Genomic DNA, 62,305 nt, shown 5'->3' with positions numbered 1-62,305 from the left:
CTTTCTTTCTTTCTTTCTTTCTTTCTTTCTTTCTTTCTTTCTTTCTTTCTTTCTTTCTTTCTTTCTTTCTTTCTTTCTGTATCATAGCTAAGTTAAAAGAGTTTGAACTATGGAGATATTTGAACAACATTGGGACTGATAAAAATTATAGTTGACATTTAAGGTTGGATTGAATGCATTGTATTTTACGTAGTATAGGATTATAAGTTTATCAAGTCATAGATGGAATGTAGTGGTAAAAGTTGTCCCCCATAAACTTGTGTATTCTGAATGCAAGTTCCCTATGTATTGCCAATCTGAAATTTGGGACCTTCTGGAGGAAAAGTATTCTTTGGTTTGTGCTTATGGGTATTATAGACAACTTGCCCTTGCCAGTGTTTGTCACAGTCTCCTGTTGCTATTATCCACCTGATGTTGATGAGGAGATTATGCCCACTGTCTGCTCATGCTATTTTTTCCCCTACCATCATGGAGTTTTGCCCTCAAGTCTCTAAGTCAAAGTAAACGCTTTCCTTCAACAAGATATTCTTGGGCGGGTGTTTTCTCACAAAAATGTGAAGCTGATTGCAACAGTAAGTAAATTACCTTCAGATATTTTGCCATTCATCATTCACCTTCCTGGTCCAACCCCTTTGTCAGAACCTACATATTTAGGGAGAAATATGAGGAAGTTTTATTTTTAGGTAGCCAGCTTGGGGTAGACCCAAAGAGAATTCAGCATCTGATCTGGTCTAATCCCTCACTCACAATGCCCTCTACTCAGATATTCTGGCCTCTTTCTGGGACAGCCCCATGAGTCACCCCAAATAGCTCCTCTCAGAATTTACCTGAGTTTGAGGGTAAAGCCCACCCCCAATATGCTATAAAAGGGGTTTGCCTGGTGAGCAAGACCTTATTTTTGTCTATTCATCTCTCCTTACATTTGAACCTGTAGGTCTCTACTCTGCTTAAGTCCTCTTCCATTGCAACTGGACTGGGCTAGGCTTTGGGGATTCCTTTTTATTTTGTTATTCTCTTCTAAGCTACATTAAACTTATTAACTGACCTCTTACACTTGTTTGTAAAGTGAAGAGAAAAGGCTAGCATCCTATTATTAAACTTCCCACGTGGGTGTGTATGTGTGTGTCTTTCTTTAAGCTCTGGACAATTTTTTAATTTCCTTCAAAATCTCCTCCACCATTCCAGCCTTTCCCTGGATGCCAATTTTCTTCAATAAGCTTCATAATACAACCTTTTCAGAATCTATTTCTTCAATACCTTATTGGATCTAAGAGATTTACAGGCCAGGAAAAGAACTTCTCTGTTCCCTGGAATCTTGTTACAATAGGAACTCAAATGCTCATAAGGACATGTACCATCTATCTCAAATATGTGCCACTTATCTCAAGAATATTTGTGAAATAAAATACTTATTTTTATATATGACAGTGGGTGTATTAGAATAATTTAAAATGTGTTTTTAATCCTTAATAAAACATTGAGTGACGAGGATAATTAATTGTGATATCTCTAAATTCCACATAATACTTTAAACTCAAAATCTCATACAAGGATGTTTCTATTATGTGTTACATTCAGATTATAGGTATGATTTCATTTGACAAGCAGACATGACACTCTAGAAAATATTTCAAGACACTCCAAAGACATAACTACTATGAACAGAGCAACATATACTCTGGTTAACTACTACAGTGGAAAGCATCTGATGACACAGCTAAAAGGCTCTCATATTTAATTCCATCCTTTTTATTTAGGAAAGGGACTGGGGTCACATTGAAAGACAAATAATTCTTTCAGAATAAGCCACATGTTTGCTAAGTGAAGTATTAATACTAATTTATTTGCTTATGTTTAGAAAATTAAGAAAAGTAAAAGTCTGTATTTAAGTTTCACTACATTAGTGACTGTGGGAGGTGCTTAGCTCTTGGAAAAGAATCTCTTCATACTTGTGGTTTCTTTATGAGTTCTTCTGAGATATTTTCACTGCAACTGTCTTAAGCTCTGTGTATTCATGAAGACCATATTCTCCCCTAGAGAGAGAAACAAAAGTTATTCATCTTCTGTTGTGCGCAACAATATGAATGAACTATAAGCCTTGACTTGGTATGTGTTGCTTCCCTGACTAGGGATAGTGAGAAGTGTTAGTTCATGTAGTACCTTGCTGACCATAAGATGCCTTCCAAACACAAATCCTTAGGAAATTATTCATTATTAAAAACATTCTAATTGACTATAGAAAGTAACTATTAAAAATATCATTCATAGTTGGGCATGGTAGCACATGCCTTTAATCCCAGCATTCAGAAGGCAGAGGTAGGAGGATCACCAAGAATTCAAGGCCACCCTGAGACTACATAGTTAATTTCAGGTCAGCCTGGGCCAGAGTGGGACCCTACTTAGGAAGAAAGAAAAAAAAAAACACCATTCATCCAGTATAATAAAATATAGAACAAGTTACAATATGTCATCACTGAAGAGTAGAGTTCAATGGTCAGCTGAAGCAGAGCAGTATTTACCACATCCTTTAGCACAGAGATAGCGAGGAGATGGAAAGTGGCCACACTTCCCCTTTCATTCTAAAGTGTTCTATTCTTTTAAAACTATATTTTTAACAATATTCTGAGGTTCTTGGACAACCTAAGAACCAAATCTTTACTGTTGTAGATTTCTTGCTTCTTCTTCTTCTTTTTTTTTTTTTTTGCTAATGAGGAAAGAGAATAATAATAATAATTTAGGAGTTTGGAATTTTAGCCAATAATGGTTTTGTCATGGAATCAATCACCCACTATTTTCTTATAAAATTTGTAACCTCAAGATATTAGTGGTTGACATGAGCCAATCTATGTATGTTTCAGTGTCTTGTTATCAGGGTAACATCTCTTAACAATACAGGAAACTATAAAAAGATCAAATTGCACTCATGTAAAGCTATTCTTAAAATTATGACTTCTATCACATGTGGATTTACAGAGATAAGAGTGCTATATCCTTCTAGCTAATACAAATGAACTCATGTGCCACCTTGTGCCACTGGCTATACATGGATACTGGGGAACTGAACCTCGGTCTTTTGGCTTTGCTGGAAAGCACATCAACTGCTAAGCCATTTCTCCAGTTTGTCACTTCATTGATTCTCTTTGAATATTTATAGCACAAGTCTTGTTTATGAAACTCTCTGCTTACTAGGTATATTTTAATCAGTATTACTCTCAACCAAAATATTGGAAGAATGACTTTTACAGTATAACATTATCCTTTGTGTTCCTTTTTTTACTTTTTGTTCATTTTTTATTTATTTATTTATATGAGAGCGACAGACACAGAGAGAAAGACAGATAGAGTGTGAGAGAGAGAATGGGCGTGCCAGGGCTTCCAGCCACTGCAAACGAACTCCAGACGCGTGCGCCCCCTTGTGCATCTGGCTAACGTGGGACCTGGGGAACCAAGCCTTGAACCAGGGTCCATAGGCTTCACAGGCGAGCGCTTAACCGCTAAGCCATCTCTCCAGCCCTATCCTTTGTGTTTTAAAGATGCAAATTAGCTGTGTTTTCATATATTTTCATGAAATTATGGGTGGCTGATTTTTATTTTCAGTCATTTTCTTATTTTAATTATTTAATCCTCAACCTTAAAGTTCAACAAAATTAAATTCACCCAAATTGGTATATGTTGTCTATTTTATTGATCACATCCAGTCTACTTTACCAACATTGCTAAGGATGTGTTAGGTCATAAGTTCCCAGTGAATTTACTTCCTGTTTGCACAATCTAACCTATGTGGTAGCTGTTTTGACAAAGAAGCAGATATGTCAAGAAGTTCTCCAACAGGCTGAGGAACTACCTAAGTGGTTAAAAGTGCCTGCTCCACAAGCTTCCCACTGGGAGTTTGGATCTCCAGCACCCATGTTAAGTAGAACACATGTCTGTACATGTGCACTGGCAGCAATGTACTTAGGGCAATGGAAGAAATAATCAAGAGCATTATGAATCACTGATGGAAGCTACTCTGGCCTTCCCTGAGGCCAAACAAAGGGAAGACCCATGTCTCAAAGTGGAAGGAAAGGACCAACACCCCAAGGTTTTTCTCTGCTCTTCCCCCATGCATCCATGCACACACACCCCATACACACATGAATAATAATTTAAAAGAAATAAAGATTCTCTGTGATAGTAATAAGTCTAGAGATCAAACATTCTGTAGGTCATTCCACTCTCACAATCATCCTAAGGAGAAGAGTAGCATTTCTTTGATAAATATGAGGAAATGCAGACTAAGAAGCAAGACAACTTTAACCAAGCCCCATAGCTAGCTATTGTTGGAGTCAGAAATTAATGCAAGTCAGTTAGGTCTGGGTCTTCATTGTTCTCTGTTCACAGTTTACTGATTTGGTCATCATCTATGGCCTCAACAACCTTCTGAAGGTATCCATAGATTTCCACTTTTCTACTAATATGATCCAAATAAGTTTTATTAGAATAAAGACTTTGTAATTTAACCTTGAAATCAGACTTCTCATACTCCCAACTCCACACCAGCCATTCATTGGTCCTTCAATGTGCCACATTTACTGTCATTCATTCTTCTTGGCATCCCATTCTAGTGATATGTCCCATATCTGGTTTTTTATTTCCCATGTAGTCTTCTCTTACTCAGCCAACTGCTGTATTTTTTTAATCTAGTTAATAAATCATACACTCAAACAGAATGAACCTCACTGACCTACTTTCTTCTCCCAGTCCACTCTCACACAAAACTTGATCTTGTCTTACACATGAGTGTAATGAGGGTCATGGAAATGACACATATGATGTGACGCTCTGTGTCACTCAGATTTGTCCTTAAACACTGAGGTGCATTTTAACGACTTCTCTAGGTTCACGTGCTATGAAGAATACATTTTATGCCCTCCTAAATATAATAGTTTTACTATATTATTATATTACAATACAGTTATTTGTTGATTAATTAAGACAAATGACAAAGTCCATGTATATTTAGTGCATCAATGGCCTTTAGAAAGAGATTATGAAACACTCTACTATTTTTGTGTCTATAGTTTGTATATGACATAAGCTTATTCTTCAGGTCATTTTAACCATTAACAACTATAAAGATAATTTAAGAAGAAGAAAACAACTTGTTTAGGTAATTTAAAAATTTAGAGTCTCTATTAGTGATACTTAAATAAATACTAATAATGTTTTCCTTTGTTCCTAATTAATTTAATTAGTAGGTATATTCAAATACCCAGTGTTCCTTTTTTAACATACTTTTTATGAAAATCAGTTTAGAGTTTCTACTTCTTTTATAAAAATGTTTCCCAAATGGATTATATTCATATGTACAATGAATAACTGTAGAAGTATGTAATGACTCCATATCACAGTCAGTACTTTTTATAGTTCCTTGTGAATAACAGGGGCTTAACAAGTTATATTCCTTCTATTACTACCTGCTTGCAATTATGGAGAACTTTTAACATTTAATAAGCTATTTGGTGTTATGCATTGCCAAGCAAAAATAGGAAAAGTTTTACTTAACATGATGAAGACAGACTACTTCCCTTCGAAAATATTTATGTCAATGTACTTTTTTTCTTACATTTCTCGTCCATTTCCAGACATCTTGAATCCACCAAATGGGCACTGAGCAGAAACCACCAGGTAACAATTTACCCTAAAATAAATCATAAGTACATTATATATGCCATTTAACCTATCACAGAATTCCAATACTGGGAAATTTAAAACACCCATGGAGCTGTTTAATAACTCAATTTCTTCCAATATAATGAACTTCATTAGATAAAAACAATAATGTAAACTGAAATTCAGATGGAATATGCATACATATCTGTCTCATTCTCTCTCTCTTTCTCCCTCTCTCCCTCCCTCCCTCCCTCCCTTTCTCTTCCTCCTCCCCCTCCTCCTCCTCCTCCTCCTTCTTCTTCTTCTCTCTCTCTCTCTCTCACATACACACACACACACACACACACACACACACACACACACATACACACACACACACACACATGACAACCATGCCAGTGAATCATTATTTGTATAGAGTATCATGTCTCTAAAAAGTGGTAGTTTGATTTATTTAAAAGAGAATGGCCAATATGCCATAGAAGGAGTGGCCTGCTTTGCTAGGGGCTGAACATTGTTGCATGTGTATTCTTACTGCTTTATTCAATATGTTCTGTAATACTGTTCAGGTTTCTGTATTTTCCAGACTAAGATCAACTTCGTTTTGGGATTAAAACATCTGTCAAAATGCTCTACTTTTTTTCATTAATTGCTTCAACAAATTGTTGAAAGAGTGGTGCTGACAGGAGTTGGACTTGGTAAATTTGTTAATTTGCCTTCATAGGATTTTGAAGCTGCTTAGGTGAAGAATTATAATCATGCAAATGTGACTAGAATTAAAGGAAAGCTCAGTAGGAGATCAACCAGGACAGAGGAGAGGATTATAATTGTTTATATCATGTCCACTTTTCTTTAGCTTTATGCTTACTAGTGGGCTAATTGAACAGCAAAATCCAAATTACCTGAAAGAATTTGATTAAACAGAAACAGAAAAAGGAAAGACAAGCCAGGTGTGGTGGTCCACATCTTTAATCCCAGCACTTGGGAGGCAGAGGTAGGACTGCCATGAATTTGAGGCCACCCTGAGACTCCATAGCGAATTCCAGGTCAGCCTGGGCTAGAGTGAGACCCTACCTCATAAAACAAAAAACACACACAAAAAAAGAGGAAAGACAATATTCTTATTTTATAATTTTTTCTTTCTTTTATGTTATATTATTATCTATATTAGTTGGACAACAAAATGAACTCCATTAATTTGCTTTTTTTTCCTTCATGCATACAAAGCATCATGTTAAGCACCTGCATATTTTGCTATGAATCAAGCATCCATGAAATGTCTAGCATATAAGTAACTTGACACAGATGAATCAAGTTAAAGTTCTTGCAATGTTAGTTCTTTTATTTGGCTTCAATCTTACTTGCATCAACTATCTTTTAACAGGCCATATAATTTCAAATAATATAATTATGACTAGGAAAGGTTCCATTAGCTATTGATGTGGTTAATATGTGGTTAATATTAAGAGGGAATTTCTCCCTTTATCTTAACTTACCACACAACTCCAGCTTGCAGAGCAGAGGAAACTGTTAAGGCTTTATCAAGATCTTTTGTGAAGACACCTGCTGCCAGTCCATAGGGAGTGTTATTTGCTCTCTTGATCACTTCATCTGTACATTTGAACTTCATGATTTGTTGCACTGGTCCAAATATCTATACCACAAGAATGAATAAAATAAAAATAGGTTAATACAAAGTATTTTAAATGACACTGTGTATTTGTTTTTTTTTTTTTTCTCTGAACTGATCTATATTAAGATTTTTCTCTCTTATTTCAGACCCATGGATCACAATCAATATAGGCAGTTAAAGAAATGGTAATAATGATATGTGAAATTCTCATTAGAACAGCACAGGTTACAAATATATAAAACATATCTAGATGTTGTGATTAAGCTTCTAAAATCTTATTATTGCACATCAAACTCAAATGTGAATTTTTCTTGGAAACATTTTAATTTTTTTTCTTTAGAAACATTTTTAAATTTTATTCATAATTTTCTTCATCTTACAAGTTACATAACTGCAAGCCCAAGAAAGTAAAGTTTCTTCTCTCTCTTGAATAAATGAATAAGTAATCATTGATAGTAATATTCAAATGTCAGTGTGCCTTTGATTAAAATAACAGCTTTTACACTGTGCTTACATTTTTATATAGTTAGCAAAATGGGTAAAAGAACAGATTTTTATTCAAATTCTACTAGTCACCAAATTCTTACTTAACATATACCAAACAGAATGATTCATTATTGGAAGACTTTAATCTGGTACCACCCAAAACTATTTAAAGGCCAAGTTTTCTGTCAATGGCTTTAACCACAGAGCAGGAAATGAAAAAAAAAATCCTGATAACTTATTCTAATATGAGCCTCTCACTTTTGATAGTTAACAAAGCCCACACCTAATTTGTTCCATGTCTCAGTCCTAGGTTGCCAAAAAATAACTAGGTTTTTCTAAGAGTACATATACATTTGCTTTTATGTTTCTCCTATTTATATCCTCTACGTACAAAGTTGAGGATGCCCTCTTTCTCAGATTTGATGCCATTAAGTAATTGAAAAGTTATCTGATCCTCTGTAGTATCATGAACATGAATTGCCAACTTATTACATAATAATTTCACCATGCAACATCCAAGGCTAGTGAATTTATCTCTATACTCGTTAAAGTCCTCAGAATCCCCAAGATAGATTAGTGAAATTTTAAAGGCAGTCCAGTTCCCCCTTGGTTATATGCCATATCCCGAGATACATTTTTATTGATGTGATTTAGTTTAGGCTCCACACTTCTCACCCTAGTTTCCCTCCCAAGGGCCTTGGCAGCCATCCTTTCAATCGTGGCTTCTGTGAGCTTGACTTCCTTAGGTTTTAAACAAAATTGAAATCATTCACTGTATGACTTTCAGTTGTTGCCATATCTTATGTAGCACTATGTGAACATTTGTTTCCATTATCACAAAGAGAATTCTTTTCCTTTTTTTAATTAGTAAAGAAACACCTGTAAAAATTGATAAGCCCTTTGTTCTGGGTTGGGTTAGAAATTTTTTGTAGTCATACTGGATTCCTTACTATAGTAATTCTTGGTCACAAAGGACTTAGGCTTTTATCAATGAAGCACTTCATGATATGCAAAGAGCTTAAAAAATTAGAGGGACACACAGTATAAACATGGTGACAAAACATGGTAACAAAGGGATCAGGACCAAGGAGAACCACGGACCTCCTCTGTGGCAATGCGCATCTCATCTGTGACAATGGAGAAAACCGTGGGTTGGATGAAGAACCCTTTATTTCCCCAGCGTCCACCACCGCACTCCAGTTTGGCCCCTTCCTTCTTTCCACTCTCAATGAGTCCAAGTATTTTGTCATGCTGGTCTTTGTCAATCTAGTTCCAAAACATCACAGGAAAAAGAAAACATTACAACTTATAGCGAGATCAGATTGTACATGAGGTCTTCAGAATGCTAGGGTACTGCTGTTACGTCTAGAGTTGTCTCCAAACAGCTGGCAGAAGTTCAACAGGACATTACTCAGAGAAAATCCCTTCACTTCTAGACACTTAAGAATGTGGTAGCATTGTTTAAAGGAAGAAATATTTATATTACTACATACTACATACTACATCTTAGATAGATCTTCCCAATAAATGCATTCTGGTGTCATTGATGTCAAGGATCCATGTTATTCCATGCAAAGCTTCTCTGGCCTATTACAAGGTACTAGAATGTATATCCTCAAAGTCATTATATTTTCAGTACTTGTTTCAAGATATATTTTCCAACTCATGTTTCCTAGTCTGTGATCAGAATGTATACCCAATGACAACCCAGTTCTTGTATATGTGTTGCTAGAAAGCCTTTATAATCCTTGACAGAGACTTCATATTCAAGTACCTTCTTGCTGACAATGTTTTCTACACTTACCAACTCTGATATCAGTAGGTAATAAAATGTGGTCCTTGGTCATCTCCCTATATTGTGTAACGGCAAGGTGATCAAAATGCACAGGAAAGAGAAAGGGACACCCAGATAGAGCATGGATTGGTAACAGAAAATTTCAGCTATGCTTGGGGACATAACTTTCTAGCCTGGCTAAATACAAACTTTCTTCAGAAAACTTTGGACTGGCCAAAGATGAGCCTGGCTTTCATTATCTATCACAGGGCATGTTTAATATTGTTTACATATAACAGGAGCTTCTGGTACCAGATGGTTCTTTGTCCCATAGAACAGTCTATGAAATGCAATCAGTCGTGATATATTCTTAATAGCTTTAAAATATATGTTTGAATTGTTTGAATATACAAATTACCTGATTGCATGGGATAAAAATCAGAAAAATATAAAATACATATGTACATCTATGTAATAATTTGGAAACCATAGACCAGTAAGAGCAATGAAAATAGACATAAAAATGCTACATTGTTTTTAAAAGGAATAAGTTAAACATGTAGCTCTACATAATTTTTACCATATTGAGAGACATTTAATTTTTATGAGAACTACACATTGTGATAAATATGTTACATAGTTTACCTCATATTACTGTATAATGATACCTCAAGATTAATGTTACCATCCCCATTTTATTGGCAAAGAGATCAAGTTGGAAGGAAGTTAGTTTTTTTTCAAATGAATATACTGATTTTTGTTAATGAAATAAAGTAGGAAAATCACTGTATAAATGTGGAAAAATGTATCTATAGAAATATTCATATATAATGCAAATATAAATAACGCTGATATATTGCAATTGCCTCAAAACTCAAATGCTTTTCAGTTTAAACTTTAAACTAAAGAAAGAACACAAACTTCTGTTTAAAATTACTTATATCTAAACATATAACTTGACTTTATTTTCATTGTAACTGTTTTTGTTGTGACTTTAAAAAAATAGTTTTATTCATTAGCAAGAGATGGAGAGGGAAAAGAAGAAAAATGATAGAGAGAAAGAGAATGAATATGGGTATAAAAGGGCCTCTTGGGGCTGCAAATGAACTGCAGACGCATTCACCATTTTGTTAATCTGATTTTACATGGGATCTGGAAAACTGAACATGGGCTAGCAAGCTTTATAAGCAGATGCCTTTAATGTTTAGCCATCTTTCTAGCCCTGATGTGGTATTTTGTGAAGCTTCTATAAATGCATTAAACAATCCTCAGTAACTTCCCACCAGAGGAGGCTAAGCATGGAGATTGTGCCTCTTCCCATGAGCTCTTCCATAGAACAGGTGAGAAGTAGTAGGGGCACGGAAGACCCAGGGTCTTCTTCAGCTTCGCTTACCCTACTTGTCAGCGCAACCTGTGATGAAACCTATTAATTTATAGAGAATAAAGTCATATATTAGGGCTGGAGAGATGGCTTAGCGGTTAAACGCTTGCTTGTGAAGCCTAAGGACCCCGGTTCAAGGCTCAGTTCCCCAGGTCCCACGTTAGCCAGATGCACAAGGGGGCGCACGCGTCTGGAGTTCGTTTGCAGAAGCTGGAAGCCCTGGCGCGCCCATTCTCTCTCTCTCCCTCTATCTGTCCTTCTCTCTGTGTCTGTCACTCTCAAATAAATAAATAAATAAAAATTAAAAAAAAAAGTCATATATTAGCCAAATCACTGAATAACTTGCCTTAGATTTCTATGAATAACACTTTTATAAGGGTCTTTAAATGTTTTCTTCTTTCAAGTTACAAAATAACACATATAATTTTTGAGATTTTGGTTGAATTGCAAATACTCACTAAAAAAAATGTTGGCAATTTGATATTAAGTATCTAAGGTCCACTTATCATTTATCTGTTTATCTATCTATCTATCTATCCATCTATCTATCTATCTATCTATTTATCATCTGCTTAAGTGTTTTATGTTTATGTAGATAGAGTTTTAAATATTTAGAGAAAAAAAGGGGAACATCAAATTTGGCCTTAAAAGGACTTTTTATTCTTGTGGTCTAATTGAGTTTTCATTCTTTTTTTTGCTTTTTTTGTTTGTTTGTTTGTTTGTTTGTTTTTCGAGGTAGGGTCTCACTCTATCCCAGGCTGACCTGGAATTCACTCTGGAGTCTCAGGGTGGCCTCGAACTCATGGCGATCCTCCTACCTCTGCCTCCCAAGAGCTGGGATCAAAGGCGTGCGCCACCACGCCTGGAGAGTTTTCATTCTTTTGTGTCCTCACCTGAGGGCCTTGACTTATTTCTGATTCCAGAGGATTTCCAAGAACATACTTCTGAGCCCTCTCAACGCTCCTTCGCACAAACTCATCATAAATGGATTCTTCCACAAAAAGCCTGGATGCAGCTACACAGATCTGGCCCTGGTGAAAGAACACCCCTTGGTGTGCGAATTCAATGGCACTGTCCACTGCAGAGGAAACATGTCAAAGAAGAAGTATTCTTTAGAGAACACACACACACACACACACACACACACACAAAAACAAAAACAGATGATATATATGTATTTCTCAAACAAAATGGTTATAAGGAAAAATTACAAATTGTCTAGTTAAACAGAGACTCAATATACTTTACATTTTAGAAGCAAGACAACAAATTACTTTTGGGAGTTCTTTATTTACCATGAAAATAATAACATTGTTAGACATTTTATCATAAAATCAAATATAATTACAAACAATTTATATAAGTACTTCCATTTTTACTTATATAATTGTATGTATTTTAAACCCCATACATTAGCGAGATAAATAACAGAATGACCCATTGCTTCAAATTATTTCAAAAAATTATCAAATACTATGATCAATAGAAAAAGTTATCTTTTTGAATAAACAGCAAAAATAACCAAAACCTTTTGGTATCATTCACTTACCAGATAAATCGTTTTTAGAAAGGACATTTACTAAAACTATCAATAGCATATATTATATTATTTCAGATTATACACACACACATATGTATATATAGCTCAGTTTAAATTATAGTATTCCTATATTGTTTTAATACTATTGTGTTGAATATGAAGAAGAATAAGGTTTTCTTTTCATTTTAGTCTTCTAAATTCTAAAGATTAAATCCAAAATTACAGAAACTAGCCGGGCATGGTGGCTCATGCCTTTAATCCCAGCACTTGGGAGGCAGAGGTAGGAGGATTGCCATGAGTTCAAGGCCACCCTGAGACTACAGAATTAATTCCACGTCAGCCTGGACCAGAGTGAGACCCTACCTCAAAAAAAAAAAGAAAAAAAATTGCAGAAACTGGCTGTGAATACTTGAGATAATGTGAGCTGCTCAATTTGTAGTGGCTACAGTTTATAGACAAGCTTCTTGAATCAGGAATCTTGTTATGCTTGTAGAATGTTTAGCAAGGTAGTACGTTCTAAAAATTTCCAATTTTGAACACAACATAAACAATTTCAAGTTCTATAAACCATTGGGGTTTATAGTCTACGATTAATAATAAAACCATTTAAAAAACAGTTGAAAGAACTCTTGACCAAATATTTTTGCTAATTGACTCCTCTTTAATAGGTAATCTCAGAATTTTATGTGATACTATAATATGAAGATATACTATAGCTATAAAATTAATATATGTAAATTTCACTACATTTTATTTGACAAATTAGAAATTATTGAAGTGGTATTATTTTCCATCTGGCCAGGTCATAAGGAGTAGATGACTGACAGGGAAGGAGTTGGCAAACAGGAAGCTGCGGTCTCCAGGCTGGCCTTGACTTTCAGGTCTGATGTATCTTATTGTGCTCACTGCAGCAAGAGATAAGGAACTATACACAATGGACCCTGACCCCTAAATGCAAACTATTGATGTCACCTCAGTTTTCTATTAGTAAGTAGCATTCTATTCCAACCCAGGAAAACTTTCTATCTGTGCTAATTTATCTATATTTTAAATATTAGGGAAATATTAAAGTATTTCTAGTGTCATTAAGGACCCTTGTTAATTCCTTGTATCTTGAAGCCATTGCAAGATTCAAGTTCTCTGTGTAAAATCAGTCATGAAAAAGGAAGAAGGAAACCAGTTAGCAAAGAGACGTGCACTCACAGTCCGCATCAGCAAACACAATGCAAGGGCTCTTTCCCCCCAGCTCCAGGGTGACCCTCTTCAGATTGCTTTTCCCAGCAGCCTCTTTGATTAGCTTGCCCACCTGCAATGGAACATCGTGAAGGAGGAGGCTCAGACAGCTTTCAGGAAGAAACAGGTTCGTTGAAAATTTTCAATTTTTATGAAGTTTATGTCACATTCAAATTCATTTGGAAGAAACAGTAAAACATATTTTTCAAGATTTGCCATCATCAAATCTAAAAGGCCCACAACTAAGTACAAAGACATGACAAATCAGAAAAGGCTCACAGGTAGGAGGGCTAATGCCTCAGTCCTGAGAGGTAGACACAAGACCATTTGCCATTTTCATCTGAACTTCATCTTTCTATTGATAGACAAATCATGCCCCAATAGCAACTTTCCCCTCTATTGACATTGTGAGAACTCTACCCAGTCAAATTGATATATTACCATCCACTGCCCTTTCTCCAACTCTCCCCCTTCTCCAACACATGCAGCTATGTGTAGTAGTTAAAAAGAAGAAATTAGGGCTAGGGAGATGGCTTAGCAGTTAAGTGCTTGCCTGTGAAGCCTAAGGACACCGGTTCAAGGCTCAATTCCCCAAGACCCACGTTAGCCAGATGCACAAGGGGGCACACACATCTGGAGTTTGTTTGCAGTGGCTGGAGGGCCTGGTGAGCCCATTCTCTCCCCCCCCTTCTCTCTCTGTCTGTCACTCTCAAATAAATAAATAAAATAAACAACAACAAAAGAAAGTCCCATGAATAATGGGCATTTCTTTAAAAAAAAAAGAAGAAATTGTATCTGTGTTCTGTGCTGTGATTGCGGTTTGCTGGAATTCTACTATTCTGGTTTCTTATTTAAGGGTAGTTCCTTCTTCTCAGACAGGGACAGTGCTTTCGTTGTCATTGCTTGTATTTCATTTCATTTTCACTGTATTTTCTTTTATTATTCTTTCCCACAGGCTGGACTAGAGTGAAACCCTATCTCAAAAAAAAAATTTATTCATTTTACCTTTGGTGTTTGTGCGGGAGGGGGAGTGTTTGAGCACACACATATTTGTGTCCACGTGTATGTGAGTAAGCCACAGGTGTGTTACAGCATAAATATGGAGCTAAAAGACAACCTCAGACACCTCTCTCTCCTTCCACCTTCTATTAGAATTCTTCTCTTATTGTCTCTGCTGTGCTCCCCCAGCTAGCTGGACTGCCAGATTCCAAGGTTTTCCTGACTGCCTCCCATCTCGCTGTAGGTTCTCTGGGATTATAGACATCCACAGCAGTGTCTGGTTTTATGCAGTTCTGGGAATCTGAATTCACAACCTATGCTTGTGCAGGCTGTGCTTTATCCACTGAGCCGTCTCCCCATCACAAAATCCTTCCTGCTTTCATAATTATTTATTCTGCAATATGTATGTAGTGACACTACAATATAACAAGATGGTCTTTCCCTTCCTATTTTAGAGATAATAATTTTATATTGCCGCTTTTGTTTTCTATTTCATTTCCAATTCCTTATGTTGGATTTTAATAAATCTAACCACCAAAATTAGATTAACAGAAACAAACTTGTGGCCATTTTCTTTTATGGCAATGAAGAATTTTCTAACTTCAGGGCTGGAGAGATGGCTCAGCTATTAAAAGTGCTTGCTTGCAAAGCTGGCAAACCCAAGTTCAATACCCCAGTATTCACATACGTTACATGCATAAAGTGGCTCATGTGTGTGGAATTTGTTTGCAAAAGAAAGAGGCCGAGCTGGGCGTGGTGGCGCACGCCTTTAATCCCAGCACTCGGGGGGCAGAGGTAGGAGGATCGCCATGAGTTCAAGGCCACCCTGAGACTACAGAGTTAATTCCAGGTCAGCCTGGACCAGAGTGAGACCCTACCTCAAAAAACAAAAAACAAAAAACAAAAAACAAAAAAAAAAAAGAAAGAAAGAGGCCCTGGCATGCCCATATTCATTCATATTGCCTCTCTGTCTCTCTCCCTTTCTCTCTCTTCTTGAAAATAAATGAATAAAAACTAGTATAAAACATAGAGTTTTATATTTTCAGTCTGGGGAGATGGCTTAGTGGATAAAGCACTTGCAAAGCAAGCATGAGAACTGAGCTTCAGATTTAGTATCCCTACACCCAGGTAAATACTAGTTGGGCATTTATGGATGCCTATAATCCCAGTGCTTAGGGTATGAAGACTAGATAATGGGAGTAATCTGGAAAACTAGACTAGGAAAACAGTGAACTATGAGGTCAAGTAAAATGCCCTATCTTGATAAGTAAGGTGACAAGTAAAAACAAAAGATATAAACACCTGGCCTCCATATGTACCTACATACATGTACCACACATGCACTCACACATATACACACATATGCACATAAACCCTACAAATATTTGCCATTTTCTAGAAGACACAGTTTGTCCTTCTCTCATTTGAGCTTTCCCAATTACTTTCTGTACCAGTTGTCTTTTTTTTTCTTTTCTACTTAAGAAAAAAAAAAAAAAAAACACTTGAGTTTACTAGAGAAGCTCTGCTAAGATAGCTAACTTCAATCTTGAGGATTAGAATAAAACAAAATTATTTTACAAACAGAGGTTAGACGAACTAATGTGAAAACTACTTAAGAATATGAGTGAGGAGGAAAGATAACATTTATTTTACTTAGTACAAGTTCAGCTGGTGAACAAGAGGCTTGCTCAAGTTCTCCTACAAATGTAACTAAATACCAAACAAAACAAATTATAGCCCATAGTGAACTTCGACTATTTTAACCAAAATACATTGAAATATAGACAAAATGAGGACTACTAAAACTGTGGGTAAGTAATATGTTCAAAATTGTGCATTGCTGTGAGGGGCAGAAGTAACCAGTGCTAATGGAAAATATTCCATCTTACACAGTGTGGTTAGCATTCTAGTAAAAAACACTATATCTCTTGATAGACTGAAGCTCATTTTTATCACAACCACAGGGATGAAACCTACTGGTTGAATGGCATTTGCCAGCTTCCTAATGTAAGCCAAAACCAATCCTGAAACATAAGAGAGCCAAAATGTAAGTTTCCAGTAGCATTTAAAAAAAATTGTGGTATCTAAAATCATTTGCTGATATTTAATGCTTTAGTATTTAGTCAGAGTTAGTTATTGTACTTCTTTCTGGGACAACAGAGGACACAAGAGTCTATGAAACTAGTAAGACGAGGGAGAGCAGTAGTGAAACAATTGCAATGCATGATCAGAATCACATATACTAGATAATAGGAACACAAATGGGCACAGGTTTAATTCAAGATGCACTTAGAAGTGCAGGTACAAGGAGCAAGCCAGAGCATGAAGGTGTGGGAAGCATGTGAGAGTGGTTTATTCATGTCCACACATTTGCGAAGGTCTGGGAAAATAAAGATGTGGGGCAATCGAAGATGGTAGGACATAATGGATGACAGGGGAAGAATTTCATGAAAGAAACATTTTCCCATCATACCTCTTAAAGTGATGTGAGAAAGTGAGGAAGTAAAGAGTTGGGGTTGGGCTGGAGAGATGGCTTAGCGGTTAAGCGCTTGCCTGTGAAGCCTAAGGACCCCGGTTCGAGGCTCGGTTCCCCAGGTCCCACATTAGCCAGATGCACAAGGGGGCATACGCATCTGGAGTTTGTTTGCAGAGGCTGGAAACCCTGGCGCGCCCATTCTCTCTCTCTCCCTCTATCTGTCTTTCTCTCTGTGTCTGTCACTCTCAAATAAATAAATAAATAATTAAAAAAAAAGAGTTGGGGTGAAATGTGAAATGAACACAGAATAGTAAGGCCATTTTTGAAACGTATTGCTAAGTGGCGACCAGCTCACTCACTTTTATTATGTAAAATACAAGAAGATAGATATTATATCCCTATTTTTATAATAAAGATGTTCACATTTAGCAAGGATCTTAACTATTCAGATGTATTACTAGGAGGAACATACCATTTGAACCCAGATGTTGCCTTATCTCCTAACTTCAAGGTTTCATTTTTGGAAAGTAAAGTTCACAAAAGATGCACAGGACTCAAGGATTAAAAAAAAAAGTCAATCAGGTAGTAATGCTGCACTGAGTTCAGGGAATAACAGCCCCTGGTACAAATTGAAGTCATAGCTTACTATGTGGACCCAGAACTATGCTTGAAGTCTCTAGTGGAGAGAGCTGAGGGACTTGTACCTGCCTTCTACCCTCTCTGCTATGGTGCAACCTGTAGCTTCACCATTCTTACAGTGATAAGCATGTCTTGGACATTCTCTGTTGTTTTGTAAACAACTACATGCAGGATTGCCTTTTTCTCTGTCTAATTTAGAGATCTGAAGTATATGTATATACTCTATGTATATGGGGAAAAAAGAAAAACTATGTTTCAAAAGTTAAGAAAAAGAAATTAATATCTCCTCATTTGAATTTTTGTGCGAATTTTAAAAATATATTGTAGTGTCTAACTAAAATTATAAAATGATCAAATTATCCTCAACTCACTGTTTAGAATGTTCTTCTTGGTTCTTAATCTCATAAGACTTAAAATAGCAACCATTCCTTAAAATGTTAGGTAAATTCCAGTATCTATCTGCAGATTTGCATTTCTTCTCCTGAGCCCCTTTGCAAATCCTTGCATATATGTGATGAGTTTCTCACATTCTTCCTGCTGAGTCAGCAACTTTACAAGAGGGAAAACATGCTCGCTTTTAATTCTTTATGTACATGAGGCATGAGTAATCTTTTGTGTTGAAAAATTAATGATGGTATAGTAGGATAACTCAAAAAATACCTGTGCTGGAAACAGTATACTTCCCACTTATAATACACACTAATTCATACCTCAGAATAATACCTTTGAGGCCTCTTCCTCTCCCTCTTTCATTTCCTTTCTCTTTTTGCAATGCCCATGGTTATGGTCCTGGTTTTGAACTTTTTCTATACCCCAGTGAAAGCCAGGTACATAAATTATTTCACCTAGGTCATCAGATACATGTAAGGAAGCTGAAATTCATGCTCCATTTCAGGATATTCTGGGAAGTGAGAGTCATAAATAAGGAGCTAAGAATGAGGTTCTGCCATTTAATTTTTATAATCAACAAGTGATAATTATATTCATTCATACAAATCACTGTGGCATACTTTCTATCTCTATCATACTCTTTACTAACCATATCATAGGCTTAGGGTATGTATTTCTCCTAAGAGATGGTAATGAATATACTAACACAAGGAAGTTTTGAATTTATAACATGAATTTCATTTTATCCAAACTAAAGCTACTTATTGAAAGCTAGAACAAGAAAAGAAGACATTTAAAACTGCTTTTGCTGTAAAGAGGTATTGGTTCAAAACTAGGCTTAGGTTCTAGAAAAACTAAAATCAAAATAGAGCACATTTTTGATCATGCTCTTAATGGTGGGCCTTAGAGAATGATCCCACCTCGGTTGATCCTGTGAAGGCCACTTTGTCGATGTCCATGTGAGAAGAGATGGCTGCCCCTGCAGTTGGTCCATAACCAGGAACAATGTTCACCACTCCAGGAGGAAACCCCGTCTAAAAGTTAAGAGCAAACAGTTTAAACAGAAATCAAATTTTAATTACAAAAAGAATAAAGTGTATCATTCGGTATGTTTCTTCATGATACTTTTCTGAGTTGTTGTACCTAGAAAAATTTCCCTAAGTAGATTTATTATTTGTTGTTACTATTTTGATTTCTTTGAGCCTGGCTTCCTAACATCATATGGGTGGCGACATTTGTGCTTGCTGACAGAAACCCTTGCTGGAAGCTCTACTACATGAATTCCAATCTCTGCACAAGAGCCATTTGCATGCCATGACCTCCTAGCAGCACTAAATGAGGGCCTCCCATAGTAAGGACACTATATTCTCCTGCATAGTTGCACCTAGGAGCCTTACCTCTTTGATTAGAGATGCCACATGAAGAGCAGTGAGAGGAGTTTGCTCTGCTGGCTTGACAATCACTGTGTTTCCACAGCTAAGGGCAGGTGCTATCTTCCAGATTAACATAATCAATGGGCCATTCCACTGGAAAGAAAAATTGACAATGGAGTCTTTACATTGCTCAGAGCCACTCTTCCTAATGTAACTTTAGCATTGAAACCTACCTTCTTGATAGATGTTGAAGAATAATTGTGCAGTTTTGTATAATTATCCAATTATAAACAATAAAAGATCTAAATAAGTTATATAGGAGAATGGAGCAGAATAGAAACCTTGAAAGTTAATCAAATGTATTTACTTTGGTTATATTAAATGAAAAAGAATCACTGCATGTATTTGCATATAATTAAGTATATGGTAAGTTATCTATGCTTAAGAAATCAAGGCCTGGGACATGGCTTTATTGGTAAGATGCTTGGCGCTCAAGCATGTGGATATGACTTTCCATTCCTGGCACCCATGCAATAGCAGGGTGTGATGGTCCATATCTGTAATCTTGCACTGAGGCAGTAGAAGAAGATTAATCTCTGGGGCCTGATTGTGAGTTTAGTATTATTATTATTTAGAGTTATTAAGATGTTTTATTTTTAAACTTTTGAAGTGATGGAGAGTTTCATTAAAATGACATTATTATAGCTCAGTTTTACTGAACAAAAGAAACGTCTCTGTCATTCTTTCTTCTAAAACCCTCAAAATACTGCACCATGTTTTTACTTAGCCTTTTCAAGAAGGCCAGCTATGTTTGTCTGGCTTAAAAAGAAATCTTTGTGGTTCCATTCAAAAACACTTTGATTATATTGAAATTTCAAGTATATGTCCTATTATCTCAGGGTCCATTGCATGCCATCCAATGTTACAAATGTCTCTGAGACTTGAACATGCTTGTTGCTCTTGTTGTACATGACAAGTAATCATAAAAAAGGAGACTAGTTTATTGGAAAGTAGAAAGCCATGCTATACTTTACATCAGTGGTGTCCCACTGCAGATGAGCCACGATGAACTGTGCCACATTCTTGAAAGCATGTGTCATAATAAGAGAACACAATACAACCTTTAAAAATCAACCTATGGAATGAAAGTCCAAGACTTGGTGTGGTAAAAATGAAATACCCTCAGAACATATGTCAGGATATGAATGGATTTCTTGACTATTCACACCTAAGAAGTTTAGTCACAGGAAGACCAGGCTCAACCAATTTACTTCACAATTCACCAAATATAAGCATCCAATTGTGCAGTAGAACTTTCATCACAGATCCAATGGACATGAAGATTCCTTCCTCCATCCTGTCCCACTGAGGCTCATGAACCAGAAATACTTACAGGAATAATCTGGCCACATACACCAATAGGTTCACGTCTTGTATAAGTGAAAATGTTTCCATCTAGAAAATAAACCACATACCACTCTGATAAAGACACACATTATTCAGTCATGGAAAGGTGGTTTGACTTGTTGTGAGAGGATTAATACATAAGGGGCAAGTTGCCATCTATAACTTTTTACAAAATAGAAAACTTGAACCCTCAAATAATTATCTAAAATGAAAAAAATAGATCCATCAGGTGAAATTAAAGGTTCAAGATGGGGCAGGTTTGAAGGATAATTCACTCCATTTCTCATCAGCTAGGAGAGCAATTTTCTTTATCATTCTTATCCTCAAATTTTCATATAATACAGTTAGATAAAAGGCAGAGTCATCTCTGACTAAGGCATGGTCAACTGTGTTTCCAACAGCTCAAATTCTCCCAGTAGTTTAATTGTTTAAAAGGGTAATATGATTTTAAAATAGTGGTCTTACTAGGAGCAAAATGCCTTTCCATGGTCTTGCTTGACAGGTTGATTTTCCTTTTTCATATCAAGAAAAAATGGAATCTTACCTAAGCCATGAAAAAAAAAATGTTCAAGGTAAAAAGACATTTATTTTCACTGGAACTTAACGTATTGCTTTGCCTCAGGTTGATGTGGTTCTCTTGAGAGTTCTGTTGATCTTAGTTTTGTTTCATTCTGGTTTCCAGAGGAGGCTACTGACTGTCACAGCAATATATTTCTTCAAGTTCAGTAGATATTTAAATGGCTATTTTGTGTTGACTGAGGGAGAAGTAAGACAGCTATAGAACAGCTACATTTCTCAGTGCCACTGCTGTCCCATTCTTATCTTTTAGCATCCTGACTGATATTTTTCACCTCCTGAAAGTTCTAGTTATATTAAAAATGCACATCAGTGCAAGTTCTGGAAGAGAGATGTTAATCTAATTAAAGTAATTTCATTTATGTGAGTGAAATTCTATCCTTTCTTTTTCCCACATTTATTCTTTTGTATCATATAAATATTTTTATGAGGCTGTAATGTTATGTGAATATCTCACAGACATGCAAAGATCCTTAAATCAGGCAATAAACTTAGCCTCATCTTGTTTGGAAGCTATTTTAAATACATCAATATAAATTATACAGTTTGAACAAGCACAGATAAGCATACCTGCTTCTACTAGAATGTGCAGACATTTAAATAATTATATCACAGTAAGGGTGCATATGTTATTATGGTAATGAAATTTAAGTAATTTCAGAGGCAAGCTTTGTAAAGTTTGTGCCTTTAGACACTTGCCTAAAATTAATAATTGAGTCTATGAGAATGTTCTTACATTTTACTTTCTGAAATATCCATAATGTTAAGTTCTGCATGGTTATGGTTTCATGCTGAAGAAATATTTCTTGATTCTTCACAAGACTCCCAAGATTAGAAATGTTTAAATACAACATCAAGCAGGAAATATTTTTACTTTCATTGCATGACTTCTATAAAAGGATTCAGCTCTGCAATAATGGCCTGAACTTACCTCTATCCTGATGGCTTCTCCAGGCTACTTACCACTTGGTATTGTTTGTCCATGGATCTTGTCAGCCCAGCCTGCATAGTACTGTAATGCTTTTATGGACACTCCTAAGTCCATCAAGTATGCAGTAGAAAATATTTTTCCAGCATTAATGGACTCCATTGTCTGAAAAACAAAGCAATTCAAGAAACCTAAAAATCCTCCACACATGTAAATTAAAAACATATAGTCAAATTTTTTATACTAGAGAGATTTTAAGTTTAGAGAACATTGGAACTATAGAATCTTAAGTCATGTTGTCTAACTTACTTTTAAATGAACTATTTAAGCAAGAGTTCAAATAATTTGTTTGTGGTCACATACAAATGTCATGGTAGGATAGATACTGATACTCTGGTTGCCAAATCTGGTCTTTTCTGGCTCATGCTGAGTCCCTTCCAGCTACGAAAAGTTCTAATATTTGGTCACAGTTTCATATGTACCTAGCTGGTGAAGACAGTACTTAGTCTCCTTGTAAAGATCAGAGTTCCCACAAAGCTGCACTTGTAAGCTAGGTATGACAACTCAGAATTTGCAACTATTAATACCTCAACAATAAATTTTACATTTTTTTTCATTTCCACCCAGTCATAAAGAATCTGTTCATAAAATCCTAATGCCTATTAATCAATGGACTTATTTCACACAACTTTCAATGTCAAATAGACCTTCTGGTTTGGATACTGTTGTCATAATTATTTCAATTGTCAGACTGTAATGTCCAAAATTTTTCTATTGTAGCAATCACTTCTCTTCTTATGAAGATCTTTAAGGAGTTCTTTGGTGTCTTACATCCCACTGGCTGACTGCTTGGCAGGATAGAGAAGTGAATTTTCTGCTAACATATTCCAATGAGGAAGATTGAGCAATCCAGGAGATTAGTGTAGGGATGTCTGTACTTGTCAATGGCTCTGAGAAGTTCTGGACTAAAGGAAGGATATTTGTGTGTGTGGTGATCACTGAGGCCAAGTTGACTTGCCAATTCAAACATTGAGGGCTTTTAAGAGCTCTCACTATTCATCCAATCAGTCAATACTCACAGCCAGCAGCAGACGATCCCTCTCAATTAGCTCAGCAAGCTTGTATAGTAGACGTCCTCTCTCGGAAGCATCCATGGTGCGCCATGGGGAGCCAATCTGGAAAGCCTGTCTTGCAGCCTTCACAGCTTTGTCCACATCTGCCTGGAAGTCATAGGGAGCTCAATTCCATATGTTCATTCCACTAGATGAGTAAGTCAAATAGACATACCACGTAAAGCAGACCACATCTCCTCAAAAACAGTGGCCATGGCTCCATTAGTCCAAAGTATGGCATATTCTATGTATCCAACCAACCTATGTAGGAATAATCTTAGAATAAGCTCCACATATATGTTAAATGGATGAATCACTAGAACTAGTTAAACCCTTGTTATTTCATCATATTTTAATATCACTATAAATTATGTTACTTGAAATAATGTTCTAAGAATTTTATGCCCATTAATTCATTTTATTCTCAGTAATATTATGAAATGAATTTTAAAAATATTTATTTGAAAGAAAAAGAGTGAGAGGAAAATAGAAAATCGGTATGCCGGGGCCTCTAGCCACTGCAAAACAAAAACAAAAACAAACAAACAAACAAACAAACAAAAAAAAACAACTCCAGACGCATGCACTACCTTGTGCATCTGGCTTCAAGTGGGTACTAGGGACTCAAACCTGGGTGCTTTGTCTTTGTCAGAAAGCACCTTAACAATTTCTCCGGCCCATGGAATCAATTTGTTCCCTCTTTTGTAGATGTAGAAACCGATGTAAAAGATTGGTCCATGGTGAACAACCTAAAGCTAGAGGAGTGTATTTTAAATGGAGCCTGTCGAATTGTATTTATGAACTAGACCTGGAACTTATGAAAAGAAGAACTATTTTAGAATTATAGTTTGGTCTGGGCAGGTGATAATATTTGGTAACTACATGCAAACACTGCCATGCCTTACCTACTCATATTGAACTCTTCAGAGAAGCATGAGTATGGGTATAAAACATATGCTTTTATGATTTGCATTCCAGATAAATACATAGTCCCTGCATATTTGGGGACATCAGTAAATCTTCTTATGATTTATACTTTGACGTTTTTTTTTATGTCACAAAAGCTTTGCTAAATCTTTCCTAATGAATTCAGAGATGACTCTTGGGAGAAAACACAAGCCACAGAATCCATGAGTGCACGAATGGTCTCTGGGTGGCACAGAACAGCCCTGGGATGGGGGCATTGCTTCCATGGGAACCTTCTGCTCTGTGCTCTGTGATTAGCTTTCCCCAAATAAGGGCTGTGCTTCTTGGCCTTCCCAAGGCTTAGCGAGGCTTCTGTAACCCTACCATGTGAAAATCATTCCTGTAGCAAGCAACTACAAATAAAGACATTCTTCTAGTCCCATGAGTTGAGGCCTTCCTTTTCCCATACCTTACAGGCCATTATGCATAGGTAGAAATTGAGTTATGATAATCAACTTTTATTTATGAAACATAAAGCTTAGGTTTAAATTTTGATTTCTTTTTATTATATATGAAAGTTTTGAGCTACCAAACTTTCCATCCTTGTATCCAAAGATTTCATATGCACTCTACATTGTAGCATTCTTATTATCAATGTAGAAATGTGAAACAGTGATGAGATTTTTCTTCTGAAGTATTCAATCAAGTGGGAGGGACATATAATCAAATCATTACCTGTTCACATTCTAAAATGTGAAAATTATAGTCATTCCCCAAATCCATAAATAATTGGTTTTAGGATTAGTGATAATAAATGCACTAGCTATTCCAGTACCAGAGAAGTAGGCTTGTTGCTGTTGTGAGTAATCTAACCATGTGGATTTTCATCTTTTGGAATTTGTGTTCTGGAAGAATGTGGAATGACTTGGTAGTTGGAACTGGAGAAGCCTCACAGTGTTAAAAGCAACATTTTAGAGACTATTCTGTTGAGAGTTTGAAAATGAAAAATGCATTGAGAATTATGTTGAGAGGATTGGCTTATGCACTTTCAAAGGGAGAGACAGCAGAGAACATTGTTGGTACTGAACTACTTGTATAATTGCTGGCTGCATTCTTCTGCCTAAGCCCTAAAGATATGAGTAAGATTGAATTTAAAAGGAAAGAGATGGAGTGCTTAGTAGAAGTTACAGAACTTTGAGATATAATAGTTAAAATTGGAAAAGTTCAAAAAGTTTAAAGTTAGGAGTACAGAGGCTTATTTTAGGTTGCTAAATTTACAATTATTGAACAGATTACTACCATTAAGGATGGACCAACTGTTTTATACTGCAACAATGGAAAGATGCCTGAAAGAAAAATTTACCCTGTAAAGGCTGAATGAGTAAAAGTACAGGCTCTTTTAGAAGAAAATGCCTTAAAGAGGAAATTCTAAAATCAATTTTTTCAAGTTCATGATTTATTTCCCCCTTGGTACAAATTGGCTGTGTCACTACTCATCTAGTATTGGTTTTGGAAGAATGAAAAACTAAATGCATGGTAGTGGATCATGAAGTGAACATGGTACCAGGATCCACTGCTGAAATGGAATAGTAAACAGGGTGATTTCCTGGTATTGAATGAAAGAGAAAAAAGCCATTGGATGAATCTGAGGATTGTGGTTGGCAGGGCAGACTTGAATATTACCATTGAGTACCGTTGGCTCAGGATGAAAGTTTTCCCTGGCCTCCTCATCCCAGGTAGAGAGGTGAAGTTAGAAAATCCAGGGATTGTTTCACTGGTTATGGATATTGAACTTGAACTGCAGATATTTGAAGTTTACCTAATGTTTATGGACTTTACACTGGTCAAGTCTCTCCTACTTATGTCTTTTAACAAAAGAAATGTTTACTCTTGGCTATTGTTAGGTGGAAATATGTAACTTATTTTGACTTTACAGGACTCACAGTTAAGAAGAGACAGTCTAGTAGTCAGGCATGGTGGTACACACCTTTAATCCCAGCACTCAGGAGGCAGAGGTAGGAGAATCACCATGAGTGTGAGTTCACTCTCCGACTCCATAGTGAATTATAGGACAGACTGGACAAGAGCAAGACTCTACTTAAAAAAGGAGAAGGAAGAGGAGGAGGAAGAAGTTGCAGTCATAAAGTTGGTAAACTTTTTGGGTGCCTTTGAAGTTGGATAAAATGCAGTTTGATTGTGAGATGATCATGAGCTGATGGGAAAGGAGCAAAATGTGGGCCTTTGAATATATGGCTCCATAGAGTCAGGCTTGAATTTTGAGCCTCCAATGGGCAGAGCCCTACTGGGGAAGAGATATCACTGGGGTGGATCTTAAAGTCCAGCCATAAGGTGTGTTTGGTGATGGATTTGTATTAGAGCCCAAAGGTATGTTGAGTGCAGTTGCAGCACTGGTAATTCGTGTTTACTCGTGTTGGTATTTGCTTGCTTCATTTTTAATTTTTTTTTTAATTTACAACTTCCATAATTGTAAACAATATCCCATGGTAATTCCCTCCCTCTCCCCACTTTCTCCTTTGAAACTCCACTTTCTATCATATTTCCTCCCCTTCTTAATCAGTTTCTCTTTTATTTCAATGTCATGATCTTTTCTTCTTATTATGATGGCCTTGTGTAGGTAGTGTCAGGCATTGTGAGGTCATGGATATATGGGCCATTTTGTGTCTTGAGGAGCAAACTTTATTTTTTTCTCTCTCTCTCTGCTTGGATGTATGGAAGTAAGCAGCTTCTTCCACCAAATATGGAGTTCCGTTCAATTTTGTAAGCCTGAAATAAACCCCTTCTTCCCATGAACTGTGTCTGATTGGATGTTTGTCCCAGCACCACAGAGCTGACTGAAACAAGTGTCTACTCTATTCTATATTATAATATGCTAACCACCATTTCTTTTTTTTAATTTTTTTTGTTCATTTTTATTTATTTATATGAGAGTGACAGAGAGAGAAAGAGACAGATAGAGAGAGATTGAGAATGGGTGCTCCAGGGCATCCAGCCACTGCAAACGAACTCCAGACACGTGTGCCCCCTTGTGCATCTGGTTAACGTGGGTCCTGGGGAATTGAGCCTTGAACTGGGGCCCTCAGGCTTCACAGGCAAGCGCTTAACCACTAAGCAATCTCTCCAGCCCCACCATTTCTTTAAAGTTTATTTCTCTTACCTTTAAAATCAGAGTGATTTGTGTCACATATTCTATGTGCTGACATCACTTTAAGTGCTTACTAGACAGAAGCAGCTGTAGTCATTGGCCTTTGTAATTTCATATTGTCATCACCCTCCCAAGTGAGTTCTCTTTGCTTTCCCACTGCCCTGTATCATACTACCAGATTACTCTCCCTTAAAGAAATTTAACTAATAATTTTCCCTTATATGTTAGCAAGCATTGGCTTTAATAAATAATTCTTAGGGAAAACTTGAAAACTTGCTTTTCAAGGTTCAATATTTCAAGGCCTGATGTCAATTGTCCAAATTTTGTGTTTCATTTTTCTGTTTTCTCTTACTCAACCCCTTTCCCTATTGCCCCTGGAATTCTCCTTGAACATGACAATGTCCTAGCCACACAACATTTTACTTTAAAAATCCTACACATTTTTTTGTGACTAAGCTCAACATTACAATGCATCTCAATCCTCAGCAGGAGTCCAGCTTGATGGCTGATACCAGTTAAGAACCCACTAAGCTTCATCTAGGAAGGCAAGTTCTTTATAGCCCCAAGTTACTAATGTACTTAGACAGCATAGGTTTTATTTTGCAGGTAAGTATACCTCATACACAGATGGTACAACCAACATTTGATCGTATATGTGAGCTTCGAATCCAGTTCTTATAGCTTGGCAATAGTGTTCTAATAATTTACCTTTGCAAGACATATGGACACTATATTGAGGTATTGTTATAAGCTGAAACATTTGTTATTCTGTCTTCCATAGGCATTTAATATTTAAATATTTGGTTAGCTATCATAAACTTATCATGTTAAACTGTTAGTATAAATTTTAGTATATATATATATATATATATATATATATATATATATATATATATATAAAGTTTACTTGTATTGATATTTATATAATTATTTTTCCTGAATTGATTATGTAACACAATTTTACATCATTCAAATTACTCATCAAATAAAATTTTCTCTGTTTTTAGTATATTTTCAATCCTAAAAGGCTATGATTTTGTAGATTTTTATTCAAGAGCCAGTGTTTCCAAGATATAATTTTTAATTAATCAGAAAACTAAAGGATGAAGAGATGGTCATTCAGTAAAATGATTATTTTGCATACATGAGGACATGAGTTGAATCCCCAGAACTCACATTTACAAGAACCTATTTGTGTGTTCCCATAATTATAATCCAATTGCTAGGAAGCAGAAAACATGCAGATTCCTAAAGCTTGCAAGCCAGTCAGTATAGCATATGGGGCAAGCTCCAGGCCAATGTGAGACTTTGTCTCAAAAAATTGTGTAGTATGCCTGAGAGTAATGAAATCTGCAGTTGTCAACCAGCCTTTACACACATGTGCACACATGCATGTGCAACCCTATAAGCATGTTTGTTCACATACACAAACATGCACAGGTACATGCATAACAAACACACCAACAGTAAAGAAAAGTAAGTCAATTTGGTATATTACCTGAGATTTGCTACCATCAGAACTCTATAGCCTGTGGCATTGAAAATGGCCCCATTTGGCATAAAGATCTGCACACTGAATTATGAAAGCTTGAGTCATAGTGAGATATCACATGTCTCTTCATCATAGCTAGGGACGGACTGAATTCTTCCATTTCAGGATGTACACTGCCATATTAAATTCATTCAGAGATGGAGAAAAATAACTGCCAGAGCAGCTTTCTTCCATACTTCTCCTGTTGTGCTTATGTTCATGGGCACTTATCTTCATTACCACCAATCACTAGTTGGATCATGCTCTAAGATTAGTTAACAGATTTGAAAGGAGTCACTGAAGTGAAAGGAAAACAGTTCCACCCACATCCGTGCTGTGCTTTGAAACCACGATTTGTTCTTGCTCCTCTCCCTGGCTTTATGATACCCTGCTTTGTCAACCCTACTGTATTCATAAATGAAATCCCAAAAGTTTTGGCTCATTACCTAATGAATCAGCTCCAGCATATCAGGTTTCCTGTTTCTATGTAATTTAACTGGATTATACTTTGCACTAAGCTATGTTAGTTTGCCATTTCATTTGTTTCTCAACAACATTGTTTGAACAAAACTGCCTAAAAGACAAAAATTTTGAACTCCAACAAAGAATACAACTGTAGTAATATTGGCTAGGAAACAAGCTCTGGCTTGCAACAGATAGGTTGTGTAACCAGCAATTTAGTCAAAAGTATCATTTCTCCAGCCAACCAGATTAGTATTTGTCTTGATCTGAAGCTTAGCCTAGTGTGAATAAGCATCTCCAGTCACTTCTATGGGAGGAGAAAGTGTATGGCAGAAAGCTCATTAGGGGCCTACACTGCTACATTGGGGTGATCATTAGCTGTACCTTATACAGCTTAAGAAGAAAGTAAATCTCAAACATAGCAGGAGAGTCACCAGACTGCCTGGCAAGCTTTCTACTGGAACACAGGTGTGGATAATCTCACTCCTGATGGAAGCAATCCCAGGGGCAACCTAAGATGTTCCCCTGGGAAGCCAGGACAGAGTAGTGTTTTCAAGGCTACAGAATTAAAACATCAATAACAGTTTTTCATTTTGCTTATTGACAACTACCAGCAAATCTATGGTAGTCTTCATGTATGTTATTTATAACTGTTTTGAGAACAAATGGGAAACTGCCAAGTGCTGGCCATGTGCACACCTATGCCTTTACTGTATGTGGCTCCTCCTCATACTTGCTGGAGCCAATCAAGCAACTAGAAGAGCATTTGAGCTAAGATAATGTTGCATGGATTTCTGTAAGTCTGAAATGTGTTTTGAATATGCAGAACACATTTTGTCTTCTTTCTGGGAGTAGCTCATAGGATGTCGGCTCTGGGTTTCCCAGGGCGCATTCCTGCATATGATCAGCATCTCTCCTTCCATGTTTGGTCTTCTTGCAATTGATGAAGGTGACTGTCTCAGCAGTTCCACACATCAGCTTTTTTTAAACGTGTGTGTGTGTGTGTGTGTGTGTGTGTGTGTGTGTGTGTGTGTGTGTGATGTGTACTGTATGAAAATTCATGTATGTTTGCAGTACTCCAAGTGCGTGCCTGCAGCAAGGCACTCAGCTGTGGTGTCTGGAACAGCATGTTGGGCGTTGTCACTCTCCTGCCAGTTCTTACCTTGAACCACAGTCTCTCAGTGATACCATGAGCTTTCTGTTTTTTGTTGTTGTTGTATTGTTTTGTTGTTTCTTCTGATGCTGGATGATTTTCTGGTCTCTTACAGACACATGTAACCCGCATGTAACAAGAAGTTTGTGTGTGTTCTAAAGGTTGAAACTCTGGCATTCTAGGACTCCTCTGGCCCTCTGGGTTGAGCAGGAAGTGTTCTTAACCACGGAACTACTTATCCAGCCCCCTCCACCCAACACCCAACTATTTTAGCTGAGGAATCCATAATTTATATTTTCCTTTATGCTTCTGCAACCATTTCAATAAAGGTACCAAAACATTCACTGAAGAAAAATCAGCCTCATCTATAAAGGGTGCTAGAAAGAATGGATGTGAAAGGAAGATTAAAAGAAAAGGAAACTAGAGCCCTATCTTTCACTATAAATAAGAACTAACTCACATGTATCAAATAGCTAAAAAAAGACATAAACCTATGATACTGTTAGAAGAGAACCCTCGAGAAAGTTAGAACTTCAGAAGTTCTAAAATGTGTTTCCTACTTCTTCACTTAATATCAAGATCAGAATTTTTGGAAAAAAAATTCCAAAATGCAAATTTGTAGGCTTGACATTTTTATATAGAAAAATACTTGGGGACAGATAGGAGTCTTAATTGAGTGACTGTGTGTGTGTGTGTGTGTGTGTGTGTGTGTGTGTGTGTGTGTGCATGTACATGTGTGTGGTGTGTGTACATGTATAGCTGTGAGTCCCTTGCATTCAGGCTTGTGTAGAACAGATAATAACACAGGAGACACCCTTCTATCACTCGTATGGCATTTTTTTTGAGATGGATTCTCTCTCAATCTGGAGCTACAAGTATCAGTATTTCTATATTTAGTGATCAGTAATCTGTAATCTTGTCTTCCCTTCTTCCACTCTGCATGGCTGGGGTAATAGACATATATGGTCATATTCAGATTTTCATGTGGGTGCTGAGAATTAAACCCAGGCTGTCTCAGCTTTGCACAGGCTTGCATGGTTAAGTTCCAAGTATCCTCATCCATTGATACATCTCCCCAGCCACATTAACTGTACTTTTTAAAAAAGATATTTTATTTATTTAAGAGAGAGAGGGAGAGATAGAAATAGGTAGGAAGTAAGTTATTTTGCTGTACCGTTTTGTAAATCAAATTAAATTATAAAAGAGAATTCTGACAGTTGCTATTTTGTACGTATGTATATATGTTGTCCAAATAAGAGTAATAAATGATAAAGGTTAAAAAAAAAAAAAAGGAATAGGCAGGTAGCTCTGTTCTCTTCTGGCATGACCTCAGGTGTGTGTGAGTCTCTATGGCTCCCACCCAGTGCTCCTCCACTTGCTTCTGCTGTACAGTTTGGGGTAACTTCTCTTTTTAATTACATATAAGATTTTCTCTGATCTCCAAATCTACCACATGGATGCTCTCACCAACTCTAGACTTGCTACTTATGTCTTTAAACTCAGGGTAGCCATGAGTATAACCCTCTTCATCGCTCATTCCTCCTTATAATCTCTTCTTTGGTATCTGTCCTCACACTTTTTTTCTTGGGTATCACTGTTCATTCTTTTATCTCCCCTAAAAACATAAAGCGAGGCCATGCGGGTTCCTCCCAGGTCTCCCTACACAAGCTCACAGATTCTGCTTCCCACAGCTTGCAGCTTTATTCTAATTTCCCTTCTGCTTTGATATTTTCAGCTATTCTTCCTTAAATCATCAACATTTTCCCTTTTGACTTCTCTTAGATAGATCTCACAGACTAGGCTGTGATTTCATTGAGTGTTTCCTACTTCCCATGTGTTTAGCCTCCCCTCGTAGACCCCAATCTTCCTTAAGTAAACCCACAAATTTGTGATTTCCCCCTAAACAAACTTAGTAATTCATATTTCTTTTAAAAAGTAATAGGTAGGTACAGAGGGAGGGAGAGAGAGAGAGAATGGTCATGCCAGGGATTCCAGTCACTGCAAATGAAATCCAGATGTGTGTGCCCCCTTGTGCATCTGGCTTATGTGGATCCTGGGGAATCAAACCTGGGTCCTTTGGCTTTGCAGGCAAGTGCCATCTCTCCAGGCCATGTTACCTATACTTTAATGGACATTCAAGAAATTCAGATGAACACTAAATTTCATAATTACTTCCTTTATCAAGAGGGGATTAGTATAATTTCTAGGGTGAGGTGCCTGGGGTATATTGAACTTCAAAACTTGCTGGAAACATGCAAGTATGACTTCAATATCCAAACTGCAGGCCCATTGTCATTATATGACCTCTAAATGTCTCTGTTGTACCTAGGATAACTGATCACTTCCCACAGCGCATAAGTATCCAAATTCATGATATTCCTTGAACGTATAGTGGTATTTGTGAGTTTAGAATTTAGAGAATTAAAGCACCTTGGTATAAAATGGTAGTGGTGGTGTTTGAAACGTACCTTGTCCCCCTCTTCTACCTGGCAGATTACCTCTTCAGTTGCAGGATTAATGACTGGAAATTTCTTGCCGCTCACTGACTCATGCCATTCATTATTTATGAAGATCTGTAGAGATGTAGAGAAAGAAAAACATTGAATGTGTGATAAATTCTTTTAATTTTTGTGAATCACAGCAAAGTCATTATAGGGTGTCTGCACACTGAACTTCTCTTCCCATCTCCAAATAGTTTAATTGCTTCTGACACCCTACATATGAACACATACACACAGAAGCGCATGTGCACATAAATATGGTTGTAGGTATAAGTTTTACAAAGCTATACACTCATGTCAACACTAGAATAGGGAACTTAGAAAACAGTGTGTCCTTGAAATAACCAGGGATTTGAAGCCAGAGCAAAATCTTGACAATTCTGGCTCCTGGTTTCCACTTCAGTCTTAACTTACTTATTTGGGGTTACTAGAGATTTACTATTAAAATTTATTAAATTGCATTTTATTTTAGTGTGTTAAAGCTAGCCTTGGAGTCAGATTTTAACAGTTTCCTTAGAAAAAATTGCATTAGCATTTTTATCTTTGACTCTTTAGAAAAACAAGGCTCTTATTCTCCTTTGCATAAGAATTCTCATTATTCATTTTTGGATGGGTCAGGTACGAGATATCTTAGTGACACTTATGAGAAAGAGACATGCAGCTAAAGAAACTGATGGCTCTTGAAAACTCAGAATTTTGTGTGCATCAGAAAGGAAGAGAAATGGAAAGCATTAAAAAGTCTTTTGAACAAGACTGTTTCATTCTTTTTAGTCCTGAAGTTACATTTTACTAAGAAAATAATTTTGATAGGCATTAAGCTTTTACTATAGAAACATATTTGCTGAAGCAAGATATAATAATACACTTCTGTGGTGAAGAAACATACACATTTTCTCACAAGTGCTGTAATTTCCTAGCTCTTTATTGCTTTATGTCTTAGTTATGGTTTCTTAATATAATATGAAAACCATAATTTAGTGTTAGATACTATATATTCTAACTTTTTGTCAAGATTATGACAATATGAACTAGTTCACTTAATTTTAAATCAGATTTTGGTCTTTGTTGCATACAGTTCTTTTTTAAATTATTGACTGAATTGTAGGCATGTTGAATGAACTGCCACAGCAACAACTGCTTTTTCCATTTGTGGTACATCTTTAGCAAGTTTATTGAAAAAGGAATAGTGCCATGAAAATGTAATATTCTTGTTTAAACACTTTATTTATATTGAACCTTTAACTGTATTCTCATTATGAACTTTGGACTCAAGGTACATTTAAATAGTGTATATGAGCTATAGACATTAACTTGATATTCAAGCATTGTCTGGAGTTTATAGATATCTATGCACACTCTTGGAAATCATAGTGTTTTATGTGAGGAAACAATGGAAATGTTTTGGAAACTTATAAACTGATTTCTATGGTTTGTCCTTTAAAAATGTCACATTAAAGAGATGCACATAAACCTTTTTGTTTGCATCTAAGTTTAGTGTCTAAGCTGTAATTTTAGGAAAAAAAATGTCTTTCTAGAAGTTATTATGTATTAATTTATTTGGTACAAACTTAAAATTCTAAATAAATAAGAAATTGTCTCAATTCTGGATTAGGTCTGTTGTGAGATTTCCTGAAGTAGAGAGACCCTAACTCCTCGAACAAAGTTCCTGGTTTTCCATTTTATCTGCAGAGCAACAGTTGGCCCATCAATCATAGGGCCTAATGAAGGAAGGCAATACTTACTCTGTGGCTGAGAGATTATAGCAAGTCATAATTCCGATTTACAGGCATTTCTTTTTGGATAGACCAGGGAGAGGAAAGATAAACAAAACCCTTTCTCTAGGTCCTCTATGCGGATTTCCAGCCCTGAAAACTGGGATCACAGTGTGGAGAAACATGGGTAAAGAAGACAATGTGAGGGAAAGCATGGATATGGAGAAGTTTTCACTCTGCTTTAAGAATGTGGAAAAGGGGGTGGAGACATTCCTTAGCAGTCAAGGTGCTTGCCTGCAAAGCCAAAGGATCCCAGTTCAATTCTCCAGGTCCTAATAAGCCAGATGCTCAAGAGGGCACATGTCTGGAGTTTGTTTGCAGTGGCTGGAGGCTCTGGCATGGCCATTCTCTCTCTCTCTCTCTCTCTTTCTCTCTCTCTCTCTCTCCACCTTTCTCTCTCTCTCAAATAAATAAATAAATAAAATATATTTTAAAAAAGAATGTGAAGAGGTACCAAAGGCAATGGGCAGCAGGTGAAAGAACAAAGATAGGAAGGGATGAATAGACATTAAATAGGGTTGGAACATGAGGCAAATGAGACTTTTAATATATGAAAGAATCAAAGCTGGGTCTTCTGCAATTACTAACCCAAACCCCACGATAGCAAAGAAAAATGCTGAGACTCAAAATACAAATATGTCAGAGGAAATGAAGAAGGAAATAATTGATCGGAAAAAAACTATGTAAGTGAGATCAAGACTATAATCATGAGAGTGATTGAAACATAAAGGGAAGATATGTCTTCTTTCTATTTTTGTTTGAGATTATAGTCTGACTTTTGTGTCATGAGAGCACTATCTTTCTTGTTTGCAAAGCCTTTTCCCTTCAGTTAGGAAGAAATAAAAGCAGTCATTTTGATCGATACCATGACTAAATTCTGTATGTGACAAAAATACTTGCAATTAATATCTTGCCTGATACATATCCTAAATCAGAATTTGGTTTTGCAAGCACTAGAAGGTTTTGCATATATTTGATAACTAATGGTATTAACAATTGGTGATAGAATCATTTGTCTGTAAGTGTTCTTCCTTCTAAAGAAAATGTCCATATAGAGCACAGATCAGCTGTTCTTTTATTCCTTGGAATTCTAAATAAATGTCAGGAAAGCTGTGGAAATGGCCTATAATTAGATTCAGAATGGGGGAAGTGTTTGTTCAGACAGTTTTGAGAGTTGCAAAGTTTTTGCAAAGTCCAGCAAATAAACTCCTTTACCAATCCCAACAATTTAGTAAGTCAGACAGAGATATTATAACATCAGGAATGCCTGCCCTCCCTTCAAGCAATGCTGCTATGTTTGTGGGGATTTTGGAACATATACATGCATAAGTACACTCATGGAGTGCAGGTTTATACAAATAGAATGATAGTTCTTCTTATTTAAAGAGAAATATGACTGATGCCCAGTAGTACATCCTACATCCACTATGCTTTTCTATAAACATACTTATAGATAGACAACATGAAATGAATACCACAGTGTAACCATGACACTCCACTATAACAATAGTTATGTGACTACAGTATTTCAAAGTATCTCATTAGATTTTCTATTGTGCATGTAAAGAAATTGATTTCTAGCTTTTCATTCCTATATACAGCCAGCATAATCAATAGCTCTCTTATGTTTAGACCACTAGGCAATAGAATAAGGGTTAATTGAAAACATCACTATTCTCTGCAAAAGTGATCTCTTGACCTGACATCTGTAGTTCCTTCCCAAAGATAATTTCTAATCTCAAATAAGATTAAAAGGATGAAATCAGTTTTCAACTCTGATGGATAATGCAAGTATAACTTTCACTATCATTGTGAACTAAATAGTTTCTGAATCCTTGGAGTTATCTTGTAGTGTTCAGGATGACCCCAAATAATTAAGAAGTGTTTGGCACTTTTCATGGACTGCCTTACTTACTTGTGACAACCATTTTTCATGTAGTTGCCTTCTCATTCAATGTGACTTCACAAATAGTCAAACTCAAGTTCAAACAGATTATAAGCCTGACCTAGATGGTGTTATAAAATAAGTATGAACAATGGAAATTGCATCCACATCTCTCTTATTAAACTATTGAACCTGCAGACATGCAGATGTGACTTCCAATGTTTCAAGCCTCAAGAAAAAAAAAAAAAAAAGTGCTGCTTCCTTCAGAAGTGAGCTTTCTCAAGTGAAACCAGTGCTGCCACATGGTCAATTTTCCTGTAATACAGCTCTATCCTGATGTAAGCAACCTCCATTCGTTCCCTCACATACACTGACTGCCTCAGTCAAGATGGCTCAGAGAACTTTCCTGGCACTCTCTCTTTTCAAATTATTCCATCAATTCTTTGGACATTACCAGTTTGTATTACTGTCTTTGCATGTGTTATTATAACACCTAAATCTTTGTTCTCCCAACTGTACATGGACATCACATGGTCTGCATCCTTTAGGCATTCAGTGTAAAAACCCTACTTCCTCCCAATTCACCCTAATGTCTTTCTTTCTGAATGGGCTATCAATGTCCTTCTGTGGTCTAGAGAGCAGAGCAGCGCAGAGAGTCACTCACCTTCAATATCCTACAGAGGAAAAATGACACAATATAGTAATTCCATGTCCCAAAGTAGTGATAGTGTCCTTAGGCAACTCACCTGTTATCCTGAGGGCTCAGCCTGCCAGTATTTAAGTCTTAGTCCCTTACTAACTGTGTTGCCTCATACTAGTTACTTAACAAGCGTTTTCCTCAGTTGCTTTATCTGTAAAAGGCAATATTAACCTCCTGATAGGGTATTTGCAAGGAAGACAACCATTTTATTTTATTTTATTTTATTTATTTATTTGAGAGAGATAAATTGGAGAGAGAGAAAGAGCGAAACATAATGGGCATGCCAGGGCTTTCAGCCACTGCAAATGAACTCCAGATGCATGTGCTCTCTTGTGAATCTGGCTTATGTGGGTTCCTGGGAATGGAACCAAGGTCCTTTTGCTTTGCCAGCAAGCACCTTAACTGCTAAGTCATCTCTCTAACCCAAAGACAACTATTTTAAGAGTTCAAATAATCACTAGCAGAGAAAACTAGTGGACTTCTAGCTGTATCTTGTGTATATACAAAATGTCCCTAGCTGATGAAACATGTTTAAGTATGAACAAATTATCGTTTAATGAGTTAGGTTTCATAGTCATGCTATCACTGAAGTTTGAGCCCTATGGGAGAACGTTTGTCTTCTTGAGTTTCCTGTTTGCTTATTTTTTAAAAGTTTGGGAAAAGGTAATGGAAAACAGTTACCAAACTCTGTAAGAGAACATTCTTGATCTCCAAAGTCTTTAAACACCAGGACCTTCACTCTGGGGCAGCTTTATCCAGTGGGGAGATACTGAGCCAGAAAAAGTGACATAAAAAGTTGGAGAAAATGCGATGATAGGAAAACAGATCTAGGCAAGTGCAGATAAGAAAACTCTGGAATCTGGAAAGGAATCCGAAGAGCAATAAATAGGACAGTGGTAGCTAATGTTAGCCAGCAACTTCCCCCAAGATGGACACTGACTTACTGCCAGACACTCATGAAATGCATTAACTAGTAACCTTAAAGAGGACAGGACATAGTTTAATCTGGAGCCAAATATGAGTGAGCATGGCCCAGAGACGCAGATTTAAATTATCGCAATTTCATGTTCCACCATGTTGCAGGTACCTTTTTGTTTCTGGGACAAGCATCTGACCAGAAGCAGTTTATGTGAGGAAAGTATTTATTTCAGGCTTACAGATTCCAGAGGAAGCTTCATCATGGTGCAGGAAGGTGGCTAACTTCAGCATCCACAGCAGAGATAATCGACATCAGCCAGCACCAGCATCTAGAGCTAGCTCAAACTGCCTGTCTACACACCTATCAGGGCTGGGTCAAAGATTTACCTAGTGACATGCTCCGTCTTCAACAGGAATCTACCTCCTGAAGACTTCAGTATGAAACTTAATCAAGAATATATGAGTCTATGAGGGACACACATCATGTTAACAATTTCATGAATGTTTTAAATTTACATAACAGAAGAAAGTCATAAAACAAGGCATTTTTTTTCAAAGATATGGGCTGACTATCAGGTAGGTGGGTAAGATCAAAGCAGGGCAGTCTCCACCATATGTTTCAGATGCTATCTAATGACATCCTTTGCCCTGGGATGCTGGAAGCTGGGGACCTGTGTACATCTCCAATAGTCCCACCTGATCAATTGAGAGACACTAGAAAGTTAAGTCAGACACAGAGGTGAGCAATAAATGGCTTTTTAGGGGGGAAAAGTTTGCCCAAAGTCATTTGACTCTGATCCTGCAACATTTCAACTTTGTGGTCATAGGAGTTCTTTCAGTCCATTTAGCCTTGTTCTAAGTAGACACAATGTCTTCCAAAAGCATTAGTTCACACCTCCCAAGTAACTAGCACTTTGATAACCACCATCTTATTATGATACAACAAAAGCAGGCTAAGCTGGACGAATTTGACATAGGGTCCTATAACTTTTTTTTTAAAAGTATTATATATATATATATATATATATATATATATATATATTTTACATACATACATACATACATATATTGAGAGAGAAAGAGACATAGAAACATAGAGAGGAAGACATAGAGATTGAGAATAGGAAATCAGGGCCTCCTGTCATTGCAAACTTCAGGCACATATACCACTTGCTTCATTTCCCTTTTTGTGCGTGCTAAGGAGTCAAATTGGATGTTAGGCTTTGCAATCAAGCACCTATAACCACTGAGATACCTTTCCAGCCCCAGGTCCTGTAATTTTTAACAGAGCCCCTCTTGGAAAGACTCAGAATCAAGGATGGATGAGCAGATGTGAGTTTGTTTACAATTGGGAGAAGGAATAGTGAGAATAGCCTGAGATGCCTGTTCCTCTGGCTGTAGATTATGGAGGCTTTCAATTCCAAATCCTTTGCATTGTTTCATAAACTATTTAGTAAATTCTAATTTTTACTTCCTCTTTCCCACCCAAAATAATCTATATGGATGTGATGACTCACACCTTCAAGCTCAGCACTCTGGAGGTTGTGGTAGGAGGATTGCAATGAGTTTATGAGTTTGAGGCTAGCCTAGACTACAATGTGAGTTCTGAGTCAGTTTGTGTTATAGTAAGACCCTGTTTTGAATTATACACACACACACACACACACACACACACACAAATTGAGTGTTCTAGAAAATAAATTGTGAAAAGACAGAATTGTTTTGTCTGGAGGAAAAGTAGTTCTAAGCTTAGCAATATTTAGTTTTCCTACTATAATAGTTTTTTGTTGTGTTCATTCGTCTGTTCTTGCTTGTTCTCTCCCCTTTGCTCCCACTAACACCAACATGCTTTTTGCAATGATAAAGAACATTAAAACAGTATGAAAATAATACAGCAGTTAAAGGCTGTTCAGAAAATGCACTTCCAGAAATGGCATAAATTTTGAAGTCAGAAAACTTAGTTAATTGCCATAATCTTTCCAATTCCTTTTACAATTGAAAATCCAATCCAATACATCAGTGGGACACAGTAAAAAGAAAGGGAAAAGAAATTGGGAAAGGCTCACTCAGTAAAATTTAATTAATACCTAACTACTGTCCTCTCAAGTGTAAAAATGTTGTACTTTACAAGTTAAGCACTATAATGCTGTTTGAATAGAACAGGTTTATAGAGAAGGGCCATGAAAAATCCAAATTTCCTGACATGGAGTTCATTTTTACCTCGAGAAGTACTTGAACCTGAAGCAAAATCTGCTCTTTGAAATGTTTGTTTCCAGTACTTAGGTTAGTCATTCCCCCTAAGTCATTGCATTGTGAAGGGTCTTCAATTGCAAAAACATTTTTCTGCACTGTAGTTCCCAGATCTGCATTTTTACATTAGATTTTTAGAAGCATACCACTCTTTGTAGTACTGTTATTAACATGTGTAAGTGATTTTTAAAAAAATAAAGCCTAATTCAGTGAAAGACCATTCACATTAAAGCTTCCTTGATGTACACATTCAGAAAGGGACTATAGACTTATTATAAATTAAATAAAGAGTATTGTGTCAGCTATACTACCCAAATATCTCAACAGCTAATCAATAATCTTAGTTTTCATGAAACTTTTTAAAATTTTTTATTTATTTATTTGAGAGCTAAGGACAGAGAAATAAAGAGAGAGATAGAGAGAATGGGCGCACCAGGGCCTCCAAGCCACTGTAAACAAACTCCAGACATGTGTGCCCCCTTGTGCATCTGGATAACATGGGTCCTGGGGAATCAAGCCTCGAACTGGGGTCCTTAGGCTTCACAGGCAAGCACTTAACCACTAAGCCATCTCTCCAGCCCTTTATAAAACATTTTAAATGCATCTATTTTGAGAGAAATTTTCTTGCAAAGAACAAGAAAGTGAGAGAGGGAGATTAAAATCTTGTGATATTTAGGGCATACCTTTACCAAATATGAATTGCTGGAGGATAAGTACTCACTACAGTTTTCATATTCTCATGTGCAATAACATAAATTGGAAGGCAGGATAGATGGATTAGTAGTTAAGGTGCTTGCCTGAAAAGCCAAAGGACATAGGTTTGACTTCCCAGGACCCACACTAGCCAGATGAACAAGGTAGCACATGTGTCTGGAGTTCACTTGCAGTGACTGGAGGCCCTGGTGCATCCATTCTCCCTCTATCTTTGCCTCTGTCTCTCCCTCAAATAAATAAATAAAAATAAATAATAATAACAATAAATAAATAAACTGGAGAGTATTGCTCTTTCATAAAGCTGTGTGAAAGAACAGCTGAGCACACTTCATAGGTGCTGCCCAGACGTATTCAAGGCACTATCCCCTCAGCTGACATTGTTCTGAAGGCAGAGCCCATCCACTGAGCAGCTCCCTCATTTGATGAAGGAGTTTTTGAAGACAGAGACCACAGTGTTTCAAAACTTCCAAATGTGAGCAAATAAATAACAATGGAGGAGCCCATGGACATTGTATTGGTTTACTGCTGTTGGTTTCACCTGGCCATTCAAAAGTGAAAATGACTCTCCTCTGAATTGGCCACAGTTCATTTTTTAACGTACTTCCTGCAACAGATCGCATAGCTTAGTTAAAGTATTCAGCCAGACTATGCATGTGTGTGTTATGTTTATTTATTTATTTTTCTATTCTTGAATCCTAGAATATGCAAGAAAAGCAGGCAAGTAATTGCAAAATGGGCAAAATTCAGATAATCTAAGAACAACACCAGCCGGATCCATTTTCTAGTTCTCCATAGCTGCAGATTTTAAAGTCTGAGTGAGACTTCAATTTCTCTAAATATTTGTCAGTTAACAATTACTCATTTGATCCAAAAGCAACAAGCTTGCCTAGAGAAATAAACAAGAACTCTGTGTTTCTGAAAATATTCAACATAACACAAATCCAGTTGGAGCTTTTGGAAAAAACAGAACAAAACATTGTGTAATGAACAAATATTAACAAACAATTTATTAAACTGTAAAAAATGTCATCATATTTGTTGTGCTAGCTCTCCTTTCTAAAACAAAATAAAAACATTTGCCATGTAATTGGCTCCTTCTAGTAAGTTCTTCCTGTGAGCATTTCCCTCTCTCATCAAATATGCCCACCACACTCAAAAAAAAAAAAAAAAATACAACTGCATTCTCATACAAGAAACATTCTCACAGAAGAGAACGCCTTTCACTTGGATATAGCTCGAGAAATGCATTTATTAGAAGTTTTCTGCTATAATTCAGAGTTTACTGTTGCATCAGGACACAAACTTTGGGAGCCTTTCATTTTTATATGTGGAAAGTTACACAAGTTCTGTTCAATTGACCCTTCATGCTTTAAGTAGATGTCATTTCTGCAAATCTCAGGGAAGCAGTGTTTCTGAGTGTACTCACCTTGGTGTGTTGAATCTTCAGGTTGGCAAGTGGGGCAGGTATGTCTGGTGCTCCTGGGGAGATCATAACTGCTTCTGCTCCTGGAACACAGGTGTCAGGCTCAGCGATTGGTTCTGGAAGAGCACTTGTTCTTTTATCTGCACTGGCTAAGCTTTATTTGCATATCAGAACATGATTGGATGACAGACTCAGAGAGAGCAGAAAGGACCCTACTTAATTGTAACACCTAGGGCAGGAAGCCTTTGCCTTAAATGTAAATCCTCATGAGTCCAGCACTGAAGTTGATTCTGGAGACAGTGTGCCCTTTGCAGGTTAATTAATTTACAAAGCCAGTGATAAGGGTGTAAGGGTGTGCAAGCAGCTGCTCTGGCCAATCAAAGCATGTGTTGTGTGTGTGTTGTGTGTGTGTGTGTGTGTGTGTGTGTGTGTGTGTGTGTGTTTGTGTGTTTGTGTTTTTGTATTTGTGGTGCACATGTGCAGTTTTTCATTTTTTATGCCATTATGTAACTTTCCCTTCTCAAAATTTGAGAACTTTTCATTCTCAGAGAATTTGAGAGTTGAAAAATTGTCTTAAAGAGCACTTGTCAGTAGGAACTGAGGAGGAAAGAACCCTCCCCATGTGTCTTTAGGACAAGGGAGCCAGAATCTCTCATAACAATAGCATGCTATTGAGGGAATGTCCTCAATCCTAAGCTCTTCCTTCAGTTGTAAGACCCCCAAAACGAGGACCCCATGCTCTGCCCGGATATGGCGACACCCCAAATCACTCACGAGAAGCGGTCTTGATGCAAACTGCAAGAGGATTTTATTCCAAGCGTGCTGGGGCCCACAGTCGTGCACCGCACAGGGATAGAGGACTGCAGAGCCCCGAATGCAGGAACGGGACAGTTTTTATAGGGTTTCTAACAAAGCCTGTGCATTAGACCAATCATTTTTTTTAATATCAGGAGCCCACGGGGTGCGAGCCAGTCAGTTTGTGTCACTCCATAGTTTCTAAACCAATTAGTTTAATTTGTTCAAGCCCCTCATGGACCAATCATTCTCTTATGACCTTGGTGGTCAGCATTTGCGCAGGTCCTTGGGTGTGAGTAGCAGAGTGTGGTATCAGTCTTGTATGACCTTGGTGGTCAGCATTTGCGCAGGTCCTTAGGTGGGGGTAGCAGAGTGTGGTATCAGTCTCCTATGACCTTGGTGGTCTGAGGCAGGCTGCTACAGCTTATGGTGCAGGCTACTAAGGCTTATAGTGTGGGCTATTAAGGCTTATGGTGCAGGCTATTTACAGAAACCAAATAAGTGGTTTACTTTATTACTCATTTCCCATCCTTGAGGGCTATCTCATGCCCTTTTTACCTAGTTTTATATTAGGAGTGGGCTCTGATATAATGAGAAGAGGGATTCTTTACTTGCTTTCAACAGAGAGTAAAGCCTGGAGTTTGAGTTATGCAGGGGCCCTCTTAAGCTCCCTTTGGAGCATGATAGTATTTCTGGGCTTCTGAATTCTTGGGCCTTTTACAGTCAGTTGTAAAAGTTCAATGAGTCACGTATATTTTTAGTGATGGATTAGCAGACCTAGTGTGAGTTTAGAACACTGAAAGTATCTTTGTTTATCTTCTCTGTGGGAACAGAAAACAGTAAGGCTTTTCAGGGACTCAGAGTACATTGTCACCCACAGCCACCACAATTAGCAATGTGCCAAGGTCATTTGTGAAAACTCATTTAAAATGAAAGTAAGCTCTGGTTTGGCCAGGTGTCTGAACTTACAATCATTACTGTGGTCAACTGTGTGAGAAAACAAATAAAGTTCCAAAATAATATAATTAGAATTTGTAATGTTTCAAGCTGAGAATTTTTCCAAGGCCAGTTTTTACCACAGTACTCCCATGTGAAGTGCTTTATGGTGCTGAAACTCCAGTGTGAGTCAGAGGAAGAACAGGCTAAAATTCTTTGGATGCTCTACTATTAAGAACTAATAGCCGTGTGTACTGGTGCATGCTTTTAATCCCAGCACTCAGGAGGCAGAGGTAGGAGGATCACCAAGAGTTCAAGGACACCCTGAGGCTATATGGTGAATTCCAGGCCAGCCTGAGGTACAGTAAGACCTCAAGAAATCAAAACAAACAAACAAACAAACAAAAAGAATTAACAACTATATCTTACTAGTAAAAAAAAAAATGCCTCATCTCCTGAACAGAGACTTGGAGCGGGGGAGCTATTCAAGAAAGCCTCAGTTTCTTTTTCCATCCCAAATCAGGTTCCTCATTGTATAGACATGTAGAGGGTCAGAACTTGCCTATGACCACAGATCTCTAAGTCAATGACCCAAATGTCATTTCATGCTTGTATGACTCCATCACCCAGATTATTTTCCTCTCTGCCCTGTTTTCCATGAAGGGATTACAAATTAGGTTCAAAATTTATGTGTATAAATCCAAGATAGGGCTAAGCATACTTTTTCTGTAAAGGACAGATATTAAATATTTTCATCTTTCTGATACACAGGGTTCTGTTGTAACTTATTCTTCCTTGATTAAAAAGAAAGTGTATAAAATAGGGAAAATGAGTGAAAAAATGTGATTATTAACAGAATTAAGTTAAAAAAATAATACAGAGGAGACCAGATCTGGAGCATGGACCAATTATCTAGATTCAAAGGCAATACCTTATAGAACTCTTGGAGTACAGTATACCACTTACTAATACTTCTGTGTTCATACAACCTCTCTCTCTCTCTCTCCCTCTCAATTGTTAAATAAATGAAGTGCTTTCTTCTTTCATAACTGTATTTGGAGTTGAATGAACAATTACACAACAGCTGTTACATAACACTGGAGTGATACTCTAGCCAATGTCCAAATAGCTGTGCTTTGCTGCTCTCCTCTCCCAGCTTCACGGGTGACTGTGGATTCAAACACTGGTTTATTTGATGTCCAGTAGGTGAATGAACATGGCTTCCAAGCTTCCTTGGTGTGGCATCTTATTTTCTGATCAGTATACCCTTCATTGTATTTTGTTGGAAAACTGTGAGAACGGTCTCCTTAAACCAGTCATTACCACATGTACGTGAAGGAAGCAGCTTTGGAAACAAGTTTCCACACCTGCCCATTAATTTCAACAAATATTTACTAATCCTCATTGATGAACCAGTCAGTCTTCAAACTGTACTGATCTGTTGTGCCCAGAAACTGCAGGCCTGAGATTGTTCTGATGTAGGTATTGCCTGGCCCATACTTACTTTGTAGAAATGTACATTCCTGGAAATCATTACTTGGATAAAAGATTCTTTTTTTATTGTTCTTTCCTTACAGAGGGGAAACTGATTTGTTGAGATGATGGGGGCCATTTAGTACTACTTCAAGGCTGAATTCAGGGTGGGGAATATGCCAGGGCTGGTACATTAGCACTGGGATCTCAACAATGATAACTGCTCTTCTTTAATTTTTCACTGTCAATCTAAATCTTTCTCTCTCTCTCTCTCTCTCTCTCTCGCTCTCTTTCTCTCTGTCTCACACACACACACACACACACACACACACACACACACACACACATACACATACACATGCAAGAGAGAGTAAGAGAGAGAGAAAAGTACAAAGTCTGAGATCATAGTTATGTGATTTACACTCTTTTATGCTAATAAATGTATAGACCCTGACATCTGCAATTACTGAACCCAAACTCATTTTACCACAAACATTTCAGATTCTATTCTATCTTCACTCTCTGACAAGTTAAAATTACCCCCTCACAGGAGTACCCAAACCTGGTAATAGTGTGAGGAAATGAAATAAAAATAATCATGACTAATAAAGCATAATGTGTATAGCAAAATAAAACTATTAATGCAAAGGTTTGAATATTTTCATTCTCCTAAAATCCATGTGAAGAACTCCTCTAATGTGATGGTGTGCGGAAGTAAGGTATTTAGCATGTAAATGGAGAGCTCTTCTGAATGAAATTAGAAACCTTATAAGAAAAGCCTCTTGCCCATTTCTTTTTTCTGTTTTCTCTCCTCTACCTCCTTCCTTCCTGCCCCCTTCCTCCCTCCTTCCCTTCACTTCTTTCCCTCCTTCTTTCCTTCCTTTTTGAGGAACAATGGATTGGACCCAGATCTTCATGCAGTCTAGGCAAGCAGTTTCTCTAGCAAATTTATTCACTATGAAGACAATAAGAGAGTCAGTAGTCTGAAACTCCAAAGAAAGCCCTCACAGACCTGAGCCTCTTGGTACTCTGATGTTGGACTTCTAGCTTACAGGGAGATATAAATCCCTGTTATTTATATGTTACTCGGCCTCTGATTTCTTTGTTGTAGTAGCCTAAATGCCCTAAGACAGCATTTTTTCATATTTTCTGATTTCGAGAATCCTAGGCAATTCATTGAGACTCAGTTCCTTGATTAATCTTGTGCACTTTCCTTTGAACCACTGTTTCCTTCAGCATTGCTGGATTAGCCTGGGGCTATACATACACATGCATTTTTTGATGATTATAATTGTATCAGTCACTAACTTATTCTTATGCCCATTTGGGGTTTAGGCTGTAATCCTCTGGCAAAAGTAGACTTCATTAATCAGTTGTTGTTAAAAAGCAGAACTGAACTTTGATATGTATTTTTGTGGGCTCATCTCTATTTATCTTCTCTTCTTCTCCACTGAGCAGAATTTCCTCACCTTTGATTTTCCTGGTTCCTCAAAAATTTTATAATTGCCTGCTTGTCACAATTGTCAGGTACAATCAGGAAATTTATTGGTTAATAGGGGCTCTAAAATTAGCAAGGATTTAAAGTCTTAATAAAATAATTATTTAAGGTTAAATGGGCTTTATGTAAACCTTATGGCCCAACATAATTTCTTGGAAGTGGGTTGTCTTTAAATTTGAAATAATCTTGTCTTTTCCAAGACCCATTTTTTGCCACAGTACTCCCACTTAAAGTTTGTGCTTTACTGTGTTGAAGCCTCAGCATGGGTAACAGGCAGAACATGATAAGATTCTTTGCATGCACTAATATTAAGAATTAATATATTTTCTTACTGGTAAAATTACCACTTCCCCTGAATATGGATTTAGGGAAAAAAGAATTATGCCAGAGAGCCTCAGTTTCTCTTTCCATCATGAATTGGGTTCCCATTGTATAGACACTCAGAGGGTCAGAACTTTCTTATGATCACAGATCTCCTAAGTCAATGGTCCAAATCTCATTTCAGGCCGGGATAACTCCATAACCCAAGTTATTACTCTGATCTTCCTCTATGACCTCTTCTTTATAAAGGGATTCTTAGTTAGGTTCAAGAATCAGCTATTACTCTCTAAGTGAGCAGATACCTACATAGGACTTAAGTTTAATTATGTTTTCATAAATCCAATACAGGGCTTGACACATGTTTTTTAAAAAGGACAAATGTTCAATAGTTTTTATCTTTCTGGGACACAAGGCTTGCTGCTGTAACTTATTCTACCTTGCTTAAAAGAAACTATAGACAATAAGTTAAGTGTGAATATATGATTAATAATATAGTTAACCTAAAAAATCAGCAAACCAGATCTAAAACCTGAAATAATCATCCATATTCACAGAAAGCACATGGTAGAAGTCCTGGAGTATAATATACCTCTTCCTTGAAACTAGATAGAAACTTCTATGCTATTTGCCCATTTATCTCTTTCACTCTATTTTTTTTAATTACTGAAGTGTTATCTTCTTTCATAACTGCATTTGAGGTTGAATGAACAATTACAGAACAGCTGTTACATAACACTGGAGTGGCACTTAAGTCAATGGCCAAACAGCTGTGCTTTGCTGCTCTCCCCTCCCAGCTTCACGGGTGACTGTGGATTCAAACACTGGTTTATTCAATGTCTAGGAGGTGAATGAACATGGTTTCAAAACATCCCTGGTGTGTAATCTTATTTTCTGAATGAGTACACCCTTCATTGTATTTTGTTGGAAAAGTATGTTAGGATTATCTCCTTAAATCAGTTATTACCTCATGTACATGAAGGAAGCAGCTTTGGAAGCAAGTTTCTACACCTTCCCATTTAATTTCAACAAATACTTACTAATCCTCATTGACGATCCAGCCAGTCTTCAAATTGTACTGATCTTTTGTGCCCAGAAATCATAGGCTCGAGATCTATATATCTGATGTTGGTTTTGCCTGGCCTATACTTACTTTGTAGAAATGCACATTGCTGAGAATGGTTATTTTGGTAAAAGATTTTTCATTTCCTTTTCCTTTACAAAGGAAAGCTGATTTGTTGAGATAATGAGGGCCATGTTGGACGACCTCAAGACTGGACTTGTTAACTATGTTTATTTTTATTTCAATTATTGAATTTAATAGGATGCTTGATTACTCATGTGAGGGGATGTAGTTAGCTTGTCAAAGACTGAAGATTGAATGGAGTCTGCAGTGTTGCTATATGGTGAGATGGATTTCAATACTTGTACATGTGGGTATCTATATATCTATATATTTCTTGCCATAAGTACACCTTTCACAACCAGTGCAACTCACATAACTATCATCTTATACTTCTCACATCTCTCTCCTGTGTGTGTGTGTGTGTGTGTATGTGAGAGAGAGAGAGAGAGAGAGAGAGAGAGAGAGAGAGAGAGAGAGAGAGAGATTTAGCTTGCCAGTGTGTCAGTGAAAAATTAAAGAAGAATTAATATCTTTATTGCAAACCCAAAGTTAAAGTACCAGCCCTAGCATGCAACAAATATACACCACCCTGGCAAGATGAAACAATTTATGCAAATGTTTGAATATTTGCATCCTCTCAATATTCATGTGTTTAAATCCTAACCTCTAATGTAATGATATGAGGACGCAAGAACTTTGGGGTGTAAAAGGGTTATGAATGAGGAGCCCTTGTGAATAAAAATAGTGACTTTATAAGAGGGACCCCAGGAAGACCTCTTAAAAAATTATATATTTTCATCCTTTCTTTTTTCCTTCCTTCATTTCTTCCTTCCTTCCTCTTCCTCTTTCTCTTTCCTCATTTCTTCTTTCTTTCTTTTTTCGTTCTTTCTTTCTTTCTTTCTTTCTTTCTTTCTTTCTTTCTTCTTTCTTTCGCCCTCCCTCTCCCTCCCTCTCTCTCTCAATCTCTCTCTCTCTCTCTCTCTCTCTCTCTCTCTCTCTCTCTCTCTTTCATCCTGTGGTGCCAGAAATAAACCCAGGTATCCATGCATGCTAGGCAACCACTGGACAGATGAGCTACATCTCCAGCTTCTCCAGGAAATCTCTACACCATGAAGACAAAACAAGTCAGCAGTCTGCAACTTCAAAGAAGGCCATCAGCGAGCCTGAGCCAGCTTGCACTCTGAAGTTGAACTTCTAACCTATAGAGAGAAATAAATTTCTGTTGTTTATAACCTAACCCTTGGCACCTTTGCTGTAGTTACCTAACTAGGCTAGACATCATCTTTTCATTTCAAAAATACTAGACAACTCATTAAAACTCACTTGCTTAGTCTCATGCTCTAGACTTTGAACCATTGTTTCCTTCAGTAAGGCTGAATTAGCCTTGGGGCTATCCATCAATATTTTTGATAACTATAATTGTATCCATCGCTGCATTATTCTTATGCCTGTTTGAGGTTTAGGTTGTGCATCAAAATAAATAATTCCTTCTCTTGAGTTGTGTCTGCCAGGTATCTGGTCACGCTGATAAGAAAAGTAACTAATACAATGTTACTTCTCATAGCCTAGAAATGAATGATCAAAAAATGGTCAAATTTGCCTTTTATATGTTAAATAATTATCCTAAGATGCATAATGACACCAAAAGACATCCCTGTAAGCTTTATATTATATAGTGAAGGGAAGTTTGCAGATGGGATTAAAGCAAGAATCCTGAGATAATTTCCCTGAACTTTCAAAATGGATTCTGAATGTAATTGCAAATGTTTTAACTAGACAAGGGTGGGCAAAAAATTTAAACTACAGAAGCAAAAGAGAGAATGACCAGTAGAAAAGAAATGCTGTTCTACTGATTTGAAGCTGGTAGAAGGTTCACTAGAAGCCTAGAATGCAAGGAAAGAAGCTCTGTCAACTGGAAAAGGCAAGGAAATAGGTTCTGCCCTAGAGTCTTTGGAAAAGGAGGCAACTGCTCAACCCTTTGATATGATCCACTGAACTGACTTCAGATCACTGAACTCTGAAATAATGAGGATGTATTTGTTGTTTTTGACCAAGTTTTCAATAGCCATAGACAGCTAGTACACCACTGGATAAGAGCTCGGGTTGAGAGATGCCAAAAGCACTTTCTGTCACTGATGATGAGCCAGTCATTCTGCATATCCTCCAGGCTGAGAACTGAGTGTCCAGAAGAAAGCCACATCTCTGCTGGAGATTTTGCAAGGCTGATTAACTGAATAGAACTGCCTGAGTGTGGAGAGCTGAAATGTTGCCAAGTACAAGATAAAATGCCTTAGTCTCTCTCCCAACCTATGCACCTTGTCTACCTCTGAGTCCACCTAACATCCTTGTGACTATCAGCTGAAATCTTTTGGAATGTTTTAACTTAACACCAGCTTCTACCAACCAGAAATTAAGAATGTCATCAAATAGCATCTGAAGTCTATGAGAGAGATTTCTTTGCTTTACATAAAACACCTGCCTGATGTTCCTACCATTGTGTTAGTAGTACATTGACTTATGTCTTCCTTCACTTTTACTTGTATTTATTTATTTATGAAAGAGAGAGAGAAAGAGAGAGAGAGAGAGAGAGGGAGGAGGAAGGAAAGAGAATGGGCTTGTTAGGGCCTCTAGCCACTGCAAACGGATTCCAGATGCGTGTGCTAAATTCTGTGTCAGGTTTACTTAGTACTGGGTCATTGAACATGGGTCTTTGGGCTTTGCAGGCAAGTGCCTTAACTCTTAAGTCATTTTTCCAGCCTCTCATTTTATGATTAAAGATCACCTAACAGTTTCCACAATGGAGCTGATTAGTTGGGCATGGTCACTCATATTTCACTCAGGAATAAACGGTCTCTTATTCCCTCTGAGATGAGAGTTTTGTTTTCTGTCAGCTGTGTTAATTGCTAATGTCTAAGTGTTCATGTTAAAATACAGGTGAGCTTTCAATGTTTCTCTTATAATTAAAGACTTCTCAGGTACTTTGTATCTTGAAAACCTTCCAATTCCAACTGTAGCATGAATGAGTATTCATTTTCATGAAAAATTAAAATATAACACATGAAACTTGTCGGTGCTACCACTTTAAAAAAATAAATATTGAAAATATCAAATTTTGATTTGTTCCCTAATGTGTGTGATTTGTTTAGGGATTTGAAATTTTTCATACATTTCCCAGCCAGCGGGGAGTTGAACAGAACTTGAGGGGAAGTTAACCTGAATGGGGGAAGCAAACAGACACAAGAAGGAGACCAAGCTAGGTATTTGTCAAGGTCTCAAAGCTTATTTTTACACATAGGTTTTTATAGGGTTGTAGGGGGAAGGAGTCATATTTAGGCCAGAGATCACAGGGTTACTGGCTAAATGTAATTTCTTTGTTTCTTCATTAACTACTGGCAGCACCAGGAGAGGCTATCACCCAGGAATGAAGGCTTCTTAATTTCTGGTAATAGATCATTAGATGAGGAAATAGAAACTTAACTTGCTATATGGAGGTTTCTGACAACATGGCCCAGGTTTGGTTCATAGCTCCCAACAATACATTCCCAGATTTGTGACTGAAATCCCATTTTATCTCCAGGTCCTGATTTTACCCATTAGATCCTTAGTGGGACCTTAAACTAAATATCACACCTAGTGTTGTAGCTAGACTGGCAAATTTATTAGCTGATTATTAATTTTATGTAAATGATACATTTTTTCTCAAATTTAAAACATTTACATCAAAGCCCCATACTTTAACTTTTAAAACATTAAAAAAAATCTTAATGAATGGCTTCATCCTCACCCAGTGAATTACAGATTCTGATGTGATAGGGCTGGTTTGAGCCCAGGTATAGCCCTGCATGTGAAGCTTCTTAGCTAATACATGGTCCAACAACTCCAACAGCCCTTGGACCATTTCTTCCTGAGGCAACCAGCACTCAAGATGCAGAACAGAGGGTCTCAGAGCTGTAGTCAAAGTCCAACTTTAAAATCTTTAAAAAAGGAACACTGCTGAGTCAGAAACTCTAGGATGGATCCAGACCACCTGCAGGACGCAAGCCTTCCTGGGGGTCTGGGTCATGCGTGAGTGCGAGCCTTGCCCTCCTGCTCACAAGCCATGAGCAGATTTCCACTATGTCCTCTAGCCTGCCGGTAAGGACTTATGTTGCCAAACTGCCATTCAGTGTTTTAGATGTCTAGAGGAACTTGTTAGGACTTCCCTTAGCTTCTAAGCCTATTCTCCAGTCCATTCATCTATTGCTTAACCTTTCTCTTTCTCATGATAAAAATCAAACCAGGGCTGGAGAGATGGGTCATCAGTTAAGACACTTGACTGCAAAGCCTAAGGGCCCATGTTCAAATCCCTGGCACCCACATAAAGCCAGGTGAACAGTGACACATGCATCTGTATTATGTTGTCAGTGGCTGCAGGCCCCAACATGTCCTGTCTCTCTCTCTCTCTCGTTTACTCTCTGCTTTCAAATAAATAAAATATTTAAAAATATCAAACCAAATGCAGATATCGGTGGCTTCTTGCCTCTGTTTCCCCTTGTAAAACAATTAGTTTATTTAAATGAAGCAATAGTTACTTCTATACTTAGTGCTTTGTCTTAAATCTAAGTTTTAAAGAATATATGACTGAAATGTCTTATAATCTACATTGTATTTATGCCTTTAATATATGTTAATGTTTGACTTGTGATAATATGTAAAAAGTGAATGTGTTGTCTTTCTTCATATCTAGTTATATCTATAGTAATCACTGTTGGACTTTGTGTTTATTTCTGTCTTTGGATTAGTCATAATTGTGTTGTGCTGTCCATGCTTAAAGAGACAAAATACATATGCAGGTGGATGGGGTCTCCCTAACAAAAACAGGGATGGTGAGGGGTCACACAAGAAGCCAAGATGTACAAGCTGAGTCACACCCTGGCTCCTCCACCTTCTGCTCACCGCTCCTGCACTGCTGAAGTTTCCATGACTCTTGTCACTTCAATGAACACAAGGCACTACAACTCTCCACCACACCCCAATTGCCAAGATTCAAATGGAAGACAAAGAAGGGCCCATCTGCATTTTAAGGATCCTCTAGAATTTGCAAGTGGTGGACCAGAGTGTAGTCATGTGTTCTCACCTGGGTCTGAGGAGACCGTACATGTTTTCTAAGCAGTCAGGCTCACACTCAAATCAGCAGCTGTATTATTCAGAAGAGCAGGGGCCTGGTCAGCAGGGTAGTCAGCAGTTTCTGCCCTCTATTCTTCTCCTCATGCCGTTCTCCTATGGCATTGCTTACAGTTTATTTATCCCTTGTTCCTTCTCTTCAGATATGTAAAATTACCTTATATCTTTTTCATTAAACTCATTATCTTAGTAAACTCAGAAGCATGTTTAAAGTTGATCACTCTCCCTTTTATTTAGAAGACTTTGAAGAGTTTTGAATCCTTACTCTGACTCCTCTGATCCCACTGGACATATGATAGCATCAGTAGTACGAATTGATTCCACCTTCGCTTATGCCCTACAGATACCCATCCTGCCATTTTCAGTCAGGCAATTTCGAGTTAAAGTGAACTCCTTATTAGTATTATTTTTGTTCATTATTCCATTTTTGACCTTAGCCCTTTTTCGAGGTTGAGAAATTTACATTCTTGTCTAGTCTGGTCTGGACATTATTTTTTCCTATTTATTTATTTATTTATTTGAACAAGAGAGAAAAAGAGGCAGATGGAGAAAATGGGTATGCCAGGGCCTCCAGCCTCCACAGATGAACTCCCAGTGCTTCTGCTAAGTGCATATGACATATGTCAATACTGGGGAATTCAGCCTGGGTCCTTTAGCTTTGCAGACAGGTGTGTTAACCACTAAGCCATCTCTCCAGCCACTTAATTATGTTTTTACAAAGTTCTTTTACTAACATATTGAGAGAGAGATAGAAAGAGGCAGATAGAGAGTGAACATGGGTGTATAAAGGCTTCCTGCCACTATAAATGAACTCCAAATACATGTGACACTTTGTCCATCTGGGTTTCTATGGATACTAGGTAATCAAACCCAGGTCTTAGGCTTTTCAAGCAGTCACCTTCAACCAGTGAGCCATCTCTGCAACCTAATTTTTATTAGTTCCTTTTTTTTCTTTTTAGAACATTTGGCTTTGTCACTCCTCTCTACTGAGTTTTGTTCCTTTCATTCATTTTGGTTATAATTTCCTTTGTTCTATATTATTCATGTAATATGGCTATTTATCTTCTATACACTTCCATAATTTGATTTTTTAATTTTCTTTCTTTTCACTGAAAGCTCTAATTTTTTTTTTAAATTGTGCCTTGAGAAGCATTGACAAAGTGGTGACTTTTTATTTTATTTTATTTTTTTACTTTAAAAAGTTTTCTGAGTCAAGTATGGTGCACAGGCCTTTAATCCCATCAATGGGGAGGCAAAGGTAGGAGGATTGCTGTGAGTTCCATGCCACCCTGAGACGACATAGTGAATTCCAGGTAAGCTTGGGCTGGAGTGAGACCCTACCTCACAAAAACGAACAACAAAACGTTTTCTAACTTTGTTATTTCTTGCTTTATTTGCTTAGTGTTGTGATGTATATTCCTTAATAGTTTTCATGATCATCATTGTTCAGCCCCAACATGTGTGTACTAATAGTATGGCTGCTTGGTATATATTCCATATGTGTAAAAAATGTACACACACACACACAAAAACACATATATATGGAAAAAGACAGAGAAAAGATTATATATCCATCATTTCTCATTGTTCTCATTTGTTCCATCAATTATCTTGTGGATATATATAATCATTATTATAAATGTTTACGATAAACTAAAATTAATTAGTTCTTTTTCTTCTCTCCTCCAAATACCTTAGTATTCTTCAAGTTCAATTTATATTACTCACTATTTGCATAGCATTGCTGGATATTTGTTTAAATATTAGAGGGCATATTCATATTATTGAAGATTCTCTTGTCGACTCATCATACAACTGACTCTCTGTGTGTGTGTGTGTGTGTGTGTGTGTGTTTTAATAAGAACATTTAAACTCAACTCTCTTATTACAAGTATGCAATGTTAAATGGGGTAGACTCTGGGGAAGTGTGCTCTTTGAGGGCAACTAGACCCCGAGGAATTGCTCTCTGGGGTTAGGCAGACTCAGGAAAAGCATGCTCACTGAGGCCAGCTAGACACTAGGAAAAGTACCTGCTAGGAGCAGGTAGGCACAAGTGAACTCAGAGACCTTCCTCGCAACACTCATTGATTGGTGCCAAGCCACGCCTGCTGACACCTCCACCTTTCCCTGTTGCTGCCCCAGCCACCTCCACAGATCAGGACACTCACGACAGCCACCTCCTGGGACACTCCATCAGGCCTGATCCATGGAGCCCTGCTCCACCACCCCCACGCTGCCCTGCAGGGGTCACCTTACTCCTGCTTCAGGCAGGGAGCACTGGTATATCTGGCAAGTACCAGGGGGTATCAGTGCCCCTCCACAACCTGTTCAGCTGAGGTAAAGCGGGGGAGTACAGACAAGCACTACTGCTCTTGAGCCCCACAGGCAAGGCACTGCTTTGATTGTGGGTTGAAGAGATTCCAGATTTCTAAACCAGATTTCTATTAGCCAATAGCCCAGTGCTGCTTGTGCATTTACAAGCTCCACAGCCTGCTCATTTGTGACTATAACCCCATCAGGCTCCAATCTGGTTCAAAGCTAAAACAGAACAATCACTGAAGAGCCTACAAGAGAAATTCTTCCTTAATAAAAGTAAGACTTTTATCCCAAAATGGGTGGACCTCAATGCAAAAAATAAGAAAAGATAAGAAAAAAGAAAAACAACAAACTGAGAGTTCTCCACCAAGATTGTGTAGTTCCACAATGGAAGCCTCCAATGAAAACATATTGGAAATAACAGAAAATAAATCCCAAAATGAAAGGATAATAAGCTATGTTACTGCGACCAAGTGAATCACTAAACTGGAGGCAAATTATCATAAATAACTAAATATATGACAAAAATTGCAGAAATACAATGCACACATCCTTCATCACTAGTTTATCTTAATTGAAGAAAACCAGAGAGATCTCAAAAGAGAGAAAAATGAACTGAAGATGAGTCAACAATTAGAGGATCCCTACAGCTTGATGATTAAGTTCAATGAAGACATGATCAAATGCAATAATGAATTCCAAGCAGCATCAAGAACACCAAACCTTGACCTGAAATTGGAATTCTATAGAGATGGACATGATGCAGAAAAATGCAACAGAAAACAATAATCAAATAATGTTTTTTAAAGCCTGTCTAGAAGCCCTCCCTAACAGAGTCATTCTTGTGGAAGAGAGCACCAAAGAGCTGGAACCTGGAAGGAAGACAATTTCCCTGATGGCCGTCCCATATAGGGCTGAAAAGTGCTACATGAGCTGCTGAGGGAAAATGGCCAACATCGTTGTACATTAGCAGGGGACATGTTAGCTGGTTGTATGAATGCAACCAGCCTGACAAGATGTGCGCACCTATGCCACAGTGGCGCCCAGCTTAAGTCGGTAACCAATAGCTCTCAGTTTGCCTAAGAGATTTGCTCAGTGGAAAGGAATCCAAAGCTGGAACTGGGAAACAGGTCAGAATCCTATGGAGACTAATACCATGGCCTCCAATGAGAAGTTCCCACTAGTCTTTGGCCAAAAGAGAGGACACACACAACAAAAATCTCTTAATCAACACTGTTTATCCCATTTAACCTATGCTGACCTCAATCTCCATTGGAGAATCTGATTTTCTTTTTCAGAAGGCAACTATAACTGAGGAAATAAACCACCCCTCGCACATCAGCCAGGGCCTAGATGAAACTATAAAGGAATTGCTGAGAGGAGCAAGAGTGCTGCTTCCATGCCAAGTATGACAACCAGTGGCAGGCAATGGAGACAGACACTGAGGATACTCAAAGTGTATCAAAGAAGCGATCCAGAGGCTCCTAAGGCCTCATCACTGAAGTAAATTTATAACAGGCCCACCACAGCTCAGGGAATTTTACAGACGAGGGGGTGGACAGATTGTAAGAGCCACAAAGTGGAAGGAAATATACAGATACATTTCTCTCCCACTACAATGACTGACTGCTACTTTCACAACTCATAACCCCACAACCTCAGAGACAATAAGGAGGATCCTCAGTAGAATGAGGACAAGGAGGTGGGAAATGATGGTACCAACACATGTGTCCAGGCAAATTTTCTATACTATAAAAATGATGTTAAGTCTCCAGAAGTTGTCCATCTTGCAAAACTGAACCTTTGTATCCTATGACCAAGATTCTCATTTTCTTCTTCCCAGTGACTGACAACCAATGTTCAGTTTGAATTTATATGTGAGATTATTCAGACTATTTTTCTTTGTGTGTCAACCTTATTTCAATTTACATAATGTCTTCTAGACTCATGTGCATTATAAATACCAGTTTCCTTTTGGATGGCAGAATATTATATATATGTATATATACACATATACATATATACATATATACATATATATATATATTCCATATTTTCTTTATATGTTCAGCTGATACACACTTTTTTCTGCACAGCTTGGCTCTCAAGAATATGTTGTGTGGAACATGGGAATGTAGATATTCATCAAGACACTGATTTTAGTTTCTTCATATGTACTTAGAACAGTCCTTACCAGATCATAGGCAACTGTCCATCATGCATCATAAATCTTACTACTAGATCTTTTGTTGAATCTATCCCCAAACATAAAACTTTTCAATGTTTTTTTTTTGTAAACAACCAAGATTTTCACAACTCAATAAAAATTATAGGATATTATTTTAGGCCAAATATAATTTATCCCAGAAGTATATTAGTTTGTGAAAATCAATTAGTATAATTCAGCATATGATTATTACCGCACATGGAGAAAATTCTGAGAAACACTTGCCATCCTTTTCTGAAGGAAAGGTACATCCTCTCTCTCATAAGCAATATGCCAGATACATCCACCATCATCACAATGACAGTATAATACTGATGGTTTTACTCTATGGCCAAAGCAGGAGACCTTTAGTCTCTCTCCACTTATGCAGCACTTCACTGAAGACTAGTAGACAATGTGATCAGTCAAAAAAAAAAAAAAAAACTGTAGAAAGACACTCAAATTGGAAAAGAAGAAATAGTATATCTATTTTGTAGTTATGTGCTCATTCATGTAAAAAATCTCAAGGAATGTCTAATTCAAAAGATACAAGGAAAAACCTGTGAGTTTGGGATGGATGTGTCAGAACACAAAATCACTGCACAAAACATGGATTGCATTAAACATAACTGGGATGAAGGAAAACACAATTGAAAATCAAAATTATTAAAGATTTTTATTTACATGGAATTAATTTTATCTGTCTGATTTCCAAATGTAGCTTGCTGCAAAGTTCTTCTTTCTTCCATTTCAGTATTAGTCAGAAATTAATTTTCATTATATTTATTTGATTTTTTAATTTCATACTACTTTGTCTCTGTCTGTCCAAAGATATCCATTTATACTATATAACACATACACGTTTTTGTGCTGCTTCTCTATTTCAAAAGTTAAGATGACTACTTCTCACATTTGTACATTGTTATTTGTATTTATTTCTACAAGAATTTTTGTACCATTATATTACCTATTTGTATAGAATTGATGACCTAACCTTTCCTCACTGTATTTGATATTGAATACTACAATGAACATCTTCTTGTATTTATATTTTTTTTCTTGTAAATAATATCCATATGACCTAATCCTATGAACAGGAATATTAGGTAACAGAAAAGCTATTTTCTGGTTTTTAGACATCACAAGTTGATGATTTCAAAATGATGATGATCTATAAAATGATACTTGCTGTTCTAAATTATCAGCAATTAAATGATGCTTTAACTTATTTTTACTTTCAGTTTATTTGAGGGACTGAAAAATGTCTCAGCCATTAAGGTGCTTACTTTCAAAGCTTAACAACATGGGTTTAATGCCCCATTACCCATATAAAGCCAAATGTACACTGGCACATGCATCTGAAGTTCAATGGCAGTGGCTAGAGGCCCTGGTGTGCTTATTCCTTATGTTTCACTTCTCACAAATAAATAAATTAAAATATTTTTAGGTTGATTGCATGTGAGGCTATTTTCTTGAGTTTGTATGGTATGCCTATGCAATATACACGTACACACATGCACGCACACAACCTTCTTTTTTTTGTATTTTTGTGCTGAACATTGTACGGAGGAACTTTGCATGTTAGGCAAGTGCTCTGTTACTTGCCATGTCCTAGATCATTGTTTGCATGTTATTACTTTTGTTGCTGTTTTTGTGGTTGTTGTTGTTTTGAGACAATGTCTACTAATGTATCCCAGGTTGTCTCAGGATGGCAAGCATCATCGCTCCTTGTGTCTTGGTGTTCCCATGCACATTCAAGTAAGTTTTTCTTGGCTCACAATCCTATAGTAAGTAAAATCTAGTTTGATTTTTTATAGAATTATTATCTCTATTAATCATTGTCATGCTGTTTTCTTATTCCGTTAGAGGAGTAAAATCTCCCTGGATCCAGCCTTAGCATTTGAACAGAGTGATTTCCCAGCTGCATTCTCTGGCACAGGTGTGGCATCTTGTCTGTGAAGCTACTATCATTTATACCTCTGGGAACTGCAGATTGAATTACTGTCCTGTTCAGAGTTGGAGGCAGAGACTGGCTTCAAAGAGGAGGACTTGTGTGTCTATCCATTCACAGCAGTAATGGGCAGGGAAGCCAAGCACAGTCAATCCCCCTCATCTTACAGTGGGACTGAGCTCAGCCGGCCTCACATACCATGGCACTTGGCCCCAGATAAAGGAGCAGTGAGTATTATGTCGGCTGCTTATATCAAGCTTGGACCTAGCTGGGGGGTTCCCAGGAGGATGGACACACAGTCACTGCTTCCTCATATGGGCTATCCAGCATTGTGCCAGAAGCTTCTATTCACACATCCAGTGAGTCACTGATCCTTGGTCATTATGGACACAGCTGCTCCTGGAACTCTGTCATCACTCATGGAGATTGTAGGTCACCTTATCCTCTTTATTTTATTTTTCCTACTTTTACTCTGTATTAGAATATTTTCAAGTATAAACAGAAGCTCACCTCAATCTATGTTAAGAGAAATAAAATAAAGCCCAGAGTAGTTACTAAAACAATCAATCATAAGAGGAGAATTGACTTCACATACGGTTGGATGCTGATGTTCATATTAGACCACTGGGGTTCCATCTGCTCCATTCTTGCCTGTGTGTTTGCTGAAACTGGCCTAGACATCTTGCCCACCATTTAATCAAGCTATTTTACATACGCAATAACTCATATGTGTCCTTCCTTAGATTTTTTGAGCAAATGGAGGACAGGAGTCATTTATTAATCATCTTTATTTCCTTACAGCCTCTATTGCCCCTAGCTAAAGCACACATTGGCTGACTGAATGCATGAATGAACTTAGTTCCCAGAATTTGGGGGTTCAAAGATTATTAAACATATGTTTCTATACAAGCAATGAGATTTATTTTCATAGAAAATAATTTATGCTAAGGGAATTCATCTAGTAGTATGGGTCAAAATGGATGACAGAAATATATCAGCACATTAATTTCTTTGCAAGGCGGAAGATGTTCTGTGATTTGGAGGCATTTTCAAATAGTAGAAGACACCATTATATAACAATCAAAGACTTAAAGACCTGAATAACATAGTATATTAAAAGTATTGCCTTCTAGTATTACTCCCACTCAGAAAACTATATTTCCTTTTTAATATTTATATTTTGTAGTTATTTATTTAAGAGAGAGTGAGGGAGGCAGATATATATACAGAGACATAAAGAGAGAGAGAATGGATGTGCCAGGGCCTCTAGCTGCTGCAAAGAAATTCCAGATAAATGTGTCACCTTAGCTTATATTGGTACTGGGGAATCAAACCTGGGTCCTTTGGCTTTGTAGGCAAGTTCCTTAAACTCTAAGCCAGCTCTCCCACTCAGGATACTATATTTCTTGTATTTACATATGTACTGTTGCTTCAAGATGCATACATTTTCAATAAAATAGGGTATTTTAAGTTCCTGAAATGATATGCAACTTTAATCTCTTATAATGCTTCCTTCTTATAAATATCCATAAAATGTTTTTAATGA

General features: G+C 37.2%; 1 protein-coding gene across 3 annotated transcripts; it reads right to left on the bottom strand.

Annotated features, from left to right (window-relative positions):
* Window positions 1-1,733: 1,733 nt before the first annotated feature.
* Window positions 1,734-43,082, bottom strand: LOC101607412 (aldehyde dehydrogenase, cytosolic 1). 3 transcript variants are annotated; one of them, XM_004653106.2, is made up of 13 exons: window positions 42,981-43,082; window positions 33,283-33,387; window positions 23,567-23,707; window positions 22,523-22,652; window positions 20,970-21,031; window positions 19,601-19,729; window positions 19,124-19,237; window positions 13,670-13,772; window positions 11,820-12,004; window positions 8,873-9,037; window positions 7,149-7,306; window positions 5,606-5,680; window positions 1,734-2,033 (listed from the first exon to the last, which is right to left on the bottom strand). In XM_004653106.2, the coding sequence occupies exons 1-13, from the start codon at window positions 43,044-43,046 to the stop codon at window positions 1,961-1,963; spliced, it is 1,506 nt and encodes a 501-aa protein (XP_004653163.2). In that variant the 5' UTR covers window positions 43,047-43,082; the 3' UTR covers window positions 1,734-1,960. The 3 variants fall into 3 exon arrangements, with proteins under 3 accessions (XP_004653163.2, XP_045013335.1, XP_045013341.1); XM_045157400.1 differs by having other exon boundaries at window positions 23,567-23,703; window positions 42,981-43,000; XM_045157406.1 differs by lacking the exons at window positions 33,283-33,387; window positions 42,981-43,082 and adding an exon at window positions 29,167-29,183.
* Between the last annotated feature and the right edge of the window lie 19,223 nt (window positions 43,083-62,305).

This window comes from Jaculus jaculus, chromosome 1 (genome assembly GCF_020740685.1).
Source record: "Jaculus jaculus isolate mJacJac1 chromosome 1, mJacJac1.mat.Y.cur, whole genome shotgun sequence".
Taxonomy (NCBI): Eukaryota; Metazoa; Chordata; class Mammalia; order Rodentia; family Dipodidae; genus Jaculus; species Jaculus jaculus.
This window is presented reverse-complemented; position numbering and strand designations above follow the sequence as displayed.

Coding starts and splice junctions, on each gene's coding strand:
- LOC101607412 (XM_004653106.2), bottom strand. CDS start 43,046: ATGATCTCCCCAGGAGCACCAGACATACCTGCCCCACTTGCCAACCTG. Junction 33,388..42,980: donor TGAAGATTCAACACACCAAG/GTGAGTACACTC, acceptor ACATCTCTACAG/ATCTTCATAAATAATGAATG. Junction 9,038..11,819: donor AAATAAGTCAAGGCCCTCAG/GTGAGGACACAA, acceptor TTTTGGAACTAG/ATTGACAAAGACCAGCATGA.